Raw genomic sequence first — 60,948 nt, 5'->3', positions numbered from 1 at the left:
ACTTGGTGACTAAACAAGAACAACCGTCCTGTTAAAGCACACCCCATCATCTAGCTTTGCCTCACTTTCAGCATGTATTGTGCTTACTTTTATGCATTATTATGCATGTATTTCTTATCTTGCCCATATTCAACTAAAAACTCCTTGAGGACAGGGACTATTTCTTCAATTCTGAATCCTTCAATCCTTAGTAACTCGTAGTGTAACCAAAGTGGATTCTTCATTGCTATTTATGATATTAATCAACTGTATTTCTTTTAAATTAGATACTAAAAACACTTTAATAGCAAAATATTACAGACACAGCAAAATCATGCTCTTTTTGATACAACCGAAGGATATAAATAAACAACATATTTTACAAAACATAGAAACAATGCTACCTACAGAAACACGTCTGGATCTAAAAAAAAACATGAAACTACATCTGGGTGAACATTTATGTCTAACTTCTTACTTTGAAAACTTGACACAATACATTTTAACTTGACATTTGCTTTATCTCATATGATACAAACATTACAAAATACATTAAAAACCTTGTTGAAACATATAAAATGTATCTTTAAGCCTTAGATGTTCAAATAACAGAAGAAGTGTATTCAATCAACAAAGCTGCCCTTTGGACTGCAAGAGCAATGTCATATTATAGCTTTGCCCCACAACATTTTTATTTGGTTTCTTCCTACACTTTCGTCTCCCTTCAAACTTCAGCCTATTAAAGCATTATCAATAAAGATTCTAGAAGGAGTTAGAATATACTTAGGAGCTCTGGATGATGGTATCTTATCTCCCAATTTCAACCCCCTTAATCTGGCTTGAAAATGCTGTGTAACGAACACATCATTACACTCCGTGTGTGGATTAGTGTTGCTCCCTCAGTAGGCAAAAGAAGTTGCCCTTGAATAAGGTGTAGGATGCTCCTTGCAGTGCAGGATACATCTTATTCTCTTGGGCCAGTACCTACCACTCACATTTTGGAAGGCATTGTTACAACACACTTTCCTTGAGAAGTCTCTTTCAGGCTGTTTGAGAAGTGTGGGATGAAGATAACTTAGTGCTTACAAGTCCTCTCTTATTGTTACAATAATAATAATCATGATGATTATTATTAAACTAAAAATTACCTATGACTTTATCACTCTTCCTCTATTTGTTTTCTCATTCTTTATAAAATTTCCCCCAAAATGACTAAAAGAGGTGATTTTTTAAGATTGTACCTCCTGTTATCTTTATCATTCTGCCTCATAGCCCACAGGAGATTTAGTTCTCACAGGTTTATCATTAGAAGGGAAAACAGGACCCAGTAGATATCTGAGCTGTTTACAAAGAGAAAATAAATATTACAAATATTTTCCATTTATGTTTTGGAAATTGCTTTGTTTTTTGTATAAATGAGGGAAAAATTAAACAAAACAAAACACTGCCTTCCCACCAATCTTGGACGTTTGCTAGTCCAATATACCTTCTGAAGAAGCAGTCTTAAGCTTCAGGCTACATATACAGCCATTTCCCTCCTGGTTAATAGCACAATCTGGAACTCAGATGAGCTGACTATGTTGCAGAGTGGGACTAATGTCAACCAGCTTGGGGACAGCAATGAGAGAATACAGAACCATCTCCTACTGCGTGTTCTAAGACCCAGCACGCCTGGTTGCAGTGGTCTGTCCATTCCCATCAGAACGAGGATGCTTCAGTATTCTCAAGGAGATGGAAAGATCCTGAAGGGCAGGGCAGCAGTTTTCCACGAGTCAGCAAATGTGGTGTCTTCTGGACGGTCCAAATCTGCCTCTGCTTTTGATTTGTTTCTACAGAAAAACCCTCAGTCAGTTTTCATGTGAAGTGTGCCGTGGATCCCAGCAATGGGGGCATTCCACCCTGCTCCTGAGTCAGGGTCTCCCTCACCGAGGGAGATCCATCTATTGAAAGATGAATGACCGAGATCGGACTGTGCCATCCCCTTGATCGAGCTGTTTTCTTATTTGAGACTGTAAGAAAGCACACCCACCTGTATGGACTATGAGCAACTTTAGGATAACAAACTTTGGCTTTTAACAAATGTTAAATACGAAATCCTGACTGGTAGGAAAACTATGCAACAACAAGTAATTATCATGTCCCCACTTCCCCAAGTTTTATTCTTGTTTTCTGTTTTTTTCTCAGGAGAAATACTATAAAGTGGTTGCTAAAACATGCACAAACTGGGAACTGGCCTAGCACTTTTAGTAACAGCGACACTATTTAATGAATCAAAATGAAGATATAAATCTAAATTTATTGATATGGAAAAATGTTCATGATATATTAAGTGAAGTGAGCAGATAACACTACAGAATGATCAAATTTTGTTTTAAATGTTTATATGCAAAGGGAGAAATCTGAAATGTTCATTTGCTGTTTTTATTTTAAATTTTCTACAATGATTATGTGTCACTTTCAAATTTATGAAACAGAAACAATAAAAAATAATTCCTATTCAAGCAAAGACTTCATATGGCAAAGTATTTCTCCACTGAATATCAAATACATTGGAACTATCTCAAAAGGAGGGCTATAGTTCTTTGGATCTAAAACTGAAAAGACAACCAAAAGCAAAAATCCCATTGTTTAGAAAGGACTATTTAGTAAGATTCTAAATATAAACTAATTTCCTTTTGAAAATTGGAGATTACTGTCTATAGTTGAAAACACCAAGGGATTCAAAAGATGGTATTTATATGAAATTTGAGAAAGCTTTGACAAGTTCTTGGTTAACAACTCACTAACTTGCACACACACACATGCACAAAAATTGCATGAGACTAGTATGTTTTTAGAAGCACTTTGTCTTCCTCCCAGGAGGTATATGGAAAGCAGATAAATTAAAATACCTTTTGTCCTTGACCTGCACAAAGTAATGATTATACAGGACACTAAGCTAAGTCTTTCTGGCAAGTCCACCTTCTCTGACAATATAAAAGGACTTTTTACCATAGAGTTATGTCAGCGTCCCTCTATCTGTCCTTCTGGTACCACACGTCCTCCTCCAGGCCAACTTGGACCACCCACACACTAACAGGAAGTCTGATAGATATCAGACGTCTGATAGACACTAGGCTAGGCTCTGACGATGAGACCCCAGTGCAGCCTCATTCTTCTGCCTTTACTCCTTTCTTCAACACTTCCATGTTCAAGAAGAATGAACAGACTCTTCCACAAGCCTGCATGTTGACTTCTCATTGGTTTTCAGGGGTTCCCTGACTCTTCCAATAGAAATAAGTTTGAAATCATCAACATGTAATTTGTGAGTACTATAGACACGAATAACTCACCAACTTCCAGCGTAATATCTTGATCCACTCATCAGCTTCTACTCCTGTCTTTGCACAGAGGTAAAATGTCCTGAATGGAAATACTAAGCTGATAAGACAAAAGAAAGAATGTAAGATATTCTAGACAGTTGAACATCTATTAGTTGAGCACTCATTAAAGTATTCCTAGCGGAAAAAGAATTGACATCTAACCTGGGTAAAAACCTCAGGAGTTGGTATATATAGAGCTAGTCCTGCTGGCAAACTGCAGAAATGTTGAGGATGTTGTAGATTCACATTATTATTTTTACAGGCAGATTTGTATATTTTAATAAGTGCAAAGGGTGGGATGGGGTGGGGAAGAGGTCCAGGGCAAACCCATATCCTTTTATTGTTCATGATCTAGGCTGAATACACACATGTGTTTATTCCACTGATTTGTTAAATGATTCAGAACTTGTGCTACGATTCAAAGAACAAGCAACACAAATAAAAGAGTTTGCTGAAGGAATTCAATTGTGTTAGCTGGCTGCAACAAGGAAGACAGTGGCCTCTGTGGATGAAGGCGGTTTTAACTTTTCAGAGCAGGCAAAGGAGACAATAAATCTCTTCAACTATTCACTTTGCCTCCTTCTTGCCATGAGTTAATATTTGCTGAAGGGAAGACAAACTTGCCTACTGGCATGAAAGACTGTTCTAGGAATAGGATTAACTCCTCCTTTGACTGTGTCTTGGGTTATAGAGTCAAAATCATTTGACTTATGGACTTCCCTGGTGGTCCGGTGGTTAAAACTCCCAGCTCCCATGCAGGGGGGCCCAGGTTCAATCCCACATGCTGCAACTAAGAGTTAGAACACTGCAGCTAAAAGATCCCACATGCCACAAATAAGACCTGATACAGTCTAATTAATTAATTAGCTTAAAAAAATCATCTGATTTGTATCTTGCCCGTACTTCCTGTCCTAACAGTTGAGACACAAAACTCTAAAAAAAGCTTTTTGTTCTTTTCATGAAAAAAGAAAAAGAAAGCCTTGAACTGAAACCATAGTGTTTCTACACCCTAAAACCAAAGTGATGTATCTTGTCTACACCAGTAAATAATATTGAATAGACAAGAGGTAAGTCTCTGTGTATGAAAGGTAAACCTTGATGTGAAGTCTGATTGGGCAATTAGACAGAGGGGAAGTTTGGGAGGGGGTGTGATATTGTGCACACACTGAACAAAACTGATTGCTGAAATTGTCATTGTTTGGTACTCCTTGTGAGAAACATGATTAATTGCCTGTTAATACAGATCATTTTTCCTTTCTTCTTGCTAACAGAACCCCGGGCAATAAATTACGATTAGTTGGAGCCAATTATAAGCATGTGTGCATGCTCAATCACTCAGTCGTGTCCGACTCTTTGTGACCCCATGGACTGCAGCCTGCCGGGCTCCTCTGTCCATGGGATTCTCCAGGCAGGAATACTGGAAAGCGTTGCTGTGCCCTCCTCCAGGGAATCGTCCCCACCCAGGAATTGAACCCGTGTCTCCGGCATTGGCAGGCAGTCTTTACCACTTGAGCCACCTGGGAAGCCCAATCATGATCATACTAATACCCTTTTCTAGCTTCCCTTCCTGCTGCCGATGGCCATGGAACACAGTCTTCGCCAATGAGATAGGAGGGAAAATCTGATAGAAGAGTTTCTGAGGAAATATCTGCTTTCCTGATAAAATGGGCAGACCTGGCTTATCCCAGCCCAACATCTTTTTTCATGGCTTACATGAAAATATGAGAACTATAGCTGGACTAGCTCTCTTGGACCCTGAAGTAGTGAGCATGAGGAAAAGACCAAAAGAACTCTATAGATATTGGACATGACCTTGTCAATGTAGCTGCCTGCCTCCCAATTGCTTGTTATAAGAGAAATATAAACCCCTGTTAGTGTGTATGGAAACTTTATGTGAATTTAAGAAAGATTTCCATCATTGGCTGATACTATCCAATCATTAATTAACAATAGTTGAGGTTAATTTTCTTAGGTGGAACAATGATATTGTTCTATAGGTGATATTTTTATTCTTAGTAGATACAAATTTAAATATTCACAGGGAAAGTGCCATGATGTCTGCAACTTACTTTCAATTGGTTCAACAAAAGAAAGTGAATAGATAGAGATAAAGCAAATATGCAAAATGTTAATGATTGATGCATCTAGGTGAAGGGTATATGGGTATATAAGTTTCAACTTTTTTTATTCTTTTTTTTCAAACTTTGTGTTTTGTATTGGAATATAGCTGATTAGCAATTTTATAATAGTTTCAGATGAAGAGCAAAGAGACTCAGTCATACATGTACATATATCCATTCTCCCCCAAACCCCTCTCCGATCCAGGCTGGCACATAACACTGAGCAGCGGTCCATGTAAGTCTTTCAAATTTTATATGTTTAAAAACTTTAAAATAATTGTTTGTGGGAAATAAAACACTTTTTTCTCAAGACACTTTACTCCTCCCAGTTAGAAAATTATCATGTTACACTGACTGTGTTAGAATAAAACACTTTTGTGCCATCTGCAAGAATTGTCATAATTACACAAATCACTCATTCTTGGAGTCAACAAAATTATAATTAAAATTAAATAAAACATCTCAAAGGAATGAAAACTGCCTAACGTGTGATTGGCATCCTGTCATGGGCATCATACTTGTTGCAGTGTACAACATAAAGAATCAAACCCAGCAGAACTGCTTATTTGTTTATACCACTTTAAATGAGTATAGAGCTTCCATGTGGCTCAGTAGTAAAGAATGTGCCTGCCAATGCAGGAGATGTGGGTTTGATCCCTGGGTTGGGAAGATCCCCTGGAGAAGGGAATGGCAACCCCCTCCAGTATTCTTGCTTGGGAAATCCCATGGAGAGAGGAGTCTGCTGGGTACAATCCATGGGGTTACAAAAGAGTCAGATACGAGTTGGTGATTTTCCCAACCCAGGGATCGAACCCCCGTCTCTTATGTCTCCTGCATGGCAGGGAGATTCTTTACCACTGTACCACCTGGGAAGCCCAACTTAGAGACTAAACAACAACAAACAAGATTTTATGTCACATTCAGCTGAAAGGACTCCTAATATGCATGTACCGCCTCAGATCAAAACATCTGTATACATTAGACATACAATTTTTTATTCTGCTAAAGTAAGTGTCTGGCAAGAAGATTAAAAAAAAAATTTCCTCTCTAAAACAACTTACCAGAAGCAGTTTACCCTTTCCTGTGAATAATCAAATTGTACAGCTGAACATTCAGTCAAATCTAGGATCCGAATTGGTTCTGGTGACTTAAAACAAAAGGACAAACTAAGTCATCATAAAACACACACACACACACATCTGTTCATCACTTATTCCCCAAACAAGTTTCCACTATGGGTGACTGTTAACTTTACTTCCACTACAGGAATTGATAATAGAAAAACTTCCTAAGGGAAGCCATATGCTTGTCTGGGGATTGGCTTTTCATGAAATTGGACATTAGGAAGATACTTTCATTGTCAATTCAAATTTGGTGGAGATGGATTTTTAACACATAGAAGGGAGTCATATTTTTCTCCCATGTTTTTAGACATCCACTTTCTCAAAAATTTTGTGTAGGAAAAATGAGAAGAGATGAAATAATTTTAAATTTGCTTAAGGAGTTAGACCTAATAAATGGACATATTTTTAATAGAGGAGAATGCTGCTGCAGAGACAGTCCACCCAGCATGGTAAGAGAACAATCCCACCACTCTAAACATAGGGGGTGGCATGCCCCAGAGAGCTAGAGGTTAGCCAGACTGAGAACAGTGTCTGCTATACAGGTCTCATTTACGCAAGAAAGCTCTGCTCATATCAGGAATCAAGAACTCCGGTCATTTATAGATGTTTCCTATAAATTTCAGGGATTTTAAAGGCAGATATTCCTTTCGTTTAGAGAGCTCATTTTTAAAGGGAAAATAAATGATCATGTTTCTTACCATCTGGTCTTTGAAGTATTTCAGTTCATTCCTGTGCAAAGTAAACCACCGCGTTTTCCAGGTCTGAAAAAAAAAAAAAATGAAACATGTAGGCTTTGCATACACGACTAAAATATTTGGACTGGATAATTTCCTTTTGTGGTAAAAGTACCTAAAAGATTAGATACAATGAAATATTCTTGTGGTGTTATTTCTGAGAAAAAAAACTTTCAAAGTGAACCTTAAAATTTTAAAGTTTAAACAATTAAAATGATTCCATGCCTTAAGCTCATAACAGAGGCAAAGATATCATTAACATTTGTAAGCAAGTAAAAAGAAATAACCTATTATAAATATTCAAGGTGATTTGCATTACAATAAAGCACTAAAATTTCCATCTTAATAAGACTTAATAATCTTAATAAAACTATGGTAAGAATAGATACAATTTTTGAGCATCTATTGAAAACTTCATACTATTCTTGGAGGTTTATATACATTATAGACAGTCCTCATTCAATGCCAAATATTATTATTTTTGTTTTACAAACAAACAAACAGGTTTAGGAACCTCAAACCACATGCTATTCTAAACCTTGCCTAGAAATTCCAGGGCATTGGCGGAAAAATGTTACCCACTGTCTCCTTTTTTTTTTTTTTTTTGGTCTCTTTCTTCTGTACTAACTGAATGCTCATCATCTTTGGTGGCAATGTTCCCAATTAAATGAAGTAACAATGGATTTAAAAATAATGCTATGAACATGAATACTTTCTCTTCCCAGGAATAATCCACTTGAGTCGGGACAAAATAACTAAATATTTAGGTTAAATTCAAGCAGGCCAGTGCCCTTGAGAGATTTAGTGCCCTGACACTTTAAATGAGAAAGAACAGACATTCCATGAAGGTCTTCTAAGCCCATGAATATGAAATTGAGTAACTTTAAAGGTACAGACACATAGACAGGAAACAGTTGGACACCTCCCAACTAGTAAAGTTCTAAGTTTTGTTTTCTTCAGGATTTTATAAGATAGTTACATTAGTACCATTGAGATGGTTGGATTTTTTTTTTTTTTCTTTGTCTACTGTTAGGTAAACATTTCATAAAATTTTGACTTTTTTTTACTAAAAAAAAATCTTAAAAAGCAAAGGTATGTACTAGACATGGAACTCTGCTCAATGTTATATGACAGCCTGGATGGGAGGGGAGTTTGGGGGAGAATGGATACATGTATATGAATGGTTGAGTTCCTTCACTGTTCACCTGAGGCAACCATAACATTGTTAATTGGCTATATCCCAATATAAAATTAAAGGTTTAAAAAATGATTAAGATGGTAAAAAATTACTGCATTAAAAAAAAAAGATATGTGCTAGAGTTAATTTGCTACTTTAATCCTCAATTATTGCATCAAAAGGATTTCAAGTTTTGAGTATTATTGTTAGGTAGGCTATTTTCATACATGTCACTTTGCCAAAGAATAGTCAAGATATTTTATAGAATTTTGACTAACATTAGCCATCAAGATGAGCTCTGTAAATGTTATAACTGGGTCAAAATGAGTAGGCAGTTCTGCTTTTTAAAAGTCGAAATGAGGACTGAGCCCCCAGGATGCGTTCTCTCTCTTTGTGGCTGATGCTGGAGGCCAGCGCTTCCTTACCTTGACCAGACCACCCTGTTTGGTGAGGTAACCTTCTTTGGTGCCCAGCTGAAAGAGAAAGAAACACTCGAGTGAAGCCCAGAACTATCACAACTTGAATTGTGTCTATTTCTGTCCTATTTTAAAATGAAACAAGAATTTGCCTTTGATCTGTAAGTAATTGCCTTTCCTTCTTCATCGAGGCACTTGAAAATCCTTCCCATGTGGTGGAGACTGTTTTCAGACCAGATTGTCCGGTGTGATTTTGCAGCAACAGACAGCAGTGCACAGACTCTCCTCTAACGTGAGTTAGCACTTTGCAGTCAACCAGGTTATGTAAGTTATGCCACTTATAACAGCCTGCATTGGGCAAAGGGCATCTGTGCATCCCAGCTGCTCGGATTGTTGCTGGGGTGTTATGTTCATAGACATGGCCACACACACTGCCATAAGGTCAATATGTGGGCAACTTTGGATAAAGCAAAGAAGAGGGATTTCTGCACTTCCCAGAGTCTGTATTCTGCTAAACTGCTTTGTGAATTAGAAATCGCATTTTCTACAATTTATCATATAATTCTCCAACCCCACCCCATTGTTTTTTCACAGACTATCTCTTGAGACCTATATTCCATGGGATAGACTCTCAAGATTGCATATCTATTTAGACTTGATTCATCCAGAAGGGATTTAAAGTGAGAATGAGTCATTTCTTTTATCTCACCCATTGATAATTCAACAGTAACAATATGACACATAACTGGCACCTATGAAGTATAAGGAACGGTAGGGAAGAGTATGAATAGCAATTTGCATAAAACCAGGACCCTCAGGTGAAAAAATTTCAAAATTCATACATTCCTGAAGAAATTAGATTTGTGGTAGGCTATTTTGTTCTATAATATCATAATACATCTTCTATTAGTAAGAAAAAAATGAATAAAAACTGGGAAATGATTTGGTTGATGTCAATGTTTTTTTCATGGGAGTTTCCACAGTATTTGTTCCTGAGATGAATTCTCCCTACCAAATAAAAAGAGGAACAGCAACCATCAAAATAAAGATTTAAAGCCAGAAATAACATATGACTATGACCACTTCCTTTAAAATTCTTAGGGCATTGAAACAACAATGAGATTCCCAGGTATTCATTTAAATAATGTTTAATAACATTGGTGAATTTGATATTGAATAATTAATTTGATTCATTTTGACATTAAAAGAAATTGAACTGGCTGAGTTGAGTTTGGATATTATATTATGGAAACAGAAAAAATTACCATTTTGGATTACTGAGTCTACAGAGGCAAAATAAAATAAAGGTAAGTTATTTTGTAGAAGATACTGATAGAATTGAAATCGCACTAAGGAATCATGCTACTGACTCCATCTTACCTCCATCCAAACAACATATGATGAATCTAATATTTTTCTAAGGTTTTGATAGATAAGTGGAAGACTGTGGAGAAAAGGGCTGAGAATACCAATTTTATTCATGGTCTCAGGAGGTAAGAATGGAAATATCTATAGAGCAGCAGATTTAGTTTTTAAATCTCCTCATCTAGAAGAAGAGAGTTAATAGCCCCAAATTGGAAACAACCTAAATATTTTAAAATTAAAGCATTAGCCTGTCTATCATCCTTTCTATCTGCCTGTCTTGTGTGTGCTCATGCCCGTCATGTCCAACTCTTTGCAGCCCTATGGACTGTAGCCCTCCAGGCTCCTCTGTCCATGGAACTTTCCAGGCAAGAATACTGGGGTGGGTAGCCTTTTCCTACTCTGGGGAATCTTCTCTGATTTAGGGAACGAACCAGCATCTCTTGTGTCTTCTGCATTGTCAGGCAGGTTCTTTACCATTAGCACCACCTGGGAAGCCCCGCCTGCCTTAATTTTAGTCAAAAGCCGTCAGGTGGGATAAACTGAGGAAGTGTTTCAGAATGAAGACTACTCAAGAGGCAGGACAGATAAAGGCAACTTGTGATTTTGGATTGCATCCTTTTGCTCTAAGGAGCCTTACTAAGAAAACTGATGACTGATGCCTAGATGAGATCTGTGGATGGGAGTGTGGTGCTGCATCAATGTTAATTTCCTGATTTGAATGTCTCTGGGTGGTTCTGCAGCAAATGTCCTATTAGAATCTGGGTTTTTCTTCTTCTGTTGATGATTGTCATGATCCCCCTAATACAGTACAAGTTCAGTGAGGGCAGGGCATTTGCCTAATTTATTGCCAACCCTCCAGTGCTTAAAACAGTCCTTGGTGCATTGTAGACACTTTTTAAAAAAAAGTTTTCTAAACAAATGAATTAATTAAATTCATCCTATCTCAGAAGCCCAATCCTATGTTGTGTATGAAATATATAAACAATCATTTCCCCAAATGCAGTTGCCAAAGGATGGTAAACAGTTTTACAGAAGCATCTACATTTTTGGGCAATAGGACACCTATTTTCATTTTCACTTCAAGCAAGAGGTTCTTTTTCCTGTAAATAGTCTATACTTATTTACACTGCCAGAGCCTGTGCAAGAAGGGCATCTCCACAAGAGAAGGCAGAAGCCCAGAAGCTTGTGCAAGAAGGGTATCTCCACAAGAGAAGGCAGAAGCCCAGAAGCCCTCAATCAAAGCTGTGAACACCTGTGTTCAGCCAGCGGCGACAGCCCTGATAAGACGGTAACTGTTCCCCAGCTGGCTGGTCCATCCATTCTGTAGTGAGGAGTACTGTGACACAAGAATCCACTAGAAAACCTTTTTAGTTTTCTGTCCATATCAATGCACAAGAAATATCATGGACTCCTCATTATACAGTATGAGTGAAGACATTTTCAACTTATCCACTCACCATTGTTTCATTGTTTTTAATTAGTTAATTTTGGCCTTGTCCCTGGCTTGCAGAATCTTAGTTTCTTGATCAGAGACTGAACCCAGCCTGGGCAGTGAAAACGGCTGAGTCCTAACTACTGAACCCCCAAGCTGCTGGACCCCCCAGGGAATTCCACCCTTGTTTTTAAAATGCCGTTATGCAGAACCTTCTGCACATGTTCATTGCTGGATCCTTGGGCAGGTGAATCCATCTGACGCCTGGAGTGGGCAAAGGCAAGCAATAAAGCTTGCAGAGGCTGTTTCCACCTAAGTATGCCTGTGTCTCATGCTTGCACCAATTCCACAAGTTCAGTCTTATCCGCATTCTACTATCGAAAAAGGACGCACGCAGTAGGGCCTGGTTTGATCGACCTTAAGTGGAGATCTTTAGGCGACGGTAACAGAGAAGAATGTAAAGTAAAACTGAGAATACAAATGAAAATGATGGTGAAGTGATGGGTAGGATGGTAAAGAGGAAGGACAGGAAGAGTATAGTCGACCGGAAAACAAAGGCTTGGTTAGATCTTGATGTGTTCTCTGGTCTCTTTTGACTTGAGACTATTTACTGTCTTGCGTTCCTAAGTTTCTCTAGTTCAGAGGTCTTCTACTTCCCTCTGTAACAAAGCTAAAACATCATCCTCAGCCAATTTCCAGGATTTTTATTTTTGAGTGGACGTAGCATAGTAACAGTGTAATGTGTCGTGAACCTGATTAGCCTACAAAGCTACTGATTATGATTCCAGTCCCGGGCAAAGTCCCAGGCTCCTGGGAAGGACGGACTCTGTGCAGGTAGCCAGCCTCCTGTCCGATGATTCCAGGAGAAAGGTGAGCAGAGCAAGGACAGAGGACGGGGGTGTTAGAGGAAGCTAGAAGGGGTCAAAAAGGCTTCCTGGAAGAGACTGATCCCAGATGCAAGGCTCCAAGGATGAGGGAACAGTAGAGACATTGGCAGGGTTTCAGATGCAGGAAGGAGAGGAGGAGCATTCAGAAACGCGGGGTCCTCCAGCGTGAATGTGGGAGAGGCATAAGGTCAGGCCAGGGAGGGGAGCAGGATCCAGGCGGATAAAGACAGTGGGCATCCGCCAAAAGCTGTTAAGCTGGAAGTCACGGTAAATCTGCTTCTCAGGAGAGATGTCTCTGGTGGCAGGGTAGAAAAAAAAAGTATGGCCGCAGAGACAAAAAGGTCATGCATGTTTTCATTTAATCTGTAGTGAAATATCTTCAAGTATAATGATTGCTATCTAGAACTAGCGCTTGACATTTCACTTAGGTGTGATCCTCTTTATCATGAGGACACAGCCAGGTACCTTATAGGAGAGCATGCAGCCAGTGAGAAAGGAAAAGAATCAGGGTGCCCTGGGCACAACGAAGGGAAGAAGGTGCTGGAGAGGAATCTTTGCAGGGTCACAGCTCACAGAACAAACGTCAGTGGACTCCAAGGAGAGCAATGAAAGCCCCCGTTGCTGAGTGAACAGTGGTTCACACGCTGCAAAGGAGTCCAGTTGTCTTCTGTCTGGACCCCTCATTCAGTGAAGGAAAAACATAAATAATAAAAAAGCCAGGGAAAAAAATAATATCCTGAGAATTTATAGTAAAGACAGAGAATCTTTTTCTTTCAGAGAAAGTTGAAATGTAAAATAACTTTTTTTTTAAATTTAATGAATTTGTAGAATAACCGTTTAGACAACTGTGTGACCATAAACATCTTTGGCACATTCTACCATGAACTTGTTTGGTGAAGTAAGGACAGGATTTAAGTGCCATTTCTGAAGTCTTTAAAATCCTATCACTATCGCATAGTAATTTTTTTTTTTTTTTTTACAATTTACGCTGGACCAGATGAGCCACAGGCTTAGAACTTTACGTTCCTTTTCTAGTTTTATATCCCAAGGTAGAATTTTATGTGAACAGATGTACTGTAAAATGTGTGTAACTTATTGCACGTTCTTGCTTTTAGACAGTGAGCCCGGTGGGCAGATAGATGGCCACTTACAGAAGGGGCAGTGGGCACCAGGTCGTTTTCTGTTCTTCCCGTCTGCATTGCTGTGTGAACCCGGACGGATTCATAAATGGACGGTTCTTCCACTTTTTTGGGATAGGGGTGTTTCAGAACAATCAGAGTGCCTGAATGTAGACAAAAAAAAAAAGTCAAATATAAGTCCCAGAAAGGAGTCCAAATGCTAACACCAGATCACTGTGCCTGGATCATAAAGTTTCTTGTTTTTCATGGATTCACTGACTCATTGTCTCAACATTTATCAAGTACAAACTACATTCCAGGCTCTTAAACTGGACACTGGAGATATAAAGTGTTGTGAGATAATTTCTGCCCTCCTAGTCTGGGACAGAATTAGCCATGAATACAGTCATTTAACTGAACAGGGTGATGAGACCACTGTCGGCAGTGTGAGCCAAACATGCTGGCTATGCATGTGGTAACTCTGCTTTCTAGGAGAGATGTCTGTAGGTGGCAGGGTATAAAAAGTACCGCAAAGGCAAAAAGATCATGCATGAGAAGTGCAGTTCTATGCAATGCTTTAGAAATGTTTTCCTAGGAGAGGCAGACACCATTAGCCTCCATTAGACCTTAGCAATAACTATTGGTTTTCCAGGTGGGTTTACAAAAGTTGTGCAAACAAAACCATATAATGTACCAGGTATAGGAGGATTTATTCCACTGTTCTACTTTGTACTATTTTCAGAACAACTTGTAACAAACCCGTGAACCTAAAAAATATGAGCTCATAGCATTTTCCCTACTGTCTCCTACCACCCCATTGACAGCTGAAGGAAAAGAAGGCTCTGCTTTTCTTTGGTGGATATGAAGTGAATAGGCTGAGGCCACTGTGTAATTACCTTCACTTCCAAGTGAAGGAGGTGGTTCAGGCAGAAAAAGCCCACCCCACCCCCGGCTTGGGTGGGCCAGGTACTGGGGGTTGAGAGCTTTCAACTCAACACTGATATTTCCCCCTTCTGCCTCCTTCCCTTCCCCTGATCAATCAATCAATCAGAAACTAGAAAGTGACTACAAAAAGAGTAAGTTAAGGGTTTTCTCCCCTTTGCTCTGGTTTCTTGTTTTTTTTTTTTTTTTTTAATTTTTTTTATTTCACTTGGGTCTTTCATTTGGAAGGTCCAGGATTATACCAGACACTGGGGGAGATGCAAAGATTTCAGTAGTTGATTCAACACATATTTCCTGAGCTCTCCTGAGTGCCAGGCATTTGTCTAGATCCAGGGGATATACCAGCAGACCAAGGAGATGTAGCATTCACTCTCATGGCTGCAAAGACAGGAACATTTTGGAAAAAAAAGAAAAGATAGGTGAGAGAATTGTTATGAAAACCCTAACAAAGCAAAGTGAAGGAATGAATAGTGAAAAGAGAAAGGGGTCTGGGTAGTGTGACATTTATATCAGGTCAGGGAAATCTTTGGTGGGGTGACAGAAAGCCCATAGAAAGTATAGACTTTGAATTGGAGTAAAAAAGAGGCAATGAGGAAAGGAAAATACCTCCTCTGCAGTTTAAAAAAAGACCTGTAATAATAATGATAAACCCACAAACAAAGCAAAATCTTTCTGTGAGGTTTGAGTATAGACAATGAACTGACTGCAAAAACGAACAGTGCCTTCTGACACGGGGCCCAGTAACGCCCTGCTGGAAAGTGAAAAGGGGCATTGCGGAAAAGGGGCTCTCATCTTGGCCCCCAAACCGTGGCCTGCTCCTCGCTCTGTACCCAACTCATCTCAGGAGCACTGGGATCACAGTGAAAAGTGGCTTTTGCTGTTCTCAGAAGGCCCAGTCCTGCTCTGGCACACGGCCTGCACCCGCTTTTGTTGAAGCGATTCTTTCATGAGGACAGATCCAGTCATATTGGGACCAGGGGCCGCTTACAGGCTTATAGTCATAATGAAAACTGCAACACCTAAACCAAGAGCAGCCGTTGTGCGGGCCCAGGGGCCGTATGGATGCAGCTGCGACAGGGCAGATGCTTGGTGAATTTGGGACCAGTTTCTCAGTGACCTACGCGAGAGAAGCACTTTCTGGCAGCCACCCTGGCTTTGTGGAAAGAGCCACCGTGGCCACTCAGCCCCTGTACCTTTGGACATTCTACTCCAAGCATCTCTTTCTTCCTCTGACAAGTGGGAATGATTACCCTTTCTTCATGAAGCTGTTTTAAGCATCAAATAAAGAAGGGCTTGTGAAAGGATTATAAAAATGTTAGATGTTGTTACGTTCTGATATATTTTTAAATTCTTAAGTGAAATGCCAGTGAGCGCCATCTTTGCAAACATGGATTTTAAAATTAGGTAAAAAAGACCTAAATGTAACTATGTGCTAAGAATAACAATGGCAGCAGTCTGGATAGTCACTGACTATAGCACTCAGACAGACAAGTGCCTCTTAACACTTCCGTCTAACAGTGGAGAAGAAGACCGGAGCTCAGGGCTCAATGCAGCTCACAAATTTGAAAAAAAAAAAAAGTGAAATCTTGTGCCTCATCTTGAAGTGAAGTGAAGTGTTAGCCACTCAGTTGTATCCGACTTTTTGCAACCCCAGGGACTGTAGACTGCCAAACTCCTCTGTCCATGGGATTTTCCAGACAAGAATACTGGAGTGGGTTGCCATTCAAATTCAGAGTTGATGCTAAATTATCATCCTATTCATATGCTTAATTTGAAAACAATATTTTAAATGATGCCCTAGAAAGATGCCCCTGGTCAATCCTCTGTCCTTTTGCATAGAACCAAGCATCACCCAGGTATATACTTGCCTATACTAGTCTCCTATAATGTTAAAGCTGAAACTCCAATACTTTGGCCACCTGATGCGAAGAGCTGACTCATTTGAAAAGACCCTGATGCTGGGAAAGATTGAGGGCAGGAGGAGAAGGGGATGACAGAGGATGAGATGGTTAGATAGCATCACTGACACAATGGACATGGGTTTGGGTGGACTCCAGGAGTTGGTGATGGACAGGGAGGCCTGGCGTGCTGCAGTTCATGGGGTCGCAAAGAGTCGGACACGACTGAGCGATTGAACTGAACTGAACTGAAGTGATTGCTGCTGTAACAAATCATCACAAACACAGTGACGTAACTTGATCAGATTATCCTACAGTTCTGGAGGTCAGAAGTCTGAAGTGGCTCTCATGAATCCAAAGGGAAGGTATTGGCAGAACTGCTTTCCTTTCGGAGGCTCTCGGAGACCATCCATTCCCTTGCCTTTTCTGGCTTCTGTAGGCTGCCCGCATTCCCTGATTGGCAGCTCCGTTCCTCCATCTTTAAAGCCAGCAGCAGTGGGTCAGGTCCTTCTCATGCTGCTGTCTCTCTAGGTCTCCTTCCCCTGCTTCCATCTTATAAGGACCATCGCGATCATGGTGGATGCTCCTGGGCAATCCAGGATAAGCTCTGCATCTCCAAGTCAGATAAGCAGTAGCCTTAATTCTATCAGCAAACTTAATTCTTTTTTGCCAGGAACACAGCATTTACACTTCCAGGGAGGGATCTGAACACCTTTGAAGTGGGGAGGGTCATTATTCTGTTTACTGCAGTATCAGTCTCTGGGTGGTAAGCTTAGCCACAGGGGCCCGCTGTGCTGCAGTGTAAAGGTCTCTGGGCCAGGGCTGCTGCCTGAGCCTGCCGCACTCTGATCACTTGGGACCATAAAGCCGTTGCCTTTTCAACACATTTCCAAGCCCTGTGAGTCCTTCCAGAGCAGGTATGGTGTCAAATTTATCTTTGTATTCCCACCTCCTGATAGAGTTTCAGACATAGGGAAAGCTTAATGAGTGAATGAATGAATGAACAAATGCCACAGCAATTCAGGTGTAAGGCAGGAAGAACATGAAATGAACCAGGCTTCCAGGTTCACAGTTACCTTGGCCAGGGCAAGGACAGGACAGGATAACAAACCCAAGTTCAGCTCTCCAAATCCCCACTGTGCTGTGCTTAGCTGCTCAGTCATGTCTGACTCTTTGTGACCCCGTGGACTGTAACCCGCCAGGCTCCTCTGTCCATGGGGATTCTCTAGGCAAGAATACTGGAGTGGGGTGCCATGCCCTCCTCCAGGGGATCTTCCCAACCCAGGGACTGAACCCAGGTCTCCAGCATTACAGGCAGATTCTTTTACCAACTGAACCACCGGGGAAGCCCAAGAACACTGGAGTGGGTGGATTATCCCTTCTCCAGGGGATCTTTCCAACCCAGGAATCAAACTGAGGTCTCCTGCATTGCAGGCGGATTCTTCACCAACTGAACTACCAGGGAAGCCCCATATCTCCACTGGGAGCACTCAAATTCTATTTTGAAATCATCCTCTGAAGTTTAATCAATAAATAGCTAAACTAAGGTAAATGATACTGAGTCAACCAGGAAAGTAGAACTGACATATTAATTTTAACTACTAAGACCATGCGTGAGGCTAGTTTGAATGGTGTCATGAAGAAAATAACAAGCTACTTATAAAATGCTAACTTCCACTGATAAAAATCTGGTCTCCTGAGAGACGTGTCTCCTTAACCAACCATTCTGCCCAAGGAAGGGCCAATATATGGACTTCTTGGCATGGCTGCTAGGCTTACAATGATTTCCTCTTTTCTAAACACCATCCCATCCCCTTACACAGAGGTAGACCCCCAGAGATCCTAGCCCTCCCCCACCTGGACTCACTCATTGGACTGACCCAGGGATCTGCTTAGTCACTTCTCTGGAGAGACGGTTCACTAACTTCAGTTTCTGAGTTCACAAAGGAGACTGTTGTTTCCTGCCTTTGACATGAAAGCTGGTTTCAGAAACAGCTCCATGAAGGCACAGTTTTGAGTTGATCAGAGCATGAGAAAGGCAGGTATTTCAATGTGCTGCAAGCTTCAGAGTAGCCTCATGATCACCTGGCTGAGTCCTTGTTGTCTCTTTCTGTTTCTCTTGCCCCTAAATTCTGAATGGGAATATCTTTCCAAACAATTCCCACTTTTCTCCCCATATCTTTTTTTTGAAAAGTTCAGCTAGCTAGGGTTAGTTTCTGTCATTGGCAATTGAAAGAAACTCATCTAATGTAGACACCACAGATTTATTATTAAGTTATAAGGTTCAAGGTTCATGACAGCATGCTGACTCCATATGAAAGAACTCTGGGTTAGCGATATTCACACCAAACAAAACTCCAGGACTTGGTTAGAAGATTCTGACGAAAGGCAACAAACAGGAGGCAGGGGCTGGTAGAGAGAGAAGAAAGATCTGCAACTACACGTTGGAACCCTGGCTATGTTTCACTTCAGTTTCTGAACTACATGAAGGAGATTGTTGTTTCCTGCCTTTGACATGAAACCTGGTATCAGAAACTCTTGGTGGGGGAATATTTTTGAACTGTAACTTACAGACACCTACTCAGTGTATAGTACTATGAGATTGCATTGAAAGACTCCTTATCTTATATTCCAGCAGGAATTCAGAAAATAAGTAAGGACAGTCTCAAGCCTCAGGCACTGGTTTGATATCTAAACTAGAGTTCAGGGCACACATAGCTCCTAAAAAGGAAACTTTGTTTAGAATATTTCTTTTTTGCACTGAAGTGAGTGCTGCCACCAGGTTCCCCACCTAGGCTGTAAGATGGCTGGAGGGCAAGGATGATACCCGTTTCATCACTATATTATCAGTGGCCAGCAGATTATTAATTATGAATTAAATGAAAATAAGATCATATCCATCTATGTTTTATTATTGCCCTCAGGTTCAGAAAACAAGCTTTCCTACTGCATATGCATGGTAGATTCCTCCATTTCCTCCTGCTAATACAGGGTTACTTTCTAGGGGAGTTACAAGAATATTGAAGATCTTTCTGTTTTCTTCTTTGCTCTGCAAATGGACTTGAACTCATCATAAAATGGTGCTAGTAAAATCACGTTTGTTTACACATGAAGGAGTTTTAATATTTGATTTCTAGTCTCATAGGGAGAAATACACTGAGTTAAGAAAAGCAGACCTGACAGTCAGGGCAAGAGAAGATTCTGTTATAATATCCAAGTCAAATCAAATCACTTTTTTGGGAGTACTTGATTCTACCTTTCATATGAGTGCAATATGGAACTGACTTAAAATTTGAAGAAGACATCACAAAGATTTAATGAAAACATTAGTCCAATTGTCTCTAAACCAGCTCTTCATGATATGTCAAAAATATATAGCTTTCGCATATAATTATTGGAATGAATTACCATAAAAGGGCTTCTTAAAGTAACATCAATAATGATTAGTTCTGCCACACTAAGAATTATTATAAATATCACTATCTTACATGCCTAATCTCATTCAGTCTTCACAGCAAGTCATTAAGGTATCAACTAGTACCATCAGCTCAATTTTATAAGATGATACTGAAGCTCAGAGAGGTTACATAATTTGCCTGAAGACACGCAACTGGTACATAGCAAAGGCTGGAGTTAGACCTGAGGTTCATATGTTTACACATCATACCGTCCATTTTTCTTAGCCTTGGTGATAATCACCACCATGGAAACTCTCTGCGGTGTGTGAAATGTGCTTTGGCTATTGTGGGCAAGAGAATCACGTGTATCAATCAAAATTTGATGAAATGGATTCTTCAAGAAGCAGCTTAAGGAAAGAAAATGAGAGTTTTTACTTCAACATTTCTCACCAGACCTCAGTTTCTTCATTTGTAAAGGAGTAATTAAATGGTCTCTGAGCTCCCTTCCAATTCCAACACTGAGTAAATGTAGTTCACTGCACAAGCCCAACTGAAGGTGAAGAAATATTAGTATGTGTAGTAACCAAATGTTTATCCTGTCTCAGTAAATGTGCAATATTCATCTGATACACTTCAGTTCTGATGTCATTTTATTTTTGCCTCTCATGTTTCTTTTCCTCCCCCTTCTCTTCAAACTTTAAATTTTATTTTACTTTATTGTAGTTACATAGGCTGTTTTATATCCTTTCTGGAGAGGTATGCATGAGATGGGGCTAAGTATTTGGGGGATCTGTTCTAGTCAACTTTTTTTAAAAATTATTTTATTATTTTATTTTTGGCTGCACTGGGTCTTTATTGCTGATTCTCTAGTTGCTAGGGTGAGCTTCTCCTTGCAGTGGCATCTCTTGTTGTGGAGCATGCACTCTAGGGTGTGTGGGCTCGGTAATTGTGGCATGCGGACTTAGTTTCCCCAAGGCATGTGAGATCTTAGTTCCCCGGCCAGGGATTGAATCCATGTCCCATGCTTTGCAAAGTGTATTCTTAACCAGTGGGCCACCAGGGAAGCCCTAGTCAACGTTTTTTGTGTTTTATGATTTTCTAGAATAATTTCTCCAGTAAAAATTCATGTTAGTAAATTAAGAATAACAGTAAACACAAAGTTCAAATTGAGTCACATTCTTTAGAACAAGGGTTTTATATCATATCAATAATATTATTATAGACTTTAAGGAGACTGAGGACTAAACCATGTACTATAGGCCTGCCATATCCTACAAGTATTTTTTGCATCACGTGGCATGGACTGTCTCCATCCTAATCCATTCAAAGCCATGCTGTGCTGTGGCAATATTGCCCGTAGTGTCACTGGGACACCAGTTTTAGGAGAACACAAAGTGAATGGAAAACACACAGACTTTAAAACCAGGTTAGCCTGGATTCCAGTCTCAGCACTAATGTATTCTATGTTTGCAACTTGGGCAAATAAATGAAAATCTCTGAGTTTTTATTTCCTAATCTGAAAATAGGACCACTTTACCCATGATTGTGGGTGGTCCAGAAGATTAAATAACTTGGTATGTGTGAAAATATCTAATAGCGTGCCTGGAACTTAGTAAAACTCCGCAAAGATTTGTTTCATTCTCTTCCTTGCCTGCTTTTTACTTTTCTAAACATGCCTCATCTACGAATGAAGATTTTTATTTCTGGAAAACATAAACTGAAGAAGTGACTGCTGGGCTTCCCTGGTGGCTCTGTGGTAAAGAATTCACATGTCAATGCAAGAGATACCAGTTTGATCCATGATCCAAGAAGATCCTACATCCCTGGAGCAGCTAAGTCTGTGCACACAACTATTGAGCTTGTGCCCAAGAGCTCAGGAGTAAGCAACTTCTGAGTCCACGTGCTGCAGCTGCGAAAGCCCATATGCCCTGGAGCCTGTACTTTGCAACAGGAGAAACCACTGCAATGAGAAGCCTGTGCCCTGCAGCTAGAGAGGAGCCCAAGCAGCACTGGGGACCCAGCACAGCCAAAGATAAATAGATAAATAAAAGTATTTTTTTAAAAAAGAAGTGACTCCTGGATGTGATTTGACAACATTCCAAGTTATCGCCAATTATTTTCAGAAGTGTCACGTAATTCTCAAATTAAAATTAATTTTAACTTCATCATTTTAAAATGTCACCTAGATGAAATGGCTAGAGTCACAAAATAAAATAATAATAACTGTAGCAGTTATCAAAAGGTTGGGAATCCCCACATCAGAACAAAAAGAGAAGTGGAAATTTGACATTTAACAAAGAACCAGATAGGATCTTCAAAACTGAGAACCAATCACTATAAAGGGTAAGCATAAACACAGTACTTATTATTTTTTTTATGCTAGTTAGGTGATTAAGGTCACAACACAGTAATTTTTATAATAAATTGTACATGACAATTTCATGTACAAAAGTATTGCAATACAGATAAAAGGTCATGGAAAAGGCAATTTTTATTTTAATACTATCTGGACACGTAAGCATAAAGATAAATGCTGGGTACATTTTCCAAAACAAATCTTAGTCAAATACAAACTGCTGCTGCTGCTGATAAGTCGCTTCGGTCATGTCCGACTCTGTGCAACCCCATAGACTGCAGCCTACCAGGTTCCTCTGTCCATGGGATTTTCCAGGCAAGGATACTGGAGTGGGGTGCCATCACCTTCTCCGGAGTCAAATACAAGAGGATTCATTAAAAATTAATAATGAACCAAACATGTCCATACTAAAAAAAACTCTCATATTTTCAAATCTATCTGAGTTGAATTTAGAAGCCATATACAAATATGAGAAGATTTTAACATCTTACTATTATAGGGCTTCCCCGGTGGCTCAGATAGTAAGGAGTCTACCTGTAGCGCGGGAGACCCAGGTTCAATCCCTGGATTGGGAAGATCCCCTGGAGAAGGAAATGGCAATCCGCTCCAGAATTCTTGCCTGGAAAATCCCATGGACGGAGGAGCCTGGTGGGCTACAGTCCATAGCGTTGCAAAGAATCGGACATGACTGAGCCACTTCACTTTACTATTACAAATGAAAGGTAGAGTCTGAATTTAATAACTACTGAGCATACATACAACACAAATCATGTTCAAATTATGCTTTGTACATATTTTGGAAGTAAAAATTGCCAGCAACTTGCTAGATGTTACGTTGCCCCAAAAGCTGCAGTGTGGACATTGGTATTGGTATACTCTCTACGGAATGCTGTGGGTCATGAGTAGCATTTATTCTTTTAGGCGATGGGACATAACAGGGAAAGAAAATGACAAGAATCCTTCTTCTCATAGAGTTTATATATGAGTGTGAAGATGTTTAAAAACTAAGTGGGCTAAAAATAGTTAGGGGCTTCCCTTGCAGTCCAGTGATTAACACTTCACCTTTCAATGCAGGGGGTGAGGGGTCAATCCTTGGTTGGGAAGCTAAGATCCCACATGCCTCGTGGCCAAAACATAAAACAGAAACAATACTGTAGCAAATGCAATGAAGACTTAAAAAACAGTCCACATCAAACAATTAAAATATCTTATAAAAATATGTTTAAAAAGGTAAAAGGGCTATTGAATACAGTAAAAGCAAATGGGTACACTGTATATCTCTATGATATACTTGGGAGATGATTGGGTTTTGGGAAGAAGTATCTTAAGAGTGAAATAAGAAGAAATTACAGTGAACAGAAACTTTAATGGCGATTAGAGAGATTACAACAAGGGAAAAGGAGAATTAAGGAAAAAATAATAGAAAAAAAAAGAATAATAGAATCCTGAAGGTTATTAGGAGGGTTAGATCTTGTTAACAAGAATTATCATTCTTTATTAAGGAAACAGAAATCCTGGGAGTTTAAATAAAATAAATAAGAATAAAATAGGGGAAATAATCTTAAAAGACTATATATCCCTATAGGTTAACACTTTTACCTATCTTGAGTGCCAATATTTTCTGATGACCCAGAACCAAGCATTCTGGTTTCACTCTACCGAAGACATTATATAGACAGAAAGCTGTAAAGCAAAAGCTTACAGCTGTTGGTTATTTGATTATCTTTCCCATTGCCCTCAAAGATAAAGTCTCTCTTAAATAAATTCACTCCCAGGCTCTACCGAGTGAGGCTGGCCTGAGTGGGCTCTGGACTGAGAGGCCTGAAATACCCAGCTCTAGTCCTTCCCATTCCAGAGATCTGGATGTCAGGACCCTGACAGGGTCTCATTCATGAGGCAGGAAAATGCTTCCCCAGGTGATCCTTAACCAAGTAAAAATTTTAATTAAAATTTGCACTTCATCTGATAGTGAGCAAGGAATCATTAGCTAGAGGTCTCCTGATCACTGGAAGCCAATTCTTTTTTATTAATTTAAAAATTTTTTATTGAAGTATAGTTGATTTACAATTTATATTAATTTTTGCTGCACAGCAAAGTGATTCAGCCATATATATTCAGGCATATATATATATCCTTTTTTATATTCTTTTCCATTATGGTTCTATATTCTTTTTATATCCTTTTCCATTATGGTTCATCACAGGACATGGAATATTAGTTCCCTGTGCTTTAGAGTAGAACCTTGTTGCCCATCCATTCCATATATGATAGCTTTCATCTGCTAACCCCAAATTCCCAATTCACCCTTCTTCCACTGCCCCCTGCCCTTGGCAACCACAAGTCTGTTCCCTATGTGAGTCAGTTTCTGTTTCATAGATAGATTCATCTGTGCCATATTTTAGACTCCATGCGTAAGTGATATCACATGGTATTTGTCTTTCTTTTTTTGACTTATTTAACTTAGTATAATGATCTCTAGTTGCCTCTTTGTCACTGCAAATGGCTTTGTTTCGTTTTTTGTGGCTTAGTAGTGTTCCATTGTGTGTGTGTGTGTGTGTGTGTGATATACATGTATATCACATCTGTATCCATTCATCTGCCAATGAGCATTTAGGCTGTTTCCAAGTTTTGGCTATTGTGAATAGTGCTGCTATGAATATAGGGTATATGTATCCTGTTGAATTACAATTTTGCAGGAGCCAGCTCTTAAATGAACAACAAGAGTTTGGTTTTTAGGAGATGGAATCCCAGTTTCTGTTCACTGCTGTTCATAGGTCACAGTGCTGCCTCTGTGACTTCCAAGGATCAGCTGGGTTTAAGAGCCGTCACAGCTTCAGCACGTCGGGCATGTTATCTTGTCTCCTGAGGCCTATTACCCCCCGAGGACAAAACAGGAACACTCATAAGTTATGGGTTTTGCCTCTTGTTCCCGGCTTTGGTGGCTTTGCCATCAGCTGGCAGGGACAGATAAGAGGAATTTTTATAGTTACTGGAATATAACTCAAGGGTTGGAAGCCAGACTGTCAAGTGTATATCTATCACCACCTGGAGTCTATAGCAGAGGTTTAAATAGCAGCAAATTCCCAACTTGGTAATGAATGAAAGAGAGGAGAGGCAATGGAGAGTATGAAAATTGCAGTTTCCCAAGTTTTATTGCAATAAATAAAATAAATATTATATTAATGACAAGAGATACAGCAAGCTTTAGATTTGGAGAAATCTACTATAGGAGTCTGGGTTACAAATCTTTGTAATCCCTATTGTATTAGCCACAGACATTTATTCAGATGACTGTATTTGCTGGAAAAGCTTAACATTGTCCCAAGTTTGTCCCAACATTGTCCCAATCACCTAGTGATTGGATCAGTGCCAGAAAGGTTCAGCCAGAAAGTACTGCAAAATATCCATTTCATTTTTTTTTTCTTAAAATATCCATTTCAAATAAGACACACATATATGCACACAATGAAATACTACTTAGCCATAAAAAATGAAATCTTGCCATTTGCAGCAATATGGATGGAGGGCATAATGCTAAGTGAAGTAAGTCAGACAGAGAAAGATAAATACTGTATATCACTTATATGTGGAATCTATAAAATAGAACAAACTGGTGAATCTGCCTGCAATGCAGGAGACCCAGGTTTGATTCCTGGGTTGGGAAGATCCCCTGGAGAAGGAAATGGCAATCCACTCCAGTATTCTTGCCTGGAAAATACTATGGACAGAGGAGCCAGGTGGGCTACAGTCCATGGGGTCGCAAGAGTTGGACACAACTCAGCGACTAAACCAACACCACAGTGAATAAAATAAAAAAGAAGCAGGCTCACAGTTATTGAGAACAAACTAGTGGTTATCAGTGGAGAGAGGGAAAGGGGAGGGGCAGCAGAGGGGTAGGTGATTAAGAGGTATAAACTATATGTATAAAAATAAGCTTCATGGATAATTATATAGAACAGGGAATATAACCAATATTTTATAATACTATAAATGGAGTAAAACTTTAAAATTATGAATCACTATATGCACACATATAGTATTATCTATCAACTACACTTCAGTTTAAAAAAACCTTTAAAAAAATGATTTTTGAAATCTGCCGGTATGCAGAATATGTACCTTTTCCTAACTTGGAGAAAATCCAGACAGGAGCATGGAGAATGACCAAAGAGATTGAAAATAGAATCTAGAGGGACAGTTTAAAAGAAGGAAGTCAGCTTTGCTTGGAGAGAGAAAAGAAGGCTGAAAGTAACAATGATACTGGCTTTGAAGGACACAAAGAGCTGCAGCTCACAGTCATCATTCATTCAGTCACTCATTCACTCACAGTCCCAGCACCTGGGAGACAAAGAGAAGGACAAAAATCAAAGCAGGTGAAACAGAATCCTTAGCTTCAACATCTACTGTCCATTGCCAGTGCCCAAGAATTGACAAAAATAAGTGTAGGCTGGAACACAAGTAGGAAATAAGCCTGAAGGGAAGAGATTTAAGAAATTTAAAAACTTTCCAGGAGGTGGCAAGAGTGAACACCAACATCTTAGAAATCAGTGAACTAAAATGGACAGGAATGGGCAAATTTAATTCAGATGATCATTATATCTACTACTGTGGGCAAGAATCCCTTAGAAGAAATGGAGTAGGCCTCAAAGTCAACAGAAGAGCCCAAAATGCAGTACTTGGGTACAATCTCAAAACTGACAGAATGATCTCAGTTTGTTTCCATGCAAACCATTCAACATCATTGTAATCCAAGTTTATGTTCCAACCACTAATGCCAAAGAAATTGAAGTTAAATGGTTTTATGAAGACCTCCAAGGCCTTATAGAACTAATATAAGAAGACAAAAAAAAAAAAAAAAGATGTCCTTTTCAACATAGGGGATTGGAATGCAAAAGTAGGAAGTCAAGAGATACCTGGAGTTACAGGCAAGGTTGGCCTTGGAGTACAAAATGAAGCAGGACAAAGGCTAACAGTTTTGCCAAAAGAATGCAGTGGTCATAGCAAACACCCTCTTTTAATAACACAAGAGACAACTCCACGCAGGTATAGTACCAAATGGCCAATACCAAAATCAGATTGATTATATAATTTGCAGCCGAAGATGAAGAAGCTCTATATAGTCAGCAAAAATAAGACTGGAAGGTGACTGTGTCTCAGATCATGAACTCCTTATTGTCAAATTTAGACTTAAATTGAAGGAAGTAGGGAAAACCACTAGATCATTCAGGTATGACCTAAATCAAATCTCTTATGATTATACAGTGGAAGTGACAAATAGATTCAAGGGATTAGATCTGATAGACAGAGTGCCTGAAGAACTTTGAATGGAGGTTTGTAACATTGTAAAGGTGGTGGTGACCAAAACCATCCCCCCAAAGAGAAATGCAAGAAGTCAAAGTGGTCGTCTAAGGAAGATTTACAAATAGCTGAGAAAAGAAGAGAAGCAAAAAGCAAGGAAGAAAGGGAAAGATAAACCCATCTGAATGCAGAGTTTCAAAGAATAGCAAGGAGAGATAAGAAGGCCTTCTTAAGTGAACAATGCAAATAAATAGAGGAAAACAATTGAATGAGGAAATGGGAAAGACTAGAAATCTCTTCAAGAAAATTAAAGATATTAAGGGAACATTTCATGCAAGGATGGACATGATAAAGAAAAGAAATGGTAAGGACCTAAGAAGCAGAAGAGATTAAGAAGAGATGGTAAGAATACACAGAAGAACTGTACAAAAAATGTCCTAATGACCCTGATAACCACCATAGAGTGGTCACTCACCTAGAGCTGGACATCCTGGAGTGTGAAGTCAAGTCAAATGGGATTTAAGAAGCATTACTACTAACAAAGCTACTAGAGGTGATGGAATTCCAGCTGAGTTATTTCAAATCCTAAAAGATGATGCTGTGGAAGTGCTGCCCTCAACATGCCAGCAAATCTGGAAAACTTAGCAGTGGCCACAGGGCTGGAAAAGGTCAGTTTTCAATTCCAATCCCAAAGAAAGGCAATGCCAAAGAATGTTCAAACTACCACACAATTGCGCTCATTTCACAAGCTAGCGTAATGCTCAAAATCCTTCAGCTAGGCTTCAGCAGTACATGAACCAAGAACTTCCAGATGTACAAGCTGGAATTTAGAAAAGGCAAATGAACCAGAGATCAAATTGCCAACATCCATTGGATCATAGAAAAAGCAAGGGAATTCCAAAATAACTTCTGCTTCATTGACTATACTAAAGCCTTTGACTGTGTGGATCACAACAAACTGTGGACAATTCTTAAAGAAATGGGAATACCAGACACTATACCTGAGAAACCTATATGGAGGACAAGAAGCAACAGTAAGAACCAGACATGGAAAAATGGACTGGTTCCAAATTGGGAAAGGATTACATCAAGGCTGTATATTGTTACCCTGCATATTTAACTAATAAGCAGAGTACCTCATGAGAAATGCTGGGCTGGATGAATCACAAGTTGGAATCATGATTGCCAGGAGGAATATCAACAACCTAAGCTATGGAGATGATACTACTCTAATGGCAGAAATTAAAGAGGAACTAAAGAGCCTCTTGAAGAGGGTGAAAGAGGAGAGTGAAAAGGCTGGCTTGAAACTCAACATTCAAAAAGCTAAGATCATGGCATCCAGTCCCATTACTTCATGGCAAATAGAAGGAGAAATAAGTGGAAACAGTGAAAGATTTTATTTTCTTGGGCTCCAAAATCACTGCAGATGGTGACTACAGCCATGAAATTAAAAGACTCTTGCTTCTTGGAAGGAAAGTTATGACAAACCTAGACAGCACATTAAAAGGTAGACACATCACTTTGCTGACAAAGATCCGTCTAGTCAAAGCTACGGTTTGTAGTCATGTAGGGATGTGAGAGTTGGCCCATAAAGATGGCTGAGCACCAAAGAATTGATGCTTTTGAACTGTAGTGTGCTGGAGAAGACTCTTGAGAGTCTCTTGGGCTGCAAGGAGATCAAACCAGTCAGTCTTAAAGGAAATCAACCCTAAATATTCATTGGAGGGACTGATGCTGAAGCTGAAGCTCCAATACTTTGGCCACCTGATGGGAAGAGCCGACTCATTGGGAAAGAGCCTGATGCTAGGAAAGATCGAAGGCAAAAGGAGAAAGGGATGACAGAGGATGAGATGATTAGATAGCATCACTGACTCAGTGAACATGAATTTGAGCTAATTCTGGGAGACAGTGAAAGACAGGGAAGCCTGGCATGCTGCAGTCCATGAGGTCACAAAGAGTCAGACACAACTTAGTGAACAACATTGCTTCCAGTGAACAGCAATGGAAATAAATTCATCCCCACTTGCCCTTTATTTATGAGAGCTACTGCTGGTTAAATGGTAACTTTCAGGGTTGATTAGGAGAATTTCCACCAGAAAAAAGAAAAAAAAAGATGATCACTTCAGTCTTACGGTTTGGAATATTCTATTACAGACCTTGTACGGTCAGTATAAGGTAAGGCAAATATTTTGTGGTTTCCGTCTCTGCTCAACACTGTATGATTCATATCAGGGTCTGTTCGGGCCACAGAAATAGCAGAAGAGGAAAAGGCAATCGTGGTATCTCTCCCCAGAGTGGTTAACAAAAAGCCCGCTAACCAAGTTTACCGTGAACATGAGTGTGTACAAATTCTCAGCAACTGACTGTGTTATTAACACTTGAATTCCTTTTGTGCTTGGTTCTTGGAATTGTCCAACTTTTGATTAACTGAGAATTATCATCATTTAGGACACAAAAAATTGTGATTCTATTAAGACAAATACAAAGGAAATATTTTACTTACTTTAAATGGTACAGACAAATGAGTTAGATAAATAAAAAATCAAGATAGTATGCTTTGTTTTTAATTTGAATGTTCTGGTTTCACTCTAACCACCTAAAAAGGAAATTTCAAACTTTTTCAGGCATACTTAAACCCCATTTAAAAATTTACAAGAAACCAAGACTCAGGAGAACAATTTTTAGTCAGTATTTTCGCTGTTCCATGACCTTTGGGAAATTTAAGTGTAAATTTCATCTTTAACAATGCTCAAAAACTGTTCAAAATGACCATTTTGTATCTCCCAGATATGCAAACTGCCCATACCTAAATTTCTGATTAATCAAAAAGTTGTTCTTTCCTCTGTTCTTTCTTTGTTTATTGTATACATCATTAGACCATTAAAAAAAATGTGTACTTTTAGTCAATCCATTAAATAATATATCCTGAGAAAAATACCTATTTTGTACAAAGCACCTTGTTTTCTCCTAAAGATAATACTGAAATGTGTATATATGTGTATATATATATATATATATATATATACACACACACACACATATATGTAATTTATTTATGTAGCATATGGCACAGTAATTGAAAAATACTTTTCTAAACATACCCAATTGTATATAGTATGCACATAATCCAATAGAAGTGACAACAATTTACTTGAAATCCATTTTGTCCCACCTCCGTTCTGAAATAATATCTCTCAGGTCAACTATATGTGCATAGCTTACCTGTCTCACTTCCAATTAAAGGCTGATTTGCAAAATGCTTGACAAAATCCTTCAAAGATGGGAATTCATTAAAGCCAAATTTAAATGAATATCCAGTATATTCAACATGAAAGTGTTTGACAGAGTCTTTGGCTCTAAAAGAAAAAAAGGGGGGGAAATGTAATGCTATTAAAGAAACAAGTATCTTTTTTGAAGGGAAATATAACCTTAGGCATTAGTATCATCATGAAGCCTTTCTCAAAACAGAGTTATGACACAATCACCAAAACCACTGGCATTTAAAGAATAGCATTCCTCTAATAATTAGTAATGTTGAGCATCTTTTCATGTGCTTATCTGTATGTCTTTTTTGGGGAAACATTTATTAAGGTCTTCTGCTCATTTTTCAACTGGATTGTTTGTATTTTGCTTGAGGCATAAGTGTAAGAGAGACAGGAAGAGAGGTGATAGAAATGGCAGTCACCCTCTCCCCATATTCTCCTCTGTGCCTGGACCTCCTTCCTTACTTGGGAGTCAGTACAAATTCTGCCTCTTTTCACCTAATCAGTTATGTGAGCCCAGTCCTTTGCCTCCCACCCCTGCTCCACTCCCTGCTGAATAAAATACCAACTTTCCTACATTGCTGTTTTTGGAATAAGGCAGAAAATTAAATTTTATCTATATCTATAACCATATACACACACATACACACATGGCCTCACTTCCACTATTCTTCTCTTTCAGGTAACTTTCCACCTTTAGCAAAAATCAGAAGTCAGAATCACCTAGAGGGTGCAGACTTCTGGGCCTTACCCCCTGAATTCCTGCTTTAGTAGGTCCGGGGTTGAGCCCAAGACTTGTATTCCTAACATGCTCTGAAGTGATGCTACTGGTCTGGGGACCACGTCTTGCCAACTGCCATAGGCCAACCGGCTATACTATTCTCCTAAGAGCTTCTGCCTTTGTCCCTTAGCCTGTACTGTTCCCTTCACCTGTGACTTCTTCCACTTTGTTTTTGATTGTGTCAGTTCAAATGCACCTTACTATCAAATATTGCATGATATTCCAGCTTGAGTTACTTGTTTTTTCTCTTCTCAACAATCCACACACTTACCTTGCTGTCTTTCATGTCATTTACAGCACTCTCCTTTGTAGTAAGGTATTTATATATGGCTTTATTGCCCCTGTGAGGCTAGACTTCCTGAAGACAAGGTCTTTGAATCTCCTACAACACTTATCAAAGGGGTAGGCACAGAGTGGATGCTCTGAAATATTATTAAGGAAGTGAATGAACAAATGAATGAAAACAACCATTCTCCTGAGCTGGTCTGTGGTTCTTCTTAATTTTGTAGTGGTTATTAATTTTTAAAACATTTCCAAGTGCTTGTAATGGAAATTAACAATTTATATTTTAAATTTGTATATAGATGTAATATATGTATTATCTCTTTGTAAGGCTTATGAAACATGTAAACGTGAAAAGTTAACTTTCTTTGAGTCAACAATTCCATAGCTTTGTCTGAGATTTTGGAGTGATCCATGCAATCAAGGATCAATGATCCAACCTTTAATATAATTTTAACATTTGCTGTTGATTCAAGAAAGCACAATTCCTGCTTCAACCCAGAATTGAATTCCTACATCAAGCAGAATTCCACTTTTGATTAATAATTTCCCCAAAGATGTTGTTTAGAAAATTTATAAATGAAATAAAACAATAATGGTTTGAGGTTAATGAGTGGGTGGCCGAGGGCAATTTCGTGGAGTCCTCATATCCTAGCAACTGCCTGTGAACCCAGTGAGACTTGCTGTAGGTCAGTGGAAGCCAAGGTGACAGATGCTAACAGACAACCAATGACTGCCCCTGAGTATCAGGTGGTTAGGTCACCTTCTCTGAAAGGGAAGTCAGCCAGGGGAAAGTGTCGGGGAGAAATCCTGAAAGGGCTGGCTAATCACTGTTTTGGGCCAGGCATATCTGGTGGGGACTAGATTAACTTTCTTAACAGTTGGGGGAAATGGAACTTTGAGAAATTCTGTTTATAGAAAAAAATTAAAAGTTGCATGTTGCCTGCTTGAGTTTGTGGTTATGAAAGTTGCATAGCCATAAGTCATTTTGATTTTCCAGAGGAAGCAAAGAACAGTGAAAAGGGTACTGGGCCAGGCTCCAGGGATGAGGATTCTGGTGCTGTTTCCAGCACTGTTTTATTGGGTGGAAGACACTTTACCACTTCAGGCTTTAGTTTCTTCATCAGTCAAGCAAGAGTTTTGGATTAAATAATTCATAAAATCTCCTTCAGCTTTAACATTTTTTTGGGGGGGGTGTTCCAGCTCTAATAATTTTCTCCCTGCTAATGGAAGGAGCAGCCATGTTTTTTGCAGTCTCTCCACTCAGAGCTTGGCATCCTTGGACCTGCTGATCTAACAAGAATCAAGAGAATTCCATTTTCTGGCAATCTGCATGTGATGCTGAAGTCAGTGCCCATATAAGTAAGAGTTGGGACCCCACTAGATTCACAAAGTTCTTATGAATCCTACCTCACAGAGAGAGAGTAGAGCCCAATCCTCTCATTGCTGTCCCGCAGAAGGTAGCTCCCATCACATCCGTTGGAGAGGAGCAGCGCCTCGGCTGCATGGCGGGTGAGGTTGCCATGGTACCACCTGGGGAGGAGACAACAGCACTTTCACTCAGAGTGAACTACGCAGGGACTCTTCCTGCACTGGGTTTTCCTCTCAGAGGTTACCTCAGCAATATTCTCCACCCTGGTAGCCCTGAGACCAAACTCTGAGCCAAGACATCAAGAAAACGAAATCGCTGGATGAGGCTGAAGGGTAAAGGAGGGATTTGCCTTATCCCAGAGTGTTATGGGTTGAATTGTATCCTGAACACTCTTAGGTTGAAGTGCTGAGCCCTGGTACCTCAGAATGCTTCCTTATTTGGAGACAGGGCCTTTAGCAAGTCATAATGGGGTTCTTAAGGTGGGTCCTAGGGGTCTCCCTTGGTGGCTCAGATGGTAAAGAATCTGCCTGCAGTTCAGAGACCTGGGTTCGATCCCTGGGTTGGGAAGATCCCCCTGGAGAAGTGAATGGCAACCCACTCCAGTATTCTTGCCTGGAGAATCCCTTGGACAGAGGAGCCTGGTGGGCTACAGTCCATGGGGTCATAAAGAGTCACACACGACTGCGTGACTAACACTTCCATTTTCAAGGTGGGTCCTAATTCAATAGGACCGGTGTCCTCTCATAAAAATGGGACTTTTGGAGATAGACTTGCACTCAGGGAGAGTGCCTTGTGAATATTCTCCCTAAAGACGGCCATCTGTAAGTCAAGAAGGGTGAGCTAGAGCAGATCCCCCTTCATAGCCCTCAGAAGGAACCAGCCCTACTTGGGGTTGACACCTTGATTTGGGGCTTCTCATCTCCAGAACATGAGACAATCAGTTTCCTCTGTTTAAGCCGCCATTTTGTGGTACTTACTCATGCAAGTCCTAGCAAGTCCACACATTACTTTGTAGACAGAAATATTTTTAAAATTTCAAGTCAAAAATAACCATAAGAATAGGCTTGGGCCAATTTTCTCCTTTCTTTTGATCTATCACACTCTCTTTTAAAAGTGTGGTACCATGTTTTGTAATGTGTAAAACCACTGAGTTGTTATACCAGAGTCCATTGTCATGAGGGACATGAAGCTGAAAACAAGGAATTCAGACATTTTATACAGAGACGCAAGCCCCGTTCAATATTGTTTAAAACTCACAAATACCTGCAGAGTTGGGGAAGTCTCAAGGATATTCAGACTAGTGTATGTGTTTAAAAAATAAATAAATAAATAAACTCCAAAAACACATTAGAAAAGGTAACATATATCTATGGTAGAAAAAAAAATCTATATAGTTCAAAAGAAGGCATAATTAAAATGAAGCTTTTTTCTCCCCCTTTAATCCACATCACCCCTGTTCCTTTCCTCAGAGGGCCCCAGTGTTACCCATTTTCTGTGCTTCCTCCTGAGAGGAATCCTTTGTGTCCAGAGGCATCCAGGCATGTCCCCAGTCCCAGTTCTATGGAGACAAGAGCATCCCAGGCACCCTGTTCTGCACCTCATTCCTTTTTCCTTTCCCGTTCTTTTTAATGAGTCAATAGAGACAGTTCAATGTGGAGATTAGGACTGTGGTCTCTGGCGTCAGTTTGCCAGAGTCCTGATCCACGTGAAACCTCTTACAGCTGTTAACACCTTGGGCAAGTTGTATAACCAATCTAAGCCTCAGTTTTCTCACCTCTAAAATAGAATTAAGAACAGCAGTACCTCATGGGCCAGCAGTAAGTTCTGCTTGCTGTAACACACACAAAATGGTCAAAGCAGTCTTGGCAAACTTGAGCTCAAAACACATTAGTTGTCGTGAAGCCGTTGAGATCCCCAAAGCCATAACTTGTGATGTTGCCTCTGAGGTGTGATTTTCTTGTTGCTCAAATATACTTGTTGATTCCTGTCAGCTTCTTTCAGATATGGGAAGCTAGGTTGTGGTGGGCAGCAGCTGCTATTAGGAGCTACAGTGCAGGGCAGCAAAGGGGAAGGAGACAGGAGCAGCTACACAAATATTGTCGATCGTGTTAGTGAACTCAGTACTATTACAGGGGTGTGAGTGGTGTACAAGGAAGTGCCCTGCTCTGAGAGTGATGGATCTGCTGGGGTGTCCTGTGCAATGATATTTTAGCCTGATAATAAAAATTAAACATAAGACCAAAGGCAGAGGGAGTTTCTACATAGGCCTCTGAGCTGTTTTCTAAATCAGCATGTCCTAATGTCTGCTTCTTTAGCACATTTCCTCTTTGGGGCAGAGATGCCTCCATTCTGAGTTAGAAATGCACTTGCTAACTAAAAACAATGGCAAGGAAAAGCATCTTTATTAGAAATCCCATTGAGTTATTTACCCCTTCATTGGACTAATTCCCAAATGTGCTCAAATCTTCTCAGCACCAAATTCTTTAAATATTGGAACCTATGACAGAGGATGAGATGGCTGGATGGCATCACCGACTTGATGGACATGAGTTTGAGTAAACTCCAGGAGTTGGTGATGGACAGGGAGGCCTGGCGTGCTGCAATTCATGGGGTCACAAAGAGTCAGACACGACTGAGCGACTGAACTGAACTGAACTGAACACTAATATGCTGTATGTCAATGATATTTGAATTAAAAAAAAAAACAAAGGGAAATTGGAGGAGCTAAAAGAGAGGCTATCAAAAACTTCAGGTTTGGTTACAGGCAGAATACTAATTTTTTTGATAAATGAAATCTTTATGAGGTCACAAGTTCTTAAATGTATGTTGCCAATAATTATATTTTGAATGGACATTTCAGTTTAAGTCAATAGATTACTTATCTGAAGCAACAAAATTCTAAAATGTAAAGAATTTGGACATTGGAATTTTTTTCAACAAGATCTAATGATGTCTGTTTAAAGTATTTATAGAATTCTGATAATTACAGTTTGACAGCAGTTTTTATTGAGGATTTTTTTTTTTTTTAATTTCTTGGTTGTGCTGCAAAGCATGTGGGATCTTAGTTCCCTGACCAGGATTCCAACCTGCATCCCCTGCATTGACAACATGGACTCAACCACTGGGCCACCAGAGAAGTCCCAGCTGAGAGCTTTTTTATGGTAATCCCTTAAACAGTAACTATATATCATAAGCACATAGGAAATCCTTGAATATAAAGCATTACACTGTGCTTAAATTTGGAGCATCTCAGAGGTTGTTAATTTCTTGGTAGGGTAGTTAATTTCCTGGTAGCAGCTTGGTAGAGTCAGCACGACCATCTCAGGTTTCATAGAGTTCTGGACCCGGGCAAATCTAAGACAGAGCCTGCCAGGCAACCACCTATACTTCACCGTATCTGCATAGCAACAAGGCTCTTCATTCCCCAAACAACTCTTCCATAAATGCCTAAACTTCCTCTCCTCATTGAGCTAAGCATCATTTCCCAGAAACTTTAGATCAGGTTATCTTTCAGGGAAGTGACTATAAAGCCAAACAGCATTACATATCCTTTGTAGGAATATGTCCATCTTTGGTAAGGATGGTTCAAGATTGTGTTCATAAAGAGCGAAAGGTTGGGGACTTTCCTGGTGTCCAGTGGTTAAGAATCCACCTGCTAACACAGGGGATGTGGGTTTGATCCTTGGTCCAGGGAGATTCCACACGCTGTAGGGCAACTAAGGCTGTGTGCTGCACCTACTAAAGCCCATGCACCCTGGAGCCTGATCCCCACAGCAAGAGAAACCACTGCAAAGAGAAGCCCGTGCATCGCAGTTAGAGAGCAGCTCCTGCTCGTCACAGCTAGAGAAAACCCATGTACAGCAATGAAGACCCAGCACGGCCAAAAACAAACCAACAAATAAATAAATAACAATTTTTTTTAAAAAAGATCAAAAGATTGAAAATATAGTCTTGGTCAGTCAGTAGTTTTCCCATAGTCAACCTTTTCTACTTTCTATCATTCGACTTTATAAATATTTATCTATTGAATACAAATCTGTGCAAGGCATTGTACTAGGCAGGTCAAAGGGAATAAAAACTCAGGCTGGGCTTCAAGAAACCATTAATCTAGTCAAGAGGGTAAGAGAAATACTTTGTGAACTACACCGAAGAGAGAGTAAAGATCAAGGCCATTTTTTGAAAGGCCCAATATCTAAGCAGGCCTTAAAGAACACACAGGTTATTTTAAAACTGTGCTTTTTTTCTGGTAACAAAGCATATGTAGTAAGAATTAAAATATGTACATATACAGAGGAGGAAATGAAAGTCATTCACGGAAGAGAAAATATGTATTTCAAATAAATAGTCTCACAATTAATCAGAGAAATGCAAACTAAAACAATAATGTAGTATTTTTTTAATCCACCAGACTGGTTAGTATGACGTATTGGAGAATTTAGGGGCAATGGATATTATCATCTACTGTTGGCAGGTGTTTAAGTTGGAGGGGAACTTACATATCTAGTATAACTGGACATGCCCACATGACCAGTGACTCCATTTCTGATGTCTGATTAGTGAAACATTCACAAGTACGCAGAAGGAAGTGTGAATGAAGATGTTTACTGTAGAGCATTTGTGAGAATAAAAATTAGGAGCCATCCTAATTTTCCACCAACAGTGAGATGATAAAGTTAAGTGCTCAGAGGATGAGATTTTGTTAAAAGTTAATCAGATAATGAATGAAACTGGGTCATTTGCAGTGATGTGGATGAATCTAGAGTCTGTCACATGGAATGAAGTAAGTCAGAAAGAGAAAAACAGAAATCTAATATTAACACATATATATGAAATCTAGAAAAATGGTACTGATGAACCTATTTGTAGGGCAGGAATAGAGATGCAGACATAGAGAATGGACTGGTGGCACAGTAGGGAAGGGGAGGGTGGGATAAATTGAGAAAGTAGCCCTGACATATACACTATCATGTATACAATAGACAGCTGGTGGGAAGAGGCTGTATAGCACAAGGATCTCAGCCTGGTGCTCTGTGATGACCTGGAGGGGTGGGATTGGGGTGGGAGGCTCGAGAGAGAGGGGATATATGCATCCTTATAGCTGTTTCTCATTGTTGTACAGTGGAAACTAGCACAAAGTTGTAAAGCAATTATCCACCAGTTTTTTTTTTTTCTTTTAAGCTATGAAAAAAAATAAGTTAATCAGAATTTGAAAAGGTGAGAGCGTGTTGGTCACCAAATGCTTGGGGAAGAAGGTCAGGTGCACCCAGCACTTCATGAGGGAATGTCAAAATGCTTACCAGCCTGTGAAGACTGACGTAGTTCTGAACAACTGAGAAATGCCACACTCAGAATGCCAGTGGTACCCCATGGGAAAACACAGACTGCTTATGTCCACACGTGGCAGAGCTGACAGATCCCAGAATGTTCTATCAGGTACAGTATGAAACCACCCAAAGAAAAATCTCTCTCATCTCCTCCAAATGATACAACACATACACATATAAAAGTGCATAAAAGCACAAAATAGGAAGTGGATAAAATATACTCCAAACTGATAAGAATGGTCCTTAATGGAAAGAACCATGATTGAGAGTATTGTTAAGAGTCCTTAGTTTGATTACATTTTCCTAATTTAGCTTTATTGCCTGGAAAATCCCATGGATGGAGGAGCCTGGTAGGCTACAGTCCATGGGGTCGCAAAGAGTCGGACACGACTGGGTGATTGAACTGAACTGAGCTGAACGGAATTAAAAAAAATACATACATATATTAATTGGGTAACTATAATTTGAAAAAGAGAAAACAGTATTTCTACCTTAATCCAACTTCCAGGGCCTTGTTAATGCTTATTGTATTTAATTATTTTATTTTATTTACCTATTCAACTACTGTTTATTGAATTCTGGAAGTGATCTAGTACTTGGATGGAGAGGGGGAGAGAGAGATTTTTTCTCTATTTAAAGTCTGGTGGAATTTGGAGCGACAATTGTTCAGGGAGCTCTCTGTGCAAAGAGAATAGCAGGAGCAAAGGCCAGGAAGCAAGCAGAACCCAGATACGTACCAGGTCAGAGCCCTGCATAGAGGGGCGGGCATTATCCAGGTGAGTGCCCAAGGGCAGCAGCCAGGCATGGTGAGATGAAGCTGGGGGGATATTGATGCTATCTTATACTTGGCTCTGGACGCTGACTGTTTCTTGGCTAATGTCTACAGAGCTTTTTATGGCTTAAAATGCATACACAACAGCTCATTACATAGAGTACTAACTGCCTGGGCCAAAATTCCTGTAACTGGGGCTGTGTCTAAAGTGTTTTCATTTTGTTATTCTGACTTTAGATGGAAGATTCAAATTTTAAGGGACTTGAAGCTTGTAAAATTTGGGAGTTTCTTTAAGAAAAATTAATATTAAATTATCAAAAGAGAAAAATTATTTAGAGTAAGAGATCATAATAGATTGCAAATTTTAAAAGCTGACATCAACAAAATGAAAAGGCAACCTGCTGAATGGGAGAAAATATTTGCAAATCATATATCCAATAAGGGGTTAATATTCAGACTAGATAAAGAACTCAATAGCAAAAAAAAAAAAAAAAGAACTCCAAAGCAATCCAATATTAAAATGGACTGAAGATCCGAATACACATTTTCCAAAAAGACAGATGGCCAACAGATATATGAAAAGATGCTCAACATCACTAATCATCAGGGAAATGCAAATCAAAACCACAATGAGATATCACCTCACACCTGTTAGAGTGGCTATCATCAAACAGACAAGAACTAACCAGTGTTGGTGAGGATGTGGAAAAAAAGGTTGGTGGGAATGTAAATTGATGCAACCACTATATAAAACAGATTGGAGTTTTCTCAAAAAATTAAAAATAGGACTGCTGTATATGACCCAGCAATTCTACTCTTGGGTATTTATCTGAAGAAAATTAAAGCACTAATTAGAAAACATATATGTTAAAAAAAAAAATGTTCATTGCTTCGTTATTTACAGTAGACAAGATGTAAAAATAACCTAAATGTCCATTGATGGATAAATGGATAAGGGAAATGTTATTAAGCCATAAAGAGTTAAATCCGGCCATTTTCAACATGAGTGGACCTTGAGGGCCTTGTGCTAAACCAAATGTCAGACAGAAAAAAGACAAATACTATATAATATCACTTATATGGGAAACCTAAAATACAAAACAACCAGCCAAACAGAACAAAACAGATTCATAGATCCAGAAAACAAATGTTTAGTTTCCAGAAAGGAAAGGATTGTGTGTGAATCAGGTGTAGGTGATTAAAGGGTACTAACCTCTGGTTATAGAATAAATAAGCCACAGGGATGTAATATACAGCATAAGGAATATGGATGATCATATTGTAAGAACTTTGTAGGCGTCAGATGGTTGCTAGACTTATTGTGGTGATCATTTCATAATGTATACAAATATCAAGTCACTATGTAGTACTCCTGAAACTAACCTAACAGTGTATGTCAGCTATATGTGTGTGTGTGTTCAGCCGCTTAGTCATGTCCAACTCTTTGTGACTCCATGGACCATAGCCTGCCAAGCTCCTCTGTCCATGAAATCTTCCAAGCTCCTTTGTCCATGGACTCTCCCAGGCTCCTCTGTCCATGGGATCTTCCAGGCAACAATAGTGGAAAATAAAGGGTACCATTTCCTACTCCAGGGGATCTTCCTGACCCAGGGATTGAGCATTGGCAGGCGGATTCTTTACACTGTGCCACCTATATTTCAATTAAAAAAGAATGGAATACACCAACATTTAACTATGAAAAATAAGAAAAAATAAAACAGCAAAAAACAAACAAACAAAACACCAAGTTCACAGATATAGAGAACAGATTGGTGAATGCTGGAGATACATGTTGAGGGGGTAGTAAAATGAATAAAGAATATCAAAAGGTACAAATTTCCTCTTGAAAGTTCTCATCACAAGAAAAAATGTTTTGTTACCTATGTGGTGATGGATGTTAACTGAACTTATTGTGGTGGTCATTTTGCAATATACATAAATATCGAATCATTATGTTGTACCCTTGAAACAAATATAATGTTATATGTCAATTATGTCACAAATTAAAAAAATAAAAAGCTGACAAAGTGAGAAAACAACTTATATTCATTAAACACCTGTTTAACACACCCCATACTTTTTTTCTACACTTCTGGCCAAATCATCTCTAGTTATTTTTTCATGTAAAACAATGTTTTACTATAATTTTCTATAGAGAGAACAGAATAATTCAGTCTTTCACCTATAATTTTTTAAATTATTGATAGCAGAGAAAAGTTATTTTCAACTTCATAATGTGATGTTGATAATGACGTTTTTAGGATTGTTGGAAAATTTGAGAACCTCTGTCAAATTTCTTTCATAAATGAGCTGTAAGGGTATTTAACATTTTAATGCTCAGGGACTAATCTTAAATATTTTTCCAATTGATGCATTTATTTCAACTACATCACTAGGGTCTGTACAAGACAGAGGCCCTGAAGCTAAAACTTCATTGGCTTCACAGCAAACTCACTTCTGGTGATTATAAAAGTCACATCTGCTTTTTTTTTTTTAGAGTAAACATTTAAAATGTTTGACTTAGTAAATAAAAGCTACATTTAATCCCTAATCGCCAACAGCTTGGTTTATATTTCTAATTTTTGTACAATATGTGAGTAAAGTCTAAACCCTAATAAGATTCTTATCCAATATTTGTTTACATATTGCCAGTAACAGGGAACTCACTATTTGTACAGGCAAACCTGTACATACTTCTATGATTTACGGCCAGAAAACCCTTGCCTACATCAGTTTACTGTTTCCCACTGTACAGCTTTCAACAGATGGTTTCAAAGCTACTTCTCGGAGTTATATAGATGTCACTTATACAAATCGTTAAAAGTATTTAAAATGTTCTCGCTTTTGTTTTCATCATCTTCAACTTCTCCTTTTATGACAGACTTTCAGTCCCTTGATCACCCAGAGAACTTATCTCCTCTGAATACTTTCCAAATATTTAAAATCTATCTTCAAGGTAAGACTTGATGTGCAAAACCCAAAGCCCAAAGGATCTCCCTATTCCGGCTGTCAGGTACATTGCAAGACAACCCGAGATTGCATTTGTTTCTTAGTAGTTGCATCACACTGCTGATTCACGCTGGACCTGCTGCTGATTAAAACCCCAAAGTAAGTCATGTTCCTCTGTGGCCCTCCCACATCTCTGCCAGCTGCATTAGATGACGTTTTTAGAATTAAGGGCAATAAAAGACCTTTTTACTGCTGGGAACTGCCAAGTGAAAAAGAATGTTAATAAGCAGTCAACCTGGCTCACAAACACCCATGCAGTATCTGTGAAAATTTTGTGAAGCAAGAACACGCCTTTATCTCCACTCACTTCCTCAGTGATAAGTCCATCTGCCCCAGTGACTTCTGACACATTGGTTGTGACCCCATGCAAGTAGCAACCTCCATTTTTCTCATCTGTCAAGGTGACTAATAATAACACCTGGTAGGAAAACTCTCTTATTTTCATGCTGGAACATTGACTTCTATAAAAAACCTCTTATATGATTCTTTAACTTTTGCGGAAGAGAGCAAGATACAATCTCTGCAATTTATACAACATACGTTGGGGTTTCCTTGGTGGCTTAGTGGTAAAGAATCCACCTGCCAATGCAGGAGGCGCATGTTTAGATCCCTGGGTCCATAAGATCCCCTGGAGAAGAAAATGGTAACCTAATCCAGTATTCTTGCCTAGGAAATCCCATGGACACAGGAGCCTGGAGGGCTACAGTCCATTGGGTTGCAAAGAGTCAGACACAATTGAGCGACTGAACAACAACAGTTATGAGTATTCTAGACATTGTGTTGGTTGCTGGGAATACAACTCCTCTGCTGTTTAGGATAAGGTTCATTTTCCAGAAACTTAAAAAAAAAAAAGTTTTGTCTCATTGTCCCTGAAGAAGTGAAAAAGAGCCAGAAACTATTCTTTACAACAACACATTTGAAGCAATGTTGTATTTTCTTTTTTCCCAAGGTCCCCACATTGTCATAAATAGCTCAAGGGTAATAGAGTCAACAAAAGCTTATCAAACTTCCAAAGAATATTTGTACTGGGCTTACTAGCTTGTCAAACCCGCAGCTGGCCTTGAAGGAAACTGTGGCGTTATCCCTTCCATGATACATTAACAAATTAGGAAACATCCACCCACTAAAGACTTTTCATAGCTGCCTCTCAGTCAGATACAGGAAATAAGCTCAACCACAGACAAAACAGACGAGCTCCATCCAGAAACCCCGTCCTCAGCTCTGCCCCTTCTTTCATTCCACGCCCTTTGTGCCAGAGCCTTCTGGGAACCTGCCCCACCATACTGGAGTCTTCATGGTTTCTTATCCCTTTGAGTTTAATTGTCTTCATTATTTGTTGATACAATTATTTCTCATTCTGCTCTGTCCTTTCAAAGAGAAGCTTTCAAGCTCTTTGAATTAACCAACAACATAAAATATATTTTGTATCTCTGTGTGTGTGCGTGTGTATACACAGTTACTTTATTAACATACATACAAGAAAATCCCCCAGAAGTGTTATAGGAAACAATACTATCCTTTTAAATGCTATTTACTATTTTCAATTTCTTTTTAACAAATATTGATTGTGATCCACTAAATTAACTTTAAGGACATGCTTGGGTTGTACCTGATGTTTGAAAAACAATGAGAAGTCTTTTGTCATTCAGAACCCTGAGATTTAGTTAGGAATTCACATTAGCACGTTCACATTCCTAGACCCCTTGAATTATAATCAGTTTTCATCACGAGCTATACATGATTGATATGAGTTTAGAGTTTGAGAAGCACAGATTGAAGGACTCTTGGTCATAAAAACTGTAATTCACTTCAACAATCTTGATGGTTTGAGTGTACTGTATGTAGTATTAAAGAGGGAGACAGAGAGCAAAGAACATGCTAAGTGGCTTCACAGTACTTAGGAAGAAAAGAGAAGGGTCTGTGGCTAATTTAACTTTAAAAAATCCCCAGATAGCTGCTATCTTAGTGATATGGACAGTAAATGATATAGAAGGGGGATCTCCTGAGGAAATGAAATGACCAAGGAAAGCTTCATGGAGGAGGAAGACTATGAGTTGGAACTTGAAGAATAGACACAGAATTCATTAAGTGTAAGAGAAAAGAGCATTCCAACAGGGGCAGTAGCATAAGAAAAGGCACTGGGGTTGAAATATGCATGGGTCTACAGAAAACACAATGCTTACCTAGAACAGAGGGTCTATATTGAGGGAAAATGCAAAATAACAGGGGAAGAACAAGTGGACACAGGAACCGGTCTTGCATGTTAAAACATGAGCCATACACCCGGTTTTGACTATACACATCTTGGGGAGAAAATTTCTTCCTAACTCACGTCTACAGATTATTCACATATTTAAATACCTATTTTCCCCCTTCCTGCCAAAAAGAAGTGACATAGAAATAAGATTCTGTCCCTTCAGACTTATGAGGACCTATATTTTAACCCAAAACAATAACAGAAATTCCTGCTTGTATGAAAACAGCTTATAGGCTCTGGAGTTGAACAGCCAACAAAAGCACTCTTCTTTAGAGAATTTTCACTTTTTATTCATTTTCAAAATTACGCTCACTTTTTTGTGTGTTCATGACAAGCATTTTTTCTTTAGACAAAAAGTAAGATGGCAAGCCTTCTTAATCAAAAACTTAAATATATTATATTTGAGAAGCTTTAGAATACAAAAGAAACAGTTCTGGAAATTATTCTCACTTTTGAATGGCACTGACATGCTTTCTGAACTCTCTAGACCAAACATCGCACATTCATAACATATATGCACTCCCCTTTTCTTTCTTTCTTTTTTTATATTTATTTGGCTGTGCAGGTCTTAGTTGAGGCCCTCAGGATCTTCAATCTTCGTTTCAGCATCTGAAATCTTTAGTGAAGCACACAAACTCTTAGTTGTAGCATGTGGGATCTAATTCCCTGACCAGGAATAGAGCCAACCCCCTGCATTGGGAGCACGGAGTCTTAGCCACGGGACCACCAGGGAAGTCTCTGCACTCTCCTTTTCTTACATCCATGGATAACATAGCTCATTGAAGACACTTCCTTGCTAAGCTTATGCTTGGCCTCAGAATCCTTCTGAACACAGTGATGATAGAACAACAAAAAAAATGAACCCATTAGGCAATCTCAATCTAAGCCATCTTAACTCAGGCTATTTCATCCTCAGTGCTTGAGTCACTGCATGGGATTGCTTTTGTATTCATTTTTTCATAGGGTTAGTGCTAGATACTTTGATTTCCTGAAAAAATGAAGCACTTGGCCATTAGAAATCGTGGGTTAAGGAGAAGGAAATGTCTGATCAGCTCAGAAGATGTCAGTAGTGAAACTGGTACCATAGTCAGGCTGTGGCATATTTTATGTGACAATGTGGTATGGTCCACATGAGCATGTTAAGTCCACTGTGCGCAGACATGCGCTCATCTTTCCATTTTGATCATAGCAAAGGATCCCATCCAAATAAAGAGAACCAAGCAGAGGCTTGGCAAAGAAGTTTGAAAGTTCTGTGTATCATAGTGTGATACAGGGGGCAGTTGTAGAAAGACTCACCACTGTCTTTCCAATCAGGAGTTTTCTGTGATGGAACCAGCTGGTCCGAGGCACCGTCCATTGCCATTCTAAATGCCCACATTTACAAATGATAGTAGCAGAGCTAAATGGGGCGGCCAGCTGTCCCAGGCTTGAGGAAGCATACCTGAGTGATGACAGAGCCAGAGTAGGTATCTGTCACACAACGCACTAAAGGTGGGGCCTCAGTGTTTTTTTGTGGAGTCAAGGCCCAGCTGAAAGGAAACAGACTGAAGGGGTGTGATAATTCTGTGGGAGTTGGAAACCAGGCTAAACCTGTCCTTGAAGGAGCCCGAGGAGTGAGACAAGAAGTCCTGAGAGGTGGAAACACAGAAAGAGAGACAGAGACTCAGAAATCCAGAGACACAGAGGGACACAAAGGCCAGAGAGAGACACATGAGCCAAGAACTGTAGAAAGAGAGATATAGGACCTGGAGACCAAGAAAGGCACATTAGAGGCTCACACAGGTAGCCAGAAACACATAGGGACTAACAGAGACCCACCCAGAGTGATCCGGACACAGGAGTGATCCAGGACACAGAAGTAGAGAACCCCAAGTGCCAGAAGGATGCAGACCCACAGAGGCTGACGTGGATCAGTGGACCCAGGAAGGTCAGAGGCATGTGAGACCCTAGGGCAGAGCCACCAGGAGTGGGGAGGGTGGGGGATGAGGGCAAAGTGCATCTCACCCCAGCGGAGATCCTGCCCAGTCCCCAGGTCCGCCTGCAGTGTGCACAAATGGCTGTAAAACCAAAAGAGCGTCATTGTTCTCCCCGTGGCTGGGGATCAGGGAATGTGTGATTTGGACCGGAGCCAAATTTCAGAGACTGACTAGAAAAACTACTTCACAGATAAGAGCTTGAGGGGGTCTTCAATGACTGGGCAGACCTCTCAAACCAGAGGCTCTTTCAAGAAGGCTCATATCTGAGTGGAAGCAAGCTTGACTCTGCACTTAGTCTGGTTACCCTTAACAACCTAAACATCATGAAATGCTGCTTCAGGGTGGGCAATTGTCCTCACACTGTAGTTGCCATTGACAACCTATCATTGTGGGCTGGGACAGGAGACAGAGACGGCCACTTTCAGGAAGCTATATCTCTAGGGAAAAAGTCCCAAACTTTGGGGGAATGTAAAAAAGAAAGATCCTTGTTTCATTATCTCCTGTCTATTTCATTGTTTAGATGATGCCTCCAACTGAGGTCAATTTTTCCCAGCAGATAAATCATTTGTTAAGAGCACTGAGTGAGTCTGAGGGTAATATATACAAGTACATCACCAGTGTTGGTGGGGAAAACTGAAGTCAGGGACCTTGAGTTCTTGTCTTGGTTTTGACCCAACTTGAGACAATTCAGATATTTAGGTATCTGCTCTTTGTCAAGTGCTGGGCTTGGATGGAAGCCCAGGGCTTCCAGCCCAGGTTACAAAGATGTGTAACCTACAGCCCTGCCCCTAAGGTGCTCATTGTCAAAAAGTGTACTCAGCATTCAGCCTGGAGCAGCTGTCCAAACCTCTTAGGGCCTTAGGACTGACATCTGGAAAAGGTTCTAAGACTATGTGGAGAATTAATCCAAAACATAGACCAAACTGGTGGTGAATCAGAATCCTATGAGCAGTAAAATGAGACCCAGGCAACTTTAGATTTTTCTAATGATAGAGCAAACAATGGATGAATTAGAAGACATTCATGACATTAAGACTGTCAAATAAGACATAAGACACGAGACTGTCAAATAAGACATAAATAAGAATAAGACTGTCAAAAATTTTTTGATGTCATTTTGAAAAACTATACAAAAGCAGAACTCATTCTTATTTGGATATGAATCCCTTATGTTTTTAGCTCAGTGGAATTACTGGCTTCCACCCTGTTCCTTCCTTACTATTCCCAGGTCCTCACTCTAGTTTCTTATTCACAGATCTGTAAACTTCCTCACTCGTTAGCTTTCTTGGCTCTGAACTCAATGTTACGCATCATGCTCAACTCCCAGGTTAATCTATCCCAAAACAAAGCATGGTGGCCACACAATTCCATGTCCCTGTAAATGTTCAATATTTCCATACTGTCAAATGAAGTTTGACCAAAGTCCAAATTCCTAATCTATTTAAGGCTTTCTGGAATTTGGACCAGTCTAAATATTCAGATTTTAAAATAGAGAAACAGGCTGCTTGAGGAAAGACCAGACCCAGAATCCACTTTGAGAAAGAACAAGTAGATGAAGAAGATATACGGTAGCAGAAAGCCAGAGCAAAATTATATACCTGGTATGACCACAATTCCATCTGTGTGTGTTTACAGAAAACTGCTTTTAAAAGACTGGAGAAGAGTTGAATAATATGTCATTTGGGGGTCATTTTGGGTGCTTTTCTTTGTTCCCCAAATTTTCAATAATTAATGCATTTATTATCATTTTAAACTGTGATGAATAATATCAGATATATAAGAAAGTAGAAAAATAGTATAAATAATACCCACATATTTAAATAATATCCATATTTTAGGTAAAATAATTTTTAACTTTTTGCCATATTTCTTCCTATGTTTTTGGGTGAACATTTGAAAGTAAATTACAGAAATCACAGCACTTTAATCTGAAGTAATTCGGCACGTGCCTCCAAAAAGTAACCTTGTCTGACATAGCTATATTTTTCTTAAAACAAATTGAACTCTTGCCATTATGCTTTTTAAACTTTAAGGCTTTTTAAACAGAGCAGTTCTAACAAGAGACAATGGGAGCAGACCCTAGTGGGCAGGGAGTTGGGAGGACAGGACCACAGAGAGCCTAGAAGTGAGGAAGCGACAGCTAAGACTCAGCGACCCGGCCGCGGTGGGTTCAGATACGGGCCCGCATCAGGGAGCAGGAGCCAGACTGTGTGGGCTCAGACCAGGACTTTATCCTAGCTGATGGGATAGTTGTGGGGAGGGAGTTGGTGGGAACAAGAAATTAACCCAGGTTTGAAAAAAAAAAGGGTAAGGTTATGACACTAGAAGCCAGAGGAGGACAGCCAGGTTAAGGGTTCTCATAGAAAGTAGCTGAAGGTGGAGTCTTTCAGAGGAGGAGACCAGAGTCAGGCTGAACGCTGAGTAATGACTGGGTCCCAGGGGCTGGGAGGGTCTGAGTCCGTGTGGATGGTTTTCATTTTCTGAATATTCACATGTTTTTCCACTTCTACTGTGTTATTCATGACATTTTCTCTTTAGAAACTGTCTCTCTGCCTTCAACTGACAGAAATCCTATGGATCTCCTTCCTTCAGGCCATCTGCTGCGTGCCTTATGTAGACACAGTGATAACCCCCGGCCCGCTACCCTGCCTTCTAACTCCACCCACACCAGCACTCCCTGTTCTCTGCGCTGCAAACTCCTCCAGGGAATAGCCACTTCTTACTGCCAGCATCTCCCACACTGCCTTGCATAATGTCATCATTCAACAGACGGATCTATGAAGAAATAGAAGGGAGAATGGGTGAAACAAAGTGACCCCACTCAGTGTGGAGAACCTGTGTGGCCAGACTTCCACATGTAAGTAGGAGGAAGTCACCGTTACCCATAGAGGAACAGAAACACAACAACCAAAGAGGAAATTCGATTTCTTCAAGCAGAGATCGAACTGTGTACTCACTACAAGTTACATACTCTTTCTCAGCCACAAGAGAATCACCCTCATTTTTAGAGCCCAAGATTACAGAATTGTGCCAGAAGGGGAACAAGCTTCATTGCTCTACTTGGTATCAAGTAAACGGGTTCCTTTAAAGCTTTGACTCTACCATATTTTTCTTAGCCTACTCAATTTGTCTAGCCTAGATGAAAGGAATCTACCCTCAATTTTTAAAAGTTCTGATGAATTAAGTTATTGATCTGGCTTTGTGTGCATATTTATTATATGAAGAATGTGAAAGAGTAATGTCTTTAGTAAAAAACAAAAATGTTTTGGTGGTAGTCATCACAGAACTTTTTTTTTTTCTCTCACTTCTCACTAGCACTAATAGTGCAGGTATAAGAAGAGAGAAGTTTGACAGAAATTAGGAAGTGATATTAGTGGAGAAAAATGTGTGCTCTGGAGCCAAACTCCTGGATTCGAAGTTTTGTGAGCTTGTAAACTTGGGCATGTGATATTAATAAAAGCTCTGTCCTTCATTTCTCCGTTTGCAAACAAGAATGACATGAGTGGTAGTATCTATCTCACAGTGATGTGTGAATTTAATAAGTCACACAAACAAAGGGCTTAAAATAATGCCTGGTATGTGGTGACCAACCAGCAATGACTAATTGCCATTCTTAGAACATTTACCTTCTTTCATCGCGTGAAGGACTAGCAGCTTTGGAGCAAGTTCCTAGGCAATGTCAGGGCACCAACCATGAGGTCTGTGACCTAGAGACAGTTCACTTGACTGACTTGAAGTCATCTCCTGCGTTTATGAAACGAGCACAACCGCACTCTGCTGATGGTGGTGTTGTGAAGGTCAAATGATGTGAATGGCCTGGGGTTGGCACATGACTCTTAGAACAAGAGAGCAACCTGTTCCACGGGATAAGCATGGACCGGGGACCCAGATTCTCTAGGACGCCAGGCAGCCTGATTGCTCTGCTGATGAGTCTCCTTGGATGTAGAGCTGGAACATCAGTATCATTCAAAGACCAGAGCGAGTGTATGCAAAATGCCTGCCTTGCCGTAAGAACTGGCTTTAGTTGTTATTACTCATTCCCTAAATCAGCAAGTCATCATCCGAGGGCCAATTCCTGCCAATGTACAAGATTTTGTTTCGACTGTGAGCCAAGTGGAGTTTTATGCTTAAACAGTTGAGGGGGAACAAAAAGAATATTTTGTGACTCATGAAAATTATATGAAATTCAAATTTTAGGGTAGGTCCTTAAATAACATTGTGTTTGCACACCAGCACAGTCATTTGTTTTTGTGTTATTTATGGCTGTTTTTACCCCAAAGGGGCAGATGTGAGTAGCCGAAGCATAAGTCATAAAACCTGCAAAGTCTAAAATATTTATAACCTGATTTTTGACAAAAATGTTTACTGACCCTTCATCTGATCTAACCTTCTCTTAGAGGTGAGAAGTGAGAGACTTTTTAATGAATTTATTTTAATACCCAGAGCTTAGAATCTACTTTCTTGACATTGGCCAACACAACTAAACACAGATACTTTCTTATCAGATTTGAGAATTAGGAAAGTATATATTAAAAAAAGAATATTTTTTAAAGGAATATTTACTACATTTCTCACTTGATGGAATATGTATGACTAGATAATGTGAATAATTTTTTCTTTTCTTTTCACATTTTGGCCCCACAGCATGTGGGATTTTAGTTCTGCAACCAGGGATTGAACCCACGTCCTTTGTAATCTCTGGACCACCAGGGAAGTCCCCATGAATATTTAGTTTTAAAATATCCTAAAATATTTTTATTTCATTGTATCCCTTTTGTGTCTGTAGTTATACCGTTTGCAAGGGTGCATCCTTAAACAAACAACACACCTACACCATTCCTACATTGTTTTGTAGGAACTTTTGTTATAATAAAAGAATTGCAGGAATTTTAAATGGTTAAAATGAAAGTGAAACTGTTAATCGCTTTGTTTGTCTGACTCATTTCCACCCCATGGACTGTAGTCCACCAGGCTCCTCCTCTGTCCTTGGAATTCTCCAGGCAAGAATATTGGAGTGGGCTGCCATTCCCTTCTCCAGGGCATCTTCCTGGCCCAGGGATCGATCCTGGGTTTCAGGCATTGAAGGCAGATTCTTTACCGTCTGAGCCACCAGGGAAGCCCTTAAATGGGGAAGATCCCCTGGAGAAGGGAATACTCACTCTTGTATCCTTGCCTGGAAAATTCCACAGACAGAGGCGCCTGGCGGGCCTACAGTCCATGGGGTCCCAAAGAGTTGGACAACACAAAACTGATTAGCAATTCTAGCCTAGTTTGGTCCTTAGGTGGTATCTTAAATAGTCATTATTTGTTTCCTTTCCCCATCACTTAATTTTGAAAGCCTCACACAGCCTGCCCTCTGCTCCCTGTCTGCCTTCCCCTTCACACAGACTATCCTCCAGGGCCCTTGCCCCTCCCTTCCCACCTCCCCCCACCCCCTTTCAGCTGGTGTGTAAGTGAAGTGAGCAACCTTTGCAGCTTGTGTTATTTCCCCTTTGCTTCTGGCCGTGTGAACATGTTTAGGATGAAAAAAAAAAATGCTTTTAGGCTGACACTCGACAAATGAGACGCAGAACTGCATCCAAGTTACTTGATTTAGGTACTTTAGAGAGAATAAACATGTCTTGTGTGCAAGTCGTGTGTGTCCTAGAAAGGCAGGGGATGGAGCTGCTGCAGTTCAAGGTTTAATTTGCAGAGCTGACAGATTCCAGAGCCCGGAGGAAAATAGGGACCGAAGAACAAAGATGCATGACATCTCTTCCATTTAACCATCACCTTATCTGTTTGTCTATATCAAAAATACAAACATTAAGAATCTACCTAACTACTCAAATAATCCTTTTAAAAACAACTTTTAAATGAAGGCAATAAAATCACCCTTTTTTAATCTATTAAGTGCATTAAATCATTTTGTTTTTAGGGAGCATTTGAAAAACTGAATTAATTAGAAGTTTAAGGGTAGCTTGATTCCCAGGTGGCACAGTAGTAAAGAATCTGCATGCCAGTGTAGGTGATGCAAGAGATACAGGTCAGATCAATCCTTGAGTCAGGAAGATCCCTTAGAGTAATATATGGCAACCCCTCCAGTATCTTGCCTGGAAAATTCCAAGGACAGAAGAGTCTGGTGGGCTACAGTCCATGGAGTTGCAAAGAGTCAGACATCACTGAGCCTCCACATTCCACTTGAGGGGTAGATTCTACCTAACCAGTAGCTTATGGGTTCAAAGAAGAAGTTTCATTTTATTCAGAATTCCGCCAGAGACAACAAGTTATTTTCAAGTTTTCTCAGATCCTATGGCCTACGAGAAGTGTATCAGGATTGTCCTAGAGGGACAAGAGCTCAAGTCCATTATTAAATTCTCAGGGATTTTGTAAGCTTGTTGTTAAACCATCGGCCACTTGAAAATGCCCATGATCAGAGTATTTATACCTGGGAAACAGGACCATCCATCAGCCAGGTTATATATTAACCCAACACTGAGTATTAAAAAAAAAAATGCTCTTGTGGTTTCTTATCAGGATGATGAAGATGTTATAAAATTGGTTTATGGTGATGGTTGTAGCACTCTTTAAAGCCACTAGAAATTATTGAACTGTACACTAATAATGAGTGAACTCTATGATCTGTTAAATAGATCCGTAAAAAACTGGTAAACAAGTGCTCCCAAACCCACAAATGAAATGTCAGTATCTATTTATTCATGGCTTTAAGATTCCTAATGTACATACTCAACAAATGAAAAACAAGGGCACATTGACTCAGTGCTTCTGACGGATTTCTGTTCCATGCAGTGATTCTCAACTTCAGTCTCCCTCTGGAATCGCTTGGAAGCTTTACAAAGAAAACGCTCACCTCCCAAGACACTGATGTCATTTGTCTGATGGGTGGCCTGGGCAGGGAATTTTTTTAAACTCCTTAGGTTATTCTAGTTCATGGCCACGGTTAAGAAACACAACTGTAGAGCAATTTCCCTAGATAACTGTAGCTGGCCTGTTGTTACAGAAACCATCCTCCAATGTTTAAGACATTTCCAGGCCTCCTGAAATAGAGAGGTCTGGACATAAAAGCACCTTTTGGGGGTAATTGTGGGTTGTAGTGGATGTCCATCTCCACACGTAGAGGAAAGACACCTGTTTTCTTGTGGGTTTTACCTGCAGTCATTTCCTGCTATGGGCACTAAGGTGGGGAGAAGAGACAGCATTAGCTCATCTTTGTCATTGAAGTGAGTGCCAAGGGTACTCAGTCACAGAGCCTAGGTTCAAGGATTGTTGAAATAAGGAAGCAGAGCAGAGTATTTCCTTTGTCTCTTCTCCTTTGGGGCTTCCTACCAATCGTGGGCTGGGAATCTAGATAACCCATCACATAAAAAATGATAATTTAATAAGTTAATAAAGATCTAAGTGAGAGCTCAGCTTCTAGCTTTCGTGCCCCGGCTTTGTGATGACTGTTTTGTATGCCCAGGGGGCATTTTACCTCTGCTGTTTGGGGATTTGGTCCAGGAGGCTAGAAGTGTCCTGGAGCTCTGACTCCACTCCACTTTACTGAAAAGTCTAGCTGTTATGTCTGATCTACCTTATGAAGGCAGATTTCCATTCTGAGACCTCAATTTAAAATCTATTAATAAAGACAGGACTTGTTGAGAACTCTTCTAGTAATACAACTCCAAAAGATACAATCTCTGCGGTCTTCATGGAGAGAGAGTTCATCCCTACTTTAGTTTTTCTCTGATTAAGAACATGGACCCGGCAGATTGGAAACCTGCCTTGTAATTGATGGGTGACCACTGGAACTTATCTGCCTTTGTAAGATGCAGACAAGTGAAGCCCTTCTGTCCTTGGGTGTTTGTGAAGATCAGAGCTGTTTAGTAGGACAGCAGGTGCAGGGCTTGCCTCTCTGGAATCACAGGTGTCAAAACCAGCCTCACCAGTCTATTCCTGGTGCATCCCGGGAAAGGAGCAGTTTCTCTAGGAAATCCCCCAGCCTTCTCTTGTGCAATCCTAGCTTCTTTTGTTTTATTTTTTTCTAGCTTCTTTTATTAAGTATCCTGATGAACTGTCTCATCTGGTCCCTTTCTAAAGATGGGACTGTGGTGACTTCACCTACTTAAATGTACAGCCTGTTTGGAGCAGAAAGTTTATCCCCTTCCTGACTTGTTAGTATTTGAACGGCTCAAAGTTGCCCTTCCAGACATGCATGCATACAAGAGGTCACAAGTGCAGTGTCGGGAGAAAGAAACAGATATGGGACACGGCTGCACACACTTCCTCATTCTTTCTCTTTTGAAAAAGTCCCTGTCCCTTACAGCAGGGTCTAGGCTTTCTGTTTATTTCACAGCTTGGAGCTCAGAACTGTTTAACAGCACATTTATTTATAAACCAGATCAATAACAACAAGGAAACCCAGCAACATCAGTGACCACAGCCCAGTTCTGTCCCTAATCTCAAAGAATCTCCAATATTTTATTTTTGTCCCATTTTCTCCACCTACTTATTTTTAGATCTGCAAAGATGATACATGCTTTCACAGTGGAATTGGCCCCACACAGAGATGAGTATCTACTGTCCTTTAAGTAAAAAGGATAGAAGACTGGGGAGGCAGAGAGAGACAGTACTAAGGATAATCACTCATCAAGTTGAGCATTCAGGTGGAAGCAGTGAGTTAAGGGTCACCCAAGAAGCACTTGGAGATGGGGACCTGCCCTCTTACCCCAAGTCCTGGAGCAGCTCCGCTTCTCCACACGACCTGCTCCACAGATCTGAAGGATCCTGGGTGCTCATCTTCCCTTCTGGAGATTCTGCTCTGCCCATTCACGCCCCTCACGTCCACGAAGCCCCTGCCAAGGTGCTCTGGGTAAGAGGCAGAGAGGGACGGCTCTGCTGTTCCTCACAGTCTCCCCTCCTTGGTGAGACCCAAGCCGGCTGTAGCTGCAAGTCTCCAACCAGCAAGGAAGTGAAACTTGGTTACTCCTCCCACTGACACTCACCACCCCGGCCCTGAGGCACTGGCAGGACTGTTGTGTCAGTCAGGAAACATGCAAAGTTAGGTAGCCACTCCGAGGACACCCACACTGCCTCACGCAACACGCAGTTTCTGTCAAAGGAAATAAAGATGAAAGTACTCCAACCGAGATTGACGAGTAACTCCGACTCTCCTCGGGAGGCCAAAGCATCGTTTTTCTTAATGCTGTTTGCCTCTGGTTTATAGAGGATGCATTCCATCACCCCTGCCTTCTGTCTCACACAAGGAGCATGGAGGTAGCTTCTAGATCAGAAACATCTTTCAAGGGGTTAAAGGAATCAGACTCAAACCACTAGCCTCTGTCCTGAAGTCTGATTTTTATCACTTTCTCAATATTTCTGCTTCCATCGTTCAGGCTTTCCAACATACACTTGATGTTCAGGTTGAGCGTGATTCAGATAATTATTGTTCCTCCATGGAAGAAGGATGAAGTGAGAACAAAGTAGAAAAGCTGCAGGGGCCAGCCCGGTGCCCAGCTAAGAGGGCAGGTTAGAGCTCCCAGAATCTCTGAGTTCCGATTCCTTCCCTGGGTGACTCACGTCTGGTATTGCTCTGTGTCCAGTCTCACCGGCAGAGAACGACAGCTGCCTGAAAGTTCTAAAGGGAAAGTGTCATCACTCTGAATCCTGGGGAAGTGGGCGAAGTACTGTAATAAGGGAACAAAGAACAGATGTTGCTCCCCGAATACTCTCTATAGGAACCTGCAGGAAAGAGTCTCTCTCTCTTTCTCTCCCTTCCTCTTGTGACACCGGACTCAATCAGGGTTCGTCAGGGTGCTCTATAAATCACTCCTCCCAGTGCTGTCTGAAGACCAGCAGCATCACCAGAAGCTTGTTAGAATCTGGGTTCAACCCAGCGCTTCTGAACCAGTTTCGACATTTGAACAATATCCCTAAGCTGACTCTGGAGTGCCTTAAAGTTTGAGGAGACTGCTTTATAGGAAACCAAGATAGCAAGAAGGGCTTCCCAGTGGCTCCATTGGTAAAGAATCTGCCTGCAGGGGCTTTCCTGGTGGCTCGGTGGCAAAGAATCCACTTGCCAATGTAGGAGACGCAGGTTCAATCCCTGATCCAGGAAAATCCCACATGCTGCAGAACAACTAAGCCCGTACACCGCAACTACTGAAGCCCTAGCCTCCTACAGCCTGTGCTGCTCGTCAAGAGAAGCCACTGCAGCGAGAAGCCAGTGTACCACAACCCGAGTAGCCCCCACTCACCACAGCTAGAGAAAGCCCGTGCAGCAACGAAGACCCCGCACAGCCATAAATAAATTAATTAAATTATTAAAAAAAATAATCTGCCTGCAATGCAGGAGACCCAGGTTCCATCCCTGGGTTGAAAAGATCCCCTGGAGAAGGGCATGACAACCCACTCCAGTATTCTTTCCTGGAAAACTCCATGGACAGAGGAGCCTGAAAGGCTACAGTCCATGAGTCGTAAAGAGTCAGACACGACTGAGGGACTAAACCACCACCACCAGCAAGAAGAGGTCAGTCTGTACCTGACATTATTCTAGCATTCCCCCCCCCCCCCCCCCCCCCCAGCCTTCCCTCTGGCCTCTGCTCATCCCTGTTGTCTGAGATCTTGACTTACCCTGCCTGCTGCGGAGGGATTCCTGTGTGTCTGGAGATCGCCTGGGGGAGACTAAGCTCTGATAACACATCTATACTTAAAATTCCTTTAGCTACAGTTGGTTCAGAGAGAAGCACAGTGTCCACTCGGAACAGAGGCCAGGCCTGGCCAGGGAGGCGCTGGATGTGAACACTGCAGAGATGGGGAACAGTCGGGCAGTTCCTGTTCCCTTTCGACTGCTCTTTGTTCAGGGTTTTAGAATCTATTCTGACCCCATTTTAGCAAATTCTGGTTTTCCTTTCACTCAATCTTTTTTTTTTTTTTAATTTTTAGGAAAGTAGCAGCATTCACTAAGATGACTGTCTTCCTCTTTTCACTCTCCCTTCCCCTCTCCCTTTCTGATCTTACTGTCCCATCCACTGCTCTTGCCTTTGATGTCATACTTTTTTTGGTCACGTATCCCATGTCCTCCAGGACCCCTCTCATCCTTACCATCCCCATGCTCCACTGAGTTGGCATTAAGCATTGTAGGGAGACCAGTTCCCCCAGCATCACTAGATGGTTTCAACAAAATACTGAACAGTCATAAAATATTTGTAATTTTTAATATTAAATTGGTCACATGCCATATATATAGGCTTACATATATTTGTATATTTATATATATATTAATAATATATAATATATATTTGGGTTTCCCTGGTAGCTCAGTGGTAAAGAATCAGTCTGCCAGTGCAGGAGACATGGGCTCACTCCCTGGGTTGGGAAAATCTCCTGGAGAGGAAAATGGCAACCCACTCCCGCATTCTTGCCCGGGAAATCCCATGGACAGAGGAGCCTGACGGGCTACAGTCCATATGGTCACAAAAGAGTTAGATACGATTTAGCAACTAAATAATAGCAACAACATGCATATATATTTATTAAAGAAACTGCAATTTTTGCTTTCAAACACCTTCCAAACAGGCACAAAGAATATTTTTTATTTTTAAATTTTTTTCTATTTATTTTTAGTCAAACAGGCACAAAGAATACTTTTTAAAAGCGCATAGCTCACTTCATATTTATTTCATTATTCTCTTTTCATGATGCTGGTCCATAGAAGTAAATTCTTTCCACACTGTATTGGACATAGAAATGGGCACAAACAGTCTTGAGCTGTTTTGACAATTTTGGAACATCTTATTATTCTTTGACCGAAAGTTATTTTCTTTATCAACCTTCATCGGGATGACTATCACATTCAAATTGTCAATATTCTCATTAAGAGGATTCAGGGAGAGTTAGTTTGTCCAGATTTGAATTCATTTATTAGAAAAATAGCTTTCTAACAGTTGGGACTACTCTTAAGAAGTTTTTTAAAAGAAACGACTCCATGTGGTTGAAGAAACTTTTAAATCTTCCCTAATCTATTTTTCTCTATGGAAAGCTCAGATGTCACAATGCTGCTTTGCACCTGGTTACTGGCAATAGCAACCCTACCCATGCTCTTCAGAGTGCAAGGGGAATGGTCCTTTGGTTCCTTTGGTTGATTAACTGTTACATAAGCATGATCTCTTCATCTCCATCATTTATGTCAGTGGGAAATAAATAACACATTCTGGAAAAGTAAACAATATATGGGATTACCATGAACTGAGGTTACCATTGCTTGGGCTTGAGGGACCCTAACTATTTCTTGCTGGCTGTTCTTCCCACTCATGAAAAAGAAGAAATTATCATTTCATATAAAATTAGAAGAGAGGAACAGTAGAGGAAGAAAGAACTAACCATTGGTTTTTCGGCTGCAGGCCAGCTTTCCAACAGGGAAGGCTTCTCACTCTAACTGTGGCAAGCTCAGTGCTGCCATATTGCTTTTAAAACTATGTCAGTTGGAGTTTTATTTCAAGCCACCATCTCTGTGTCCTCTGCCTCAATTGTGTGATCACTTAATACAATATCAAAGGTCATGTGAATTAACTGGGACACTTTCATTTTCTTCTCTTGTCTAGATAAGCAGTACTAGATTCTTTGTTGGATAAAGCTGTCTGTAAGTGGCTGTAACTCGGGCTTCCCTGCTGGCTCAGCTCCACCTTAATGCATGAGGCATAGGAGACGTGGGTTCGATCCGTGGGTCAGGAAGATCCCCTGGAGGAGGGCATGGCAACCTCATTCAGTAGTCTTGCCTGGAGAATCCCCATGGACATAGGAGCCTGGCAGGCTATAGTCCATGGGGTCACAAAGAGTCAGATACAACTGACAAGACTGAGCACACGCATGTGGCCATAACTCACCAACATCAAGGTATAAAATTCACTCTATCCCTTCTTTCTCAGGAGAGCAGGAAGCTGGAAACAAATAAAACGTGCTTTCTCTCGAAAGGGAAAGGAAGAATATAAACACGTTAGATTTTACTTTCTTAGTGTACTCCTAGGGAAAACATGTTTTCCTGGGTAACTTAACATTCTGAAAAAATAAGATCAGCAGACCCACAGTGTGGGCTCCAAGTTGCTTAGGAAATATTACATAGAGATAAATTTTAGTTGTTGAGAGTTACAAAGCAGGCAAGTGAAGATGTCAGCTAGGCATGTGGTGACGCTGCATGACTTTCGAGGGGCGGTCATCAGAAGCCTTGCAGCTTCAGCCTGGTCTCTCGAACACCCATTCTCCAGACATCCTTCCCAGAGTGTTCCCTTGTGGAACCCAGCAGTAACACTGGGAGAAACGTGAGTCAGGAAGCCCAAATGCTTCATGACTGTGGTCTGTTTACAGTCCTAGGAGACCCAGCTCAAGCTATCTCAGTCCCAGTTCCAAACAGTACTGAAGAACGTCCAGATGACCCCAGCCTCCACCCAACTGTCAGTCCCAGGGATCTGTGTCTCGCTAACTGAGTCCCAGATGCTGAAGAGCAGAGATAAACCCTCCCCTCTACTCCCTGTTTGAATTTCAGATCTAAGGAACACACACACATGATAAGAAGCCTGCTGTTTTAAGCCCCCGAGTTTGGGGTGGTGTGTTACCCAGGGATCAATAACTGAAACACTTGTTTACCCTCTGGGTCACTGCCCAGAATGTGATCTCTGTCTTCACATGCATGTGAGCTTTGGTCAAATATTATTCTGAGTGTTTTAGTGAGTGCATTTTTTTTTTTTTTTTTAGTGAGATTAACATTTAAATTGGTGGATTTTGAGTAAAGTAAAATGCTTTTTCGAATTTGGCAGGCCTCATCTAATCAGTTGAAGGTCTGCACAGAACAAAAGCAAGACAATTCTCCAGCAGATTGCCCTCAGACTTCATCCATAACAGCATTCTCCCTGATTCCACAGCAGACAAACTTCAAACTCAAACTGGAACATCAATTTTCCCGAGTCTCCAGCCTGCCAGCTCATCCTACAGACTTTTGATTTTCCAGCCTCCAATATCAGGTGAGCCAACTACTTAAAATAAATCTCTTTATAAATATAGGTAGATAGATAAATAGATACAGATATATAGATATATACATACATATGCTATTGACTCTGTTTCTCTGGAGAATCCTAATACAGTGTCCATAGGCCTTAAAACTATGGTTCTCAACAGGGGCAATTTTGCCATCCAGTTTGGCAGCATCTAGGGATGGTTTGGTTTCACAACTTGGGGAACTCCTGGCATCTAGTGAGCATCAGTGCATGAGACGCGCCCCCCTCACAAACACATAACACACAACAAAGTATTGTCGTCTCACCAAAACATCAAAA

At 40.2% G+C, this 60,948-nt stretch overlaps 1 protein-coding gene across 2 annotated transcripts; it reads right to left on the bottom strand.

Annotated features, from left to right (window-relative positions):
* Positions 1-262: 262 nt before the first annotated feature.
* DAPP1 (dual adaptor of phosphotyrosine and 3-phosphoinositides 1) lies at positions 263-55,639 on the bottom strand. Of its 2 annotated transcripts, none has more exons than XM_043438814.1 (9): positions 55,347-55,639; positions 33,343-33,465; positions 30,829-30,962; positions 13,748-13,878; positions 8,922-8,969; positions 7,284-7,346; positions 6,523-6,608; positions 3,312-3,399; positions 263-1,988 (listed from the first exon to the last, which is right to left on the bottom strand). In XM_043438814.1, the coding sequence occupies exons 1-9, from the start codon at positions 55,445-55,447 to the stop codon at positions 1,920-1,922; spliced, it is 843 nt and encodes a 280-aa protein (XP_043294749.1). In that variant the 5' UTR covers positions 55,448-55,639; the 3' UTR covers positions 263-1,919. The 2 variants fall into 2 exon arrangements, with proteins under 2 accessions (XP_043294749.1, XP_043294750.1); XM_043438815.1 differs by having other exon boundaries at positions 263-1,808.
* Positions 55,640-60,948: the final 5,309 nt, after the last annotated feature.

The sequence above is a fragment of the Cervus canadensis genome, chromosome 19, assembly GCF_019320065.1.
Source record: "Cervus canadensis isolate Bull #8, Minnesota chromosome 19, ASM1932006v1, whole genome shotgun sequence".
Taxonomy (NCBI): Eukaryota; Metazoa; Chordata; class Mammalia; order Artiodactyla; family Cervidae; genus Cervus; species Cervus canadensis.
This window is presented reverse-complemented; position numbering and strand designations above follow the sequence as displayed.

Excerpts from the sequence above, each read along its gene's own strand:
- DAPP1 (XM_043438814.1), bottom strand. The coding sequence starts at position 55,447 with ATGGGCAGAGCAGAATCTCCAGAAGGGAAGATGAGCACCCAGGATCCT. Across the intron at positions 7,347-8,921 it reads AACAGGGTGGTCTGGTCAAG|ACCTGGAAAACGCGGTGGTT; the intron begins GTAAGGAAGCGC and ends TTTTTTTTTCAG. Across the intron at positions 3,400-6,522 it reads GAAAGGGTAAACTGCTTCTG|CTTAGTATTTCCATTCAGGA; the intron begins GTAAGTTGTTTT and ends TTGTCTTATCAG.